Genomic DNA, 72,089 nt, shown 5'->3' with positions numbered 1-72,089 from the left:
ATGTGGCCTGTGAAAGAGCCCTGAGTTCTTGCAGAGATGATTGCCCCATCTAATCAACATGAAATAGAGTAGGAAGAAGGATCGTGACCCTTCCTGAGTCCAGAATCATTGCTCTTACTATTGGAAGGAGCTAGAACAGGTCATTCAGCCTGATTCTAATATTCTGTCTGCAGAAATCATCGTAATAGGGTGGAACTATGTGAACACCTGGCCCCAGAATTCTCTTTTGGAGGAGAACTATCTTGAGATCCTGAGGACAACGTTGGAAGGAGACAAAGTGATGAAGAGAGAACTGATTTTTTTTTTTTTTTGTAAAAATAAATAGGGAGTTTGCATGAGGGAATTTGAAAGAAGAGAGAAAATAGAAGGGAGAGGACCCAGCTGGGGAATATTGGAACTTGAAATTTGCATTAGTGGAAATTTTAAGAACAGGGATGTGTAATTTTTGACTGCACATTTTTTGTGTATGAGTGCTGTAAACCTTCTCTGTCTTCAACAAAGACACAGACACACACACACATACACACAACCTCTTGTATAAGTGGATCTTGGTTGGGGGGAGAAAAGAAAGAAATTGCAGAAAAAATGCTTTGAGTTTCTTGTTTGTATTGGCACAAAGAGCCCATACAGATAGTGAGATTATTCATAAATTAAAATAATTCAATGGAAGCAGATGATTAAGACGAGGTAATAGGATGTCCGCAGAAGGATGGGCAGGGATGAGGATCGCATATCACATGTAGGATGGGATCTCAAACTAATTTTTATTTGACCTTCAAAGAGCAAGGGCATTCACTAGTCTTCTTTGGTTTTAAGTAACAGAAATGGATTTTGGCTAAAAAGCAACTAAAGGACTTTAAGTGGATTCTGGATAGCTCACAGAACTGAAGAGAAAGTTGAACAGTCAGGTCACATCGAGTAGGAACTAGAGGGTACCTCTTCAGGGCATTCCTATAGGAGTGAATTAGCCCAACTTTTTGCCACGCTAGTGAGGTTCCCACCAAAATTAGACCTCAGAGAGAGGAAGTCCTATGGAGGAGTCTGGGTCACATGTGCCACCACCCATCCCCCTACTTGGCTGCAGTAACGTGGAGTCATTGACCATCATCATTGATCATCTTCTCAGGACCACAAGAGAATAAGAGGAGACTTTTCAAAGAAAGGAAAGGGGGTATTTTAACCAGAACTCAGAGGAAGGGACACTGGGCAAGCAGAAATAGAAAAAGTCCACACTCACAGGGACCTCAGCTAGGAGATGCTGCTGCTGTATGTTTTGTTTGTAAAAATACTTAACACAAGCACATGGTACAAAGTTCAACCATGTGAAAAGGTATAAAGATACAAGTTGGGCTTCCCTTTACCTCTGAGCTCAGTTTGTCCCCTAGAAACCACGATTCTTTCCTGTGTCTCTTTCTACAACACACACACACACACACACACACACACACACACACACACACACACTACTGCTGTCACCATGAGGGTCTGCCCCCCAGACCCTGAGCCCTCTGAGAGCAGAGCCTCCTTATTTGCCTCTGAAAACCAGAACAGTTTGGTTCCCTGCAGAAATTCAGCAGCCAACTGCTAAGAGCCAACTTCTTGCAGGAGGGAGAGGAAGGAGGGAATGAGGACAGATTCTGTCTGAGATCACTTGGTGCCTCGCACTGTGATCTACGAGTTGCTTTTAATTTCCTGTGCTCGGCCGCCTGGCAGCCTGATGAAATGAAGGAGATAGCAGGGCTTCAGATCTGGCCCTGCCTGGTCCAGGGCTTGTCTGCTGGCTGCAAGGCCGTGATCTCCAGACCTTGAAGAGAGCAGAGCTGAGTGTGCTCCCCTCCGCCCACCCCTCAGCCCCCTCTGTGTGAAGGGGCTGCAGAATGGGCTGCTGAAAACCAATACACTTCCCAGGGAGCAGTGCAGAGTTCACTACTTGGGCTTTGGGGGCAGACAGGGCTGGTTTGGCTGCTGGCTCTCTTGCTTCCTGGCTGGTTGCCTCCTTCTCTGAGCCTCAGTTTCCTCAACCACAGATGGAGAGTATTAGTAGAATCTACCTCACCGAGCTCTTATGAGGCTCCAAAGAGCACTAATTCAATGTGTGAAGCGAGGTGCCTGGCACCTGGCACATACCGAGTTGGTGGTTGGTATCATGGTCATTCTTTCTCTTTAGCATTTGGTCACCAGGATCAGCTGTCAGCAAAATGGCCCAGTTGGTGACTTTGTCTTCTACCTTTTTTTCTTTTTTAATTTTAAAAAAATTTATTTTATGTATATTTTAAATTTTATATATTCTTTATTTATTGGCTGCATTGGGTCTTCGTTGCGTCGTGAAGGCTTTCTCTAGTTACGGCGAGCAGGGGCTGCTCTTCGTTGCAGTGCATGGGCTCCTCATTGTGGTGGCTTCTCTTGTGGAGTAAAGGCTCTAGGTGCGCAGGCTTCAGTAGTTGTGGCACGTGGGCTCAATAGTTGTGGCTCGTGGGCTCAGTAGTTGTGGCGAAAGGGCTTAGTTGCTCTGCGGCATCTGGGATCTTTCTGGACCAGGGATTGAACCCACGTCCCCTGCATCGGCAGGTGGCTTCTCAACCACTGAGCCACCAGGGAAGTCCCTTTTACCTTTTCTTTGAACATACCTTTCCCTTCCAGGTACAGTGTGGTCTGATCTTTCCTTATCTCTTCATATAGACAATGCTAACTCCCTTTCCTGCTGCTGCTGCTGCTGCTGCTACTGGCATTCATACCACCATCACCACCTGCCACTGATTCAGTGTTTGACTTTGTACCAGGCATGGTGCTCTGAATGGGGGATGTGCCACCTAATCTTTACAACAATCGCTATTCCCACTCCCAGGCTGAGAAAATGGAGTCACAGAGAGTCAAGGTGTTTTCCTCCTGGCTGAGTGATTAAAACCAGCAGTCCGATGGTCATTCACAGTAGGATGTAGAGATTTATTGGATTATCTCCATCACTGGGTTTGCATTGTCAAAGTGGTTTCAAAAAGAAGTCACAGCTTACTCTAAAGGAATGAATTGATGATGGGAGCAAGTGAAACTTCTTTGATGGGCTTGGGGAAGGAAGGATTGTGTTGGGAAAGAAGGAATGCTTTCCTGCTACTCTTGAAATAAAACAGAAGCCATTGCCCGCTCCGTGTGATTAAGATCAATCCTAAATGTATTGCTGAAAGGACAGTACAAAATTCCTTGCTGTTTTTTTTTTTTTTGCAGAACAAGTAACATTCTACTCCCTGATGCATGAGATTGGTTAATAAACACAGACTCAAGATCTAAAGAAAACTAAAGACCTTGCTGCAACTTCAGTGAAGTTCCACTGTTGGGTGCTGAGCCTTCACCCTGAGCAGCCACAGGGCTTCCTGCTTGTAGATGTTGCTGCAGCGACCTGCTGACCTGATGCCTGGCAGGTGACAGGGACAGGACAAATATGGGGGAATCAGGAGAATAGGGGCTGGACACTGACCCCAAACACAACACATTCCCTAGCTCACATGGGCTCTTAAGGGATGACCAGTCTCATTCTTTTTACGAAGACTTCCAGGGGGTGGGCAGTGTTCAGGCTTAGGTTCCATACCCACAGGCAGTGACTGACTTGCCCAGAATTCACTTGAAGAAGTGTCTTCGGTGAAAATAATCAGCGTGTGAAATATTTACACAGCTCACCGTTAATCAAGGGCTTTCATCTTCTTTTTCCCCTCTTTGCTTTCCCTTTCATCTCTCCCACCTCCTCTCAACTGCGTGGGTTTCCAACCTTTTAAAGATGAGTAGAAAGGACATCTCATGCCTAAGTCACACTAATGTAAGTGGTGGAAGAGGGACTGAGAGTCTAAATGCCATCACTAGCCTTAGCAGTTGGGCAGTCCTGGCTCTGTTACTGGTAGTTATAAGTCCAAAAGCAAGTTTCTTCCTCTCTCTCATCCTCCGCTTCTTTGTCTGGAAACAGGACAATAACAGCAGTTACCTCACAGGGTGACTGTGAGGACTAGTTGAGGTATATAAAGTGTTTGTCAGAGTACCTGGTACTTAGCAAGTGCCCAGTGAGTGTCATTTTATCCCTACAATCCTAAAACATTGTCATCATGTGGACTGTGTGCAAATCAGCTGACTTTATATGTTGGACTTGAGTTTATACTGTGCTTTGCATTGTAAAAAATTTATTTTGCAATGCCATCAAAATGTAACTCATTTTTCACTTGGCAAAGATGTTAATACCCAGTGCTGGTGAGCTTGTGGTGAAATGGGAGATGGGCCCTCTCATCAGGGCTTGCTGCATTCACACAGAGGCGGGGGCACAACTGCACCTTATAGAGTCTTACAAGGAGGTGGGTCTGGTTCTCATGCACCAATGGTGGGGATGGAACGTGGTGTCAACTCTGGGAATTCCAACTTTGATGTTGTACATTAAATGCTGTAGAAAGTTCCACTGGAGGTAAAGTAAGATAAACTAATGTTTAAAGATGACAAGAAGTGACCTGTAGGGATTTGGACAAATCAGCAAGCATTCTTCAGGGAGTGGCATTAAAACAAGGGAAAGAAATTGAAAATGACTCATTCGTGTGTGTGGTCAAGTGGAGGACACATGTTTTGTTCATTGAAATGGAAGAGTGACCCTAAAAACTGGACACCTTAAAAAGATACCTGCAAGCCCATCTGGATGACTCACAGACCTCTTGACCTTACCTGTCCACACCTGCATTCTTGACTGCATCCCACCCATTGAACCCATTGCAGTTGGCTCCACATGTGCTTAGTTGAAAAACCCAGGAGACACCCTCAATTTCTTCATTTTTCTAACTCCCATCCAAGTGATCAGAAGTCCTGTGTTTTCTGCCTCCACCATGCATCTCTTATCAGTCCCCTTGTCATCTCCCTGCTACTCACCTCATCATCACCTGTACAATCACAAACTCTTAACTGCTTTCCTTGCTTGTACTTTTGCCTCCATGGATCCTTTATCCACACAGCAGGAAGTGACTTTAGGGATCTGGGCAAAGACCTGGAGAGCACCTTTGATAACATAAATCAGGTCATGTCACTTCCTTGTTTAAAATCCTCATCAGGAAGGTGAGGATGGTGAGCACACTTTCCTCCTAGGGTGATGTGAGGAGTAAAGGAGAGACCTCACCTTCAAGGGTCAGCATGTGTACTCAGGAATGGTAGGTCTTCTAATGGGGGACATGATGGTCCCTGCCTTCTTGTACCAGATTCCTTTAATACTGACTAGGAGACAAGGGACCTGTCGTTTGCTCACTAGCTACCTGACTCCATTAGCTGTGTAGTCTCAGATGAGCCACTTAACATCCTCTGAGCCTCAGTTTTGCCATCTGTGAAATGGGAGTAATAATAGTACCTGCCTTATTAGGTTCTGAGTATTCATTGAGATAGTGCGTAAAGTGCTTGGCATGATGCCTATCACATAGTAAGTGCTGAAATAATGGTAGCTGTGAGTTGCTGTTATAATTGTTACGTCTTGCATCTGTCTGGGAGGCTTTCACAAACCATCATCTACAGTGCCCCCCACTGGCATGACTGCTGCAGTTTGTCTACCTCTGGGGTAAGGACTAGATTCCAATACTTAGTATCTGGCAAATAAAATAAAGATGGACACACTTTCTTTTGTTGTTTTTTTGGCTGTGCTGCACAGCTTATGGGACCCCTGCCGTGGGAGTGTGGAGCCCTAACCACTGGACCACCAGCGAATTCCCAGCTCCTTGCTATTTTGGAACTGTGTGCTGTGCACCCTTTGCAGGTGAAGCTACTGCGATAGCAGGACTGGGATGCCATATGCAGGATGACTGGCTCTGGGTTCTCCACCCCATTGTTGACTTTGGCATTCAGGACTTTGGTGGAGGGCTGCCATGGTTGCATTCTTTAGAGCAGCAAAGAGAAAACAGCGCAACTCTTGCCAATTTCCTTGAGCTCCAAGGGAAAGAAACAAGTAACATGAGTAACAACATGAAAATGAGATTGGGGGTTGTTGGAATGAGCTGAAAGCCTTAGGGGCATGCTTCAGGAACATCGCTATTCCTATTTGGCTGCCCAGGGTTTTTTTATTCTGCTGGGTGTGATACACTAACAGAAGGGAGGCAGAATTTCAATGATGGGGGTGGGGGGTGGAGACCAGAGCCCTGGCGACATGGCACCTGGGGAGAGGGAATACATTGTGGGATGACTGGAGAGAGAAAATAGTGATGTCTGTGGTAGACTAACAGATTCCCTGTGCAGTGTGTGATATAAACCTCTGTCCATCCCCCAATTCAACCCACCTGCATTCACCTCCAGCGTATGGGGAATTGGGTTTGTTTGGGAAATGTGGCGGAGTACAAATGTAAACTCAAGGTTGGCATTAAGCAAGAGCAGAAGCAGTCAAGGGGAACCCTGAATTTGCTGATCACCATTGTATAAAGATGCAGTAACTTGCTTACTTGTATAGATCTCACTCTCCACATGAAATTTGAAAAGTGGTATACAGAGAGTACTCAGATTGCTGTATTAGTGTGAATTAATTAGAAAAGCTGGTTGGCATAAGCCTCTCCTCCTCCCACCCTTACTCCTTGGAAAGAGAAGCAACATTGTTTAGTTAAAGTCAAATTGAAGGAGATTATATGGGATATTTGGAAACAGGGAGGAGGAGACAGGAAGTATTCCTTCAGACTCCAGAGAGGCAGAAGCTCCTGATACCTCCAGACTCTTTTTGTTTTGTTTTGTTTTGTTTTTTAATCTATTGCTGCTTAAAGAAACATCCCCAAACTTGGTGACTTAGAACAACGACAACAACAACATTTATTTTGCTCATGAATTGGCAGTTTGGCCAGAGTTGGGTGGGAACAGTGTGTTTCTCTCTGCACTCCGTGCGGCTGGAATTCTCTCATGGTTTGTTCACTTGCATGCCTGGCGATTCATGCTGGTTGCCAGCTGGGGCCTTGGCTGGGGCTGCCAGCCAGCACACCTACACCTCTCCCTGTGGCCTGCGCTTCCTCTTCACCATGTGGTGGCTAGGTTCCAAGGGCGAGCATCGTGGGACTGAGAGCCAGGCAGAGCTGTGTCACCTTTTCTAACCTAGCCTGGGAAGTCCTGCAGCATCACTTTAACTGCATTCTCCTCATTAGAAGTGAGTTACCAAGTGTATTAATTTGCTAGGGCTGTCATAACAAAGTACCACAGGGTGGGAGTCTTAAGCGACAGATATTTATATTGCACAGTTCTGGAGGCTAGAAGTCCAAGATCAAGATGTCAGCAGGGTTGGTTTCTTCTGAGGACTCTCTGCTTGGCTTGTAGATGGCTGTCTGCTTCCTGTGTCTTCACGTGGTCTTCTCTCTGTGTGTCTCCTGATCTCTGCTTCTCATAAGGGCACCAGTCAGATTGGATAAGGTCTCAACCTAATGGCCTTATTTTATTTACCTCTTCAAAGGCACTGTCTCAGAATACAGTCACATTTTGAGGGACTGGGGGTGTACAGATTCAACATATGAATTTTGGGTAGCAGGGCTGAGGGGGAGATGCAGTTCATCCTACAACACCACGGCTAGCCTATACTCAAAGAGAAAGGAATTAGGCTCCACCTTTTGATGGGAGGATTGTTAAAGAATTTGCAGATGTGTTTTAAAACCACCACAACTGGGTAAGTGTTAGGGGTTTTGGCAAGTCCTATAGTTGACAAGGCCGAATGCCTCACCTCCACCCAGCACCCTGAAGAGGTTGTGGAATCTGAGAGCAGTTGGCTCATGGCTTTCAAAAGAAAGACCAGAGGTTTGAGCAGCATGGCAGTCCTGTTCATCCTCAAAAATCTGCATTTCAGCAGTGAGGTGACTCAGGTTTCTTCTTCTGTTACCCAACCTTCAAATAAAATCCTGCATTCTTGTATGAATTTAGGGAGTGGAAGGACTCTCAAAATCACAACTCATTGAATTTCTCATCAACCTGGTGACTGAGGGCTTAGGAGTTAGATTTAATTTGAGTTGAAGTAATGTGATGTTTCTTCTAATGGGGCTGTGAAACAAAATTCCTACCCATTCCTTGGGGTCAGGCACATGTAGGCCATAGTGGGACATACAGTATGCAAGCTGCTTACTTTAGGTGGTTCTGCGTTGCTCCCCCTCCATTCAACCAAAAGCAGTATAGTAGAGAGGGTACCCCACTCAACCATCCCTGTTCTGACATGTGATTCCAAACACCTGCTGTGGCAGCTGGTGCATCCCTCCTCCCCACCCCCAGCTACTGCCATGGACGTGGTTAAAAAAGTAAAAGTAAAATGTCATTTTTTCACCAATCGTCGAGTTGATCTCCCTGTGTTATGCAGCAGCTTCCCGCTAGCTATTTTACATTTGGTATGTATATATGTCAATGCTACCCTCTCACTTCGTCCCAGCTTTCCCTTCGCTCCCCCCACCCCCACCTCGTGTTCTCAAGTCCGTTCTCTACATCTGCATCTTTATTCTTGCCCTGCCACTGGGTTTATCAGTACCATTTTTTTAGATTCCACATATATGAGCTAGCACACGGTATTTGTTTTTCTTTCTGGCTTACTTCACTCTGTATGATGATTGGTGATGACTTAGAGGGGTGGGATAGGGAGGGTGGGAGGGAGGCTTGGGAGGGAGGGGACATGGGGATATATATAAATACAGCTGATTCACTTTCTTGTACAGCAGAAACTGGCACAACAGTGTAAAGCAATTATACTCCAATAAAGAGCCAAAAAAAAAAAAAAAGGCATTTTTTAGAGTCGGGATGGGTTCGGAAGTGGAGGATGGTTGGGGGAGCTGACTCTGGGGCAGACCCCCGTGTTATCGACCCTCCCCAGCGGGTCCCCAACAAGGGTTCGCCTGCCCCGTGTTGTGCTTGCACCGATAGAATGAGACCGAGATCAGTTTAGAAGTAAAGGAAGGCTTAATTCTTTGATTTAAAAATGGAAAAATGTGCGCTCGCACACTAGTGCGCATGCTGTGCAACAGGCTGTGGGCGGGGCTGCTTTATAGGGTTCTCGTCAGTGGGGCGGGGCGGGGCGGAGTTCTCGCGGGGCTGGCACAGCCTCGCAGCTCGTGCTGCAGTCTGTGGTGCCCGGTGCAGCGTCTCTGCGCACATCCCGTCACCGCCATCTTGGACTGAGGTGTCGGGTGCAGCAGTTTCTCACTCGGAACTCTGGTCTGAAGTGCCCGGTGCTGCCCCCATGAGCAGGTGAAACCAGACATCACAAAGGAAAAGAAAGAAAAAGGTTAGATTTTGTTTTATTACTAGATTCTGTTTTATTCCGCGGGAATTGTTAATGGGTTTTTGTGGTGACAAATTCCTCTTCTGGTCCTCATTCTTGAGGGGTGCTGAGGGGCGACGGTCCATCTCTGTAAATGCTTCCTGCTCTTTTCGGGCGCTGTCATAACCCCGGTTGGAGGAGCAGAGCTTCTCCCCAGCTGCCTCTAGATGTATTTGATTGTCACCAGGCCTCAGCCCTGACAGTTCACATCCCTGAGCGACCACCATTTGAAGTTTTATAGGTTCTAACTGTGGAGACAAAGGATACCAGATGGTTTAGGATGAATGGCCCAAGTATTAGCAAGAGAATAGCGGTCGTTACGGAAGGGACCCAGGAAAGGTAAAAATCAAGTGATGCTAGGGAGGGCCTGTGTGACACCACTCCTAATTTGTTTGGTCAAATTATGCTGAATAGTTTAAAGGTGAAGCCGGTTTTCATTTGCCATGGTCGCCATGATGGCTGTTACCTTTTTTGTGTGGTGACAGTGTTATATATGGTTCTCCCGGCCAAGGTAATTAACACCGCTATGAGTGCAGTGACTCCTGCAATGAATTTCAGGTTGGGTGTGACAGATCCAACCATCAGTGAAGTCCCATCCTTCTTGAATATCTCTAGTCACACTTTTGTTGTTGTTTGGAAGAGAAGCTTCAGGTCAGAGAGAGGTTCATACGAGTATTCAAGAGGGTCTGTTGCCCCAGTTTGTCTTTCTGGAGTTTGGGGCTTAGGGGCCTCTTCACTTGAGTATGATGTCCCCATAGCATCATCCCTTGCAACTTCAGGGCAGAATGAATGGTTAGAATCACCAAGTGAAGTCCGTTCCATTTAGGAGTCAGTTGGTCTTATGGGCTGCCGGTTTCCAAGTTTTTTAGGTTCACCTAGTTTCCTGGCCAGAAGGAATGGAGAGCCAGGGCCGTGGGTGCGGGCAGCACCTGGTTACCATATTCTGTGAGGGCTTTCATGGTTTCTCCTACCTAGAGGCATGCTTGAGTTGTTCCATTTCGGGGGGGTGGGGAGGGGGGCTAAGTTGTCCCTCCTCTCAGGCTTGGGGAATGCATCTACCATACGTGAGTTCAAACGCACTTACCTTTAACTTATCTCATAGAGCTAACCTCATGTGGAGTAGGGCATTTGGGAGTAACAGTCCAATTTTCTTGAGTCTCCTGGTATAGCTGGGATAAGGTTCATTTTAAGGTCTAATTGGATCTCTCTACTTTCCCTGATGATTGCGGTCTCCAGGCTGAGTGTAAGGTCCAGGGCATTTGTTATCCCTATTGTCACTTGATACCCGAGTGCTGGGCTATTAACTCTTTTAGTAATATTTCAGCCACTTTGGCTGCCATTTCAGTTCTAGCAAGGAAATGCTTCTACCCACCCTGAAAACATGTCCACTGGCACCAAGAGATACCTGAAGTTACCTGATGCTCTCAGCATGACAGTGAAATTGATCTGCCAGTCTTCCCCAGGATATGTCCTTCTGGTCTGAATGGACCTTATCTGGAGGCCTCTGGGGAGGGGGTCTGGTATTGGGGTTGTTCATTGTGCAGCTGGGGCATGTCTCAACCATCTAATTATATTTTTCATGCTGGAAGTTACCATGACCTCAACTAATCAATCATAGGCTTCCCACCTGCAATGAGTTCCTTGATGAGCCTCCCTGATGGCTTGATAAGCGGCAGTTTGGGGAAAGAAGTATTGCCCGTGTTCATTAACTAGCTGCACGTGGCCTCCGAGATCGCTATTGAAGCCCCATTTCTGGACTTGGTTTAATTATTTTTTTGTATAGACTGGGGAGTAATTGGATGGATCTGGCCTCTTAGGTGTGAGGGGTAATTGCCAAGTTACTGGTTCTACGGTTTCCCTTTTGGCAGTTTCATCTGCTTTGTTGTTTCCCTTTATTACCTCTGCTTTTGCTTTGCGATGACCCCTACAGTGAATCACTGTCACTTTTTTTCAGAAGCTGCTCAGCTTCTAGGAGTCTCAATATGTTTAAGGCATGTTTCACCTGATCATTCTCTACAGCAAGCATACCTCTTTCCTTCCAAATAGCCCTATATGCATGTAGGATGGCATAGGCACACCAGGAGTTTGTGTAAACATTTCTGATCTTCCCTGTCCCAAGCTCTAAGGCTTGGGTGAAGCCTATAAGATTGGCCTTTTGGGCTGAAGTCCCCGGGATTAGGCTTCCTGCCTCTATGACTTGGGTCTGGGAGGTCACTGCGTATCCCACCAGCCTTTTCCCCTCTCTCGTAAAACTGTTCCCATCTGTGAACCATTTCTCTTCAGCACTTGGGAGAGGTTCAATTCCTAGGTCAGGGAAACTGGAACAGATCGTGTCTATGATTTCTATACAATCATGCTCTAGGGGCCCTTTTTCAGTCAGTAGCAGGGTGGCAGGATTTAGTGTGTGACAGGTGTCAGTGGTAACCACTGGATTGTACTAAAAAGCCTGAACCTCTTGTGGAGTCCATATAGTGATTGACTGACCAAATGTTAATTTTTCAGCCTTGCTTAGCAGGGTTGTAGTACCTGCTACTGCCTGTAGGTAAGGTGGCCATCCCTTGGCAGTTTGATCTAGTTGTTTAGAGAAATAAGCAATGACCCAAGTAAGGGGTCTTAGTTTTTGAGCTAATACCCCTAAGGTGATTCCCCTTCTCTCCTAAGTGTAAAGGTCAAAGAGTTTAAATCTGGGAGGGCCAGGGCAGGGGCCTCCTTCTAAAAGTAATTGCTTTTTCAATTCTTGAGAGGCTCTGAATTCCATTCTAAAGGATCATCATCCTTTGTTTTCAACTTTTCATATAGAGGTGTAGCTATTAGACCATAGTTTGGGATCTAGATGTGGCAAAACCCAGCCATCCCCAGGAAACCCCTAAGCCATCTTCTAGTTTTGGAGGGGCTAGGCTGCAAATGGCCTCTTTCCTTTCCTGGAGTAGATTTCTCTGACCTTCTGTGAGAAGGAAGCCTAGATAGGTCCCCCTAGTTTGTGATATTTGAGCCTTTTTCTTATATCCTTTATCAGCTAGGTAGTTCAGGATGGTTACAGTATTTTTGTCAGAGGCCTCCTTAGTAGGACTGTTGATTGGAATGTCATCTACATACTGAAGGAGGATTCCCCCTTCCAGATGTAGATCTTGCAGGTCTTTAGCTAAAGTTTCCACAAAGGTGGTGAATCCTTGGGGCAGGGACTGTCCAGCAGAATTGTTTTTGTTGCATGTTTGTGTCCTGACACTCAAAAGCAAAAATTTCTTGTGTCTCTGAGCTAACGGAATACAGAAGAAGGCATCTTTTAAATCCAATTCAGAATTCCAGGTCCTGGTGGAGAGTAGAGTGGCCAGCAGGGTTTGGGGATTAGGGACTACTGAATGTATATTCTTGGTGGCTTCATTGATTGCCCTGAGGTCTTGTACCATCCAGTAATCCCCACTGTGTTTCTTTATGGGAGAATGGGGGTATTACAGGCTGATTGGCATGGTCCAATAAAGCCCTGATTGGTTAGGCCCTGTATGATGGGGGCAATGCCCAGCATGGCCTCCTGCTTCTTGTAGTTGCTGGACTGGGTTCTGGAGGAGCAGGCGGGTATGGAGGGAGCCCCTTGAGCCTGTGGCCCAAATTGGGACGTATGAAGGAAGTGGGGAGGGAGGGAGCAGTAGGAGAAGGGCTAGGGAGGAGATAAAGAAGGTTTTCAGGGGGAGGGTTAGGGTAGAAGGCTCAGTAGAGGAGAGTTCACTTCCCTTTTGAAGGCCTTTGTTCTGCTATAAGGCCATAAAAAACTGGACATAGGGAAATCCATCCCATTTCTTTTGTCTCTGGCATAGCAGGTCCAATTGTAAAATGGTGTTGTCATTTAGGGACCCATTGATGGGCCACTTTCCCCATCTCCCAATTGGTCTTGGATCCAGGCTGAATTACATAGGAAGATTAAATGTTTTGGGGTCAGGGAATGATACCTGAAAAACTTCCAGTTCTGCAGTATGCACCCTAATATGCTGTCTTTCAGAATGATAGATGTTTTTTTCCCTATACCTTAGATGTTCTGTTTTGGATTTGTTTCCAGCTACCAAGGGGGTGGTTGGCATGATTTATTGGCACAAAATGTCACAAGTTTTGACCCAAACAAGATTTCCAGTTTGGGAAATTTGGAACCAACACTAAACTGTTAATGGATTCCTCAAAAGACCCAAGTAGGAGGTGTCTAAGTGGCGTGGACTCTGATATAACTGGGGGTCCCCCTTGAATCTGTACAGCCCGTGATTGAGATAGACTCTCCTCAGTCAGAACGTCCCATAGGAGGTTAGGTGGGACAGCCTCAGGGCTAGAGCAGCTTAGCCACTCTAGTTCCTCACCCACATGGTCTGTTAGGAAGTGGCACAATTGTCTAAGGCGGGGGTCCTCTCTCTCTTCCTTTCGGTCAAAATGGAGGAATTTTTGGATCTCCCACTGGGTGAGGGCTAAGAATGTGAGAGATTCCCACGGGGTACTCACCAGATTCCTGGGACACTTGATGCTTTATGCTGAAACCGGGAGGAGAGTCCATGGGACCTCCGTCAATAAGGAATCACCCAAGGTTTGCTTCACAAGAAGAAGGGGTTAGGAGCTGGGAGGATTAGGAAGGCAGGAATCAGAAGAGATATCATAGGAGAGGTCGGGCAGTAGGGCATTTCTTGCTCGTGCCAGCAGCTCACAGGGCTTCCTCATAGCAGGGATTCCTGGTTTTGCAAGTGGCTTACAGGACTTCCCAGCTCACTTTAGAGAGAAGTGCTAACCAGAAGATAGATCATGTCACCAGTTGTGTACCTTGGGACATTTTCACACCTGGGTGTTCCCAGTGTTCTTTCCTAAACTCATTGAGCATCCTCATTCTATTTTGTCAGGCAGTTCTCATTACCTGGCCTTTTCCTGATCTTGCCCGTAGGCTCAAGGGGCTGGCCACGTTCCTTTTCTAAACCAAATATGACTACAGACAGTGCTACTCTTGACCCTAGGAGGTTGACAAGGAGGGCAAAAGCCCTGGTGTGGCCCTATTGCCTTATACAGGGGTTAAGAGGACAGAGCTGCCGGCAAGACAGTGGGCAAGACTGCTGTGGCTTCTTCCTGCCCCAAAGTCCTCACCATCCTGGGCTGCTCAGCACTGTGGTAAGGCCAGCCAGAGGCAACAGGCAGGCACATGTGTGTTTCATTCTCTGATCTCCAGTTATGCCAGAGTATGATCCCTTCAGGGAGGCACAGTCCAGGTTGCTCTGGGGGCTGTGGGCTGTGCTATGTGTACACCACACCTGGGTATCCAGTGGCTGGACAGAGTTTTTCTGAATTTGGCTGAAGGCTGCTGCCATTCTACCCTATGAGAGTGTCCTAAAAGACCAGAGGCAGTCATTCCCATGTGAACTTCCAAAACTTCTGCTGTCCTCCTCCTGGAGCCGGAGTGAGTCTGGAGCCTAGTGAGTGGGTATAGGCAGAAGGGCCATGGTCAGGCCCAATCTGTGTTGCCAGACATTTGTTACTGACCCTCCTGTGTCAGGCCACAACACGGGTTCTTTTGCCAGGTGTTGTTTGGGCTGATAGGATGAGGCTGAGTTTGGTTCAAAAGCAAAAGAAAGCTTTATTCTTTGATCAAAAAACGGAGAGGTACAAGCTGGCTCTCAGGAGTGCACACTCACCTGGAAAGGCCATTGGCAGGTTGGCTTTATAGGGTTCTTGTGAGGAGGCATAATTCTTGCAGGTCAGGCTCAGCTGTGTTGCTCATAGCACTGCAGATCAAAGTGGCAGAAGCAGCATTTATACACACAGTACACCATTGTCGTCTTGAGCTGAAGTGTCATGAGCAGTGCTTCTGCAAGTTTCAGGTGCAGCCATTTCACACTAGGAACTGTGGTCTGAAGTGCTGGGTGCAAGGCCTCTGCACGCAGTACCCTATGAGCAAGTGCACCGAGACTAAGTGCACACCCACCCCCACACACACACTGATTAGACTATTTTATTACATGGATTCTATTTTTATTCCCCGGGAATTGTTAATGGGCTTTGCTGGTGACGCCTGGACAGAGGTACCCATGCCTCCCTCTACCCTGCACACAAGCTTCCTTTCTCACAGAACTTGTGTGTTTTTCACCTCCCTTTTCATATTTTTTAAAATGCCACCAATGAAAGATTCAGTTATGTTGACATATTCTTCTGGAAGGCTTGAGGGGTGATCAGTTGGTTCACTGATTTTGTAACAACATTTTGGTTGAATCTGGGACTTATTACCTACTCCCCCACTAGTATGAAGAGGCCTTGACTTCTTCTGGGGTGAGATGGCTGAGCTATTTACCCTTATATAGTTAGGAGCACAGTGCCCTCCTTGGGAGGAAAGAGGTAGAAACTCCAGCTTAATCTCTTAGAGGCTCAGAGTTTGAAATTTGCCCAATAGCCTATAGTGACCTCACCATGGTCAGATTGCCAAGGGCGATGAGGCCCCAGAAAGAGAATGCTCTGTGAATGTAAAGGAGGATCGAACAGATGGGCTGTCTTTTGCACCAAGTGTGAGACACAAAAGGGGTGACGTTCTGGATCTATGGGAGAGGCTGACCCAGCATCCCTCCTGGCACTTAAAAGAGGTGGGGACACAACCCACAACCTTCCATCCACCCTTCTTTCAGCCTCAAATCAACTCCAAGACTCTGGCACCAAAAAGGACAAAATGGCCAAGCAAATGCCTATTCATTGCCTACTCTTCCCCCATCACACCAGTCTCCATAGAGCAAAAAATTAATAAATCCAACTATGTAAAAATTCAGATGTCTTTATGGAAGCAAATTCCACAAAGTCAAGAGACAACAATAAAATGGTACACAATATTTGCAACACATGCAATTGACTAAGAAGTAATTTCTTTATTTTACAAAAAGCTCATACAAATCAATAAGAATAAATATGAACAAACCAACCGAGAAATGGGCAAAGGATATGAAAGGCAGTTCACATAAAAACAAATGCAAATAGCCAATAAATGTAGAAAGAGATGTTCAACTTTATTCTAATTAAAGACATGCAGATCTAAACAACGAGATGCCAGTTTTCATGTATCAGATTGGCAAAAATCTAAAAAGTTTGGTAATACCCAATACTGTTGAGTGAATACAGAAACAGAGACTCATTGACAGTCAATGAGCATGTTACTGGATATAATATTTTAGTTGGGAATTTGGACAATGTCAATCCTAATTATAAATGCATATATCCTTTGATCCATGGGCAAGAGTTTAATCCACATATATATTCACAAAATTATACCAGATTGTAGCTACAAGAATATTCCTTGCAACATTGTTTGTAAAACGGAAAAATTGGAAAGGGTCGTAAATAGGGTGGGTTATTCCAGTTATGGCATAGTCATATGATGGAATATTATGCAGCCATTAAAAAGAATGTACTTAGACAAATCAACTGGTTTGCAAGGTGGAAATAGAGACACAGATGTAGAGAACAAACATATGGACAGCAAGTGGGGAAAGTGGGGAGGATTGGGGGGGAATGAATTGGGAGATTGGGATACCAAATTGTACACTCTAAATATATGCATTTATTGTATGTTAGCTGTATCTCAATAAAAATTCTTAAAAAAAAAAAAAAAGAATGTACTTAGACACTTCTCTGGTGGTCCAGTGGTTAAGACTCCATGCTTCCAATGCAAGGGGTGTGGGTTCAGTTCCTGGTCGGGGAGCTAGGATTCTGTATGCTGCATGGCGCAGCCAAGAAAATTAAAAAAAAAAGAAGAAAGAAATGCGCTAAACCATTTCCAAGCTATTGGAGAAAACCAAAGTATAGAACAGTATGCACAAAATGGTCCCCATTTGTGTAGATAAAAAAGAATATGTATGCTAATATATGCATAAAACATTTCTGGAAAGTTGCACACAAAAAATTTTGAGAATGGGGTAGGCAGGAGTGAGAGAAAGCAATTTTACTTCTTGTTTCATACACTTATGTTCATGTTTTTTTAAAAAACGATTTGCATGTCTTGGTTTTATTTTTTTGAAAAGGTTTACAGAAATCTCCCTGTAGTATAATAGCCTATTTACATGTCTGTGTCCATTTGAGTATGAACTTACTGGTTAGGGTGGGGCCCAGTAGAGGGCATCTCTGTGTCTGACAGATGACAACATGAGATACTGGTGGGAAGCTTGGGAAGCTCAGGTCTCTAGTGAACAAAGTGGAACAAAAACAGTGAGATGTCTGGGTTAGTGTTGAAATGCTTCAGTACTTACGTACTGGTGGGAGATAGGAAAACTTGGATCACAGGGATATATATGCTTTATCTCCAGCCCCCCAACTTCTGGCCAGTTATGGTTACAGTTTTAGGTACGATTGCAGTCTGGGGAAGAAGTTAAATGTGCCATCCATTATTGAATGAAAACAGGGTTTTGCAGATATCAGTTCTTGAGCACAGTACCCCAAGGATGAAAGAGCAGTCCTTTAACTATGGATACATCTTATGACTTATTTTCTGAGCAGAAGTGCTGGTGCATGCAGGGACAAGATAGAAGTCTGGTGATTGTAAGGTGATTCTGCATAAGAGCACAATGAAGATATATGACATCAGACCACTTTTCTATGCAATGAGTGTCAGGAAGAAAAGTGTAACCCGTCATGTCAGTGATCCACATCCTTCAGTCTTACAGCCAAAGTGTGTGGCCAAAGAAAAAATATAAAAATTTCAAATGAACGCAAGTTTTTTTACTTCCAGTTCTCATTCACTGTGCAGATACAACACAGTTTATGACAGTTCTTTTTTTTTAAATTTCTTTATTGGAATTTAATTGCTTTACACTATTGCGCCAGTTTTTGTTGTACAACAAAGTGAATCAGCTGTATTTATACATATATCCCCACATCCCCTCCCTCCCGTGAATCCTTCCCACCCTCCCTATCCGAATCCTTTGAGTCATCACCCATCATCGAGTTGATCTCCCTGTGTTATGCAGCAGCTTCCCACTAGCTATCTATCTTACATTTGATAGTGTATATATGTCAGTGTTACTCTCTCACTTCCTCCCAGCTTCCCCTTCGCCCTCTACCCCATGTCCTCAAATCCATTCTCTACATATACAACTTTATTCTTGCCCTGTCACTGGGTTCATCAGTACCATTTCTTTAGATTCCATATATATGAGTTAGCATACAATATTTGTTTTTCTCTTTCTGGCTTACTTTGCTCTGTATGACAGACTCTAGGTCCATCCACCTCACTACAAATAACTCAGTATCATTCCGTTTTATGCCTGAGTAATATTCCATTGTATATATGTGCCACATCTTCTTTATCCACTCATTTGTTGATGGGCATTTAGGTGCTTCCATGTCCTGGCTATTGTAAATAGTGCTGCAATGAACATTGTGGTACATATTTCTTTTTGGATTATGGTTTTCTCAGAGTATATGCCCAGTAGTGGGATTCCTGGGTCATATGGTAGTTCCATTTTTAGTTTTTTAAGGAACCTCCATACTGTTTTCCATAGTGGCTCTACCAATTTACATTCCCACCAACAGTACAGGAAGGTTCCCTTTTCTCCACATCCTCTCCAGCTTTTTTTTTTTTTTTTAGATTTTTTTTGATGATGGCCATTCTGACCAGTGTGAGGTGATACTTCATTGTGGTTTTGACTTACATTTCTCTAATGATTAGTGATGTTGAGCATCTTTTCATGTGTTTGTTAGCCATTTGCATGTCTTCTTTGGAGAAATGTCTGTTTAGGTCTTCTGCCCATTTTTGGATTGGGTTATTTGCTTTTTTGGTATTAAGCTGCATGAGCTGCTTGTATATTTTGGAGATTAATCCTTTGTCCATTACTTCGTTGGCAAGTATTTTCTCCCATTCTGAGGGCTGTCTTCTTGTCTTGTTTATGGTTTCTTTCACTGTGCAAAAGCTTTTAAGTTCATGAGGTCCCATTTTTTATTCTTGATTTTATTTCCATAATTCTAGGAGGTGGGTCAAAAAGGATCTTGCTTTGATGTATGTCATAGAGTGTTCTGCCTATGTTTTCCTCTAGGAGTTTTATAGTGTCTGGCCTTACATGTAGGTCTTTAATCCATTTGGAGTTTATTTTTGTGTATGGTGTTAGGAAGTGTTCTAATTTCACTCTTTTACATGTTGCTGTCCAATTTTCCCAGTTCCACTTACTGAAGAGGCTGTCTTTTTTCCATTGTATATTCTTGCCTCCTTTGTCAAAGATAAGGTGCCCATATGTGTTTGGGCTTACCTGTGAGTTCTCTATTCTATTCCATTGGTCTTCCTTTCTATTTTTGTGCCAGTACCATACTGTCTTGATCACTATGGCCTTGTAGTATAGTTTGAAGTCAGGAAGCCTGATTCCACCAACTCCGTTTTTCCTTCTCAAGATTGCTTTGGCTATTCGAGGTCTTTTGCATTTCCATACAAATCGTAAGAGTTCTTGCTCTAGTTCAGTGAAAAATGCCATTGGTAATTTGATCGGGATTGCATTGAATCTGTAAATTGCTTTGGGTAGTACAGTCATTTTCACTATGTTGATTCTTCCAATCCAAGAACATGGTATGTCCCTCCATCTGTTTGTGTTGTCTTTGATTTCTTTCATCAATGTCTTAAAGTTTTCTGCATACAGATCTTTTGCCTCCTTAGGCAGGTTTATTCCTAGGTATTTTATTCTTTTGGTTGCAATGGTGAATGGGAGAGTTTCCTTAATTTCTCTTTCTGCTCTTCCGTTGTTAGTGTATAGGAATGCAAGAGATTTCTGTGCATTCATTTTGTATCCTGCTACTTTACTAAACTCATCAATGAGTGCTAGCAGTTTTCTGGTAGAGTCTTTAGGGTTTTCTATATATAATATCATGTCATCTGCAAAGAGTGACAATTTTACTTCTTCTTTTCCAATTTGCATTCCTTTTATTTCTTTTTCTTCTCTGATTGCTGTGGCTAAGACTTCCAAAACTATGTTGAATAATAATGGTGCGAGTGGGCACCCCTGTCTTGTTCCTGTTCTTAGAGGGAATTCTTCCAGTTTTTCCCCATTGAGAACGATGTTGGCTTTTGGTTTGTCATATATGGCTTTTATTATGTTGAGGTAATTTCCTTCTATGCCCATTTTCTGGAGAGCTTTTATCATAAATCGATGTTGAACTTTGTCAAAAGCTTTTTCCACATCTATTGAGATGATCATATGGTTTTTACCCTTCAATTTGTTGATATGATGTATCACGTTGATTGATTTGCATATATTGAAGAATCCTTACATCCCAGGGATCAACCCCACTTGATCATGGTGTATGATTTTTTTAATGTGCTGTTGGATTCTGTTAGCTAGTATTTTGTTGAGGATTTTTGCATCTATATTCATCAGCGATATTGGTCTGTAATTTTTTTTGTGACATCTTTGCCTGCTTTTGGTATCAGGGTGATGGTGGCCTCATAGAATGAGTTTGGGAGTGTTCCGCCTTCTGCAATATTTTGGAAGAGTTTGAGAAAGATAGGTGTTAGCTCTTCTCTAAATGTTTGATAGAATTTGCCTGTGAATCCATCTGGTCCTGGGCTTTTGTGTGTTGGGAGGTTTTTAATCACTGCCTCAATTTCCGTACTTGTGATTGGTCTGTTCATGGTTTCTATTTCTTCCTGGTTCAGTCTTGGAAGATTGTATTTTTCTAAGAATGTATCCATTTCTTCCAGGTTATCCAATTTATTAGCATATAGTTGCTTGTAGTAGTCTCTCATGATCTTTTGTATTTTTGAGGTGTCCGTTGTTACTTCTCCTTTTTCATTTCTAATTCTGTTGATTTGCATCTTCTCCCTTTTTTTCTTGATGAGTCTGGCTAATGGTTTATCAATTTTGTTAATCTTCTCAAAGAACCAGCTTTTAGTTTTATTTATTTTTGCTATTGTTTCCTTGCTTTCTTTTTCATTTATTTCTGCTCTGATCTTTATGATTTCTTTCTTTCTGCTCACTTTGGGGTTTCTTCTTCTTTTTCTAATTGCTTTAGGTGTAAGGTTAGGTCATTTATTTGATAATTTTCTTGTTTCTTAAGGTAGGACTGTATTGCTATAAACTTCCCTCTTAGAACTGCTTTTGCTGCGTCCCATAGGTTTTGGGTTGTTGTGTTTTCATTGTCATTTGTTTCTAGATATTTTTTGATTTCCTCGTTGATTTCTGTAGTGATTCCTTGGTTGTTTAATAGTGAATTGTTTAGCCTCCATGTGTTTGTATTTTTTGCAGTTTTTTTCCTGTAATTGATATCTAGTCTCATGGCATTGTGGTCTGAGAAGATGTTGATACGATTTCAATTTTCTTGAATTTGCCGAGGTTTGATTTGTGACCCCAGATGTGATCTGTCCTGGAAAATGTTCCATGTGCACTTGAGAAGAAAGTGTATTCTGTTGTTTTTGGATGGAATGTCCTATAAATATCAATTAAGTCGAGTTGGTCTAATGTGTCTTTTAAAGCTTGTGTGTCTTTATTTATTTTCTGTTTGGACGATCTGTCCATTGATGTAAGTGGGGTGTTCAAGTCTCCCACTATTATTGTGTTACTGTTGATGTCCTCTTTTATAGCTGTTAGCATTTGCCTTGTGTATTGAGGTGCTCCTATGTTGGGGGCATAGATATTTACCATTGTGATATGTTCTTCTTGGATGGATCCCTTGATCATTATGTAGTGTCCTTCCTTGTCTCTTTTAATAGTCTTTACTTTCAAGTCTAATTTGTCTGATATGAGTATTGCTACTCCAGCTTTCTTTTGACTTCCATTTGCATGGAATATCTTTTTCCATCCCTTTCCTTTCAGTCTATGTGTATCCCTTGGTCTGAAGTGGGTTTCTTGTAGGCAGCATATAGAAGGGTCTTGTTTTTGTATCCATTCAGCCAGTCTGTGTCTTTTGGTTGGAGCATTTAATCCATTTCCATTTATGGTGATTATTAACATGTATGTTCCTGTTACCATTTTCTTAATTGTTTTGGGTTTGTATTTGTAGGTGTTTTCCTTTTCTTGTGTTTCCTACTTAGAGAAGTTCCTTTAGCACTTGTTGTAAGGCTGGTTTGGTGGTGCTGAATTCTCTTAACTTTTGCTTGTCTGGAAAGCTTTTGATTTCTCCCTCAAATCTGAATGAGATTCTTGCTGGGTAGAGTATTCTTGGCTGTAGGTTTCTCTCTTTCAGGACTTTAAGTATATCCTGCCATTCCCTTCTGGCCTGCTGCGTTTCTGCAGAAAGGTCAGCTGTTAGCCTTATGGGTTTTCCCTTATATGTTGTTTGTTGCTTTTCTCTTGCTGCTTTTAATATTTTTTCTTTGTGTTTAATTTTCATTAGTTTGATTAATATGTGCCTCAGTGTATTTCTCCTTAAGTTTATTCTGTATGGGACTCTCTGTGCTTCTTGGACTTGGTGAATTATTTCCTTTCCCATGTTGGGGAAGTTTTCCACTATAACCTCTTCAAATATTTTCTCAGAACCTTTCTTTTTTTCTTCTTCTTCTGGGATGGCTATAATTCGAATATTGGTACACTTAATGTTACCACTGAGGTCTTTGAGACTGTCTTCTATTTTTATTCTTTTTTCTTTTTCCTGCTCTGTGGCAGTTATTTCCCCCATTCTATCTTCCAACTCACTTATTCGTTCTTCTGCCTCAGTCATTCTGCTGGTTATAGCATCTAGAGTATTTTTAATTTCAGTTATTTTGTTATCCATTGCTGTTTGTTTTTCTGAGTTCTTCTGAACTGTTTCTTGTACTTCCTCTATTTTGTTATCAAGATTTTGTATCATTTTTACTATCATTACTCTGAATTCTTTTTCAGGCATTTTTCCTATTTCGTCCTCATTTATTTGGTCTTGTGGGTTTTTTTCCTGCTCCTTTGCCTGCATGGTGTTTCTTTGTTTCCTCATGGTTGTCCAAACTTTTGGGGTTGCTTGTCCTGGCGATAGAGATGTTTATAGAAGACTGTCCAAGCCTCAGATAATATTCCTGTTTCCTTAGAGTCTCAGCTGTAAGTGTCCTTCTACTCGCCTTGCGTGTTTTTGCATTATTCTGTGACCAGCAGAGCTTCCTTTATTGTTCGTGTGTAAGCGTCTGTGTGTGGGGAGGGAGAGGGTACAATAGTGGCTCCTTCCCCTGGGAGTGAGTGAGCAGTGGCGCACTGTTGTTTCAGTTGGGCTTGGAGGTGCCTGTTGCAGAGGGAAGCTGGTGGCTCAGGTGTAAACAGAAAGTCTCAGAGTTGGGCCTCTCTCGGGTTTTTTTTTTTTTTTTTTTTTTCTCGGCAGCCTCCCTGCTGCAGGCGTTGTTCCAAGGGGTTTTAATCTAGCTCCGCCCGAGTGCCTGAGGGTACTTGTTATCCCTGAGCACCTTAGGTGGCCCACAGGGCATCTCTCCACTGCCTGTTCCAGTGGCGCTGAAAGAGAAAGAGAGGCTATGCCCGCCGCTCCTCCCCCCGCCCGTGAGCCTGCAGCCTGCAGCCGCCATCATGGCTGGACAGCTCTCAGGGGCAGGCACTCCTCGCCGCGAACCTCTTCCCTCCTGTCCTCTTGGTCCGTCACCTTACTGGCAACAATTTTTCACACCCTGAACCAGCTGTCTGGTTCCCACACTCCCACTCCCAGACCCTCTGTTCAGCTGTGAATCCACATCTCAGTTCGGGAATGCTGAGCTGTTGTGCGGACCCTCCGTATGTTTCTCACTCCCTCCCGTCTGCCACAGCTCCACCACTTCACCCTCTTTGAGCTTTCGTAGATGCCTCCCTACCGGTTATGTCAGGCTCCTTGCGGTCCTTTCTGGTGTCTGAGGTCGTTTCCTGGTGTTCAGTTGGTTCTCTGTGGGAATTATTGTGTCCTTTGGTGCATTCCCAATGCATCTGTGGAGAGGGATGCATTCCACGTCCCTCTACTTCGCCGCCATCTTTTTCTCCTTCTACCATACTGTCTTGATCACTGTAGCCTTGTAGTATTGTTTGTGAAGTCAGGGAGCCTGATTCCTCTAGCTCCATCTTGCCTTCTTAAGATTGCTTTCGCTATTTGGGGTCTTTTGCATTTCCATACAAATCGTAAGATTTCTTGTTCAAGTTCTGTGAAAAATGCCATTGGTAATTTGATTGGGATTGCATTGAATCTGTAAATTGCTTTTGGTGGTATAGTCATTTTCACAATGTTGATTCTTCCAATCCAAGAACATGGTATGTATTGTCTTTGATTTCCTTCATCTGTGTCTTATAGTTTTCTGCATACAGGTCTGTTGCCTCTTTAGGCTGATTTATCCTAGGTATTTTATTCTTTTTATTGCAGTGGTAAATGGGAGAGTTTCCTTAATTTCTCTTTCTGCTCTTTCTTGTTAATGTATAGGAATGTAAGAGATTTCTGTGTATTAATTTTGTATCCTGCTGCTTTACTAAATCCATCCATTAGTGCTAGCAGTTTTCTGTAAGTTTCTTTAGGGTTTTCTATGTATGATACCATGCCATCTGCAAAGAGTGACAATTTTACTTCTTCTTTTCCAATTTGCATTCCTTTTATTTCTTTTTCTTCTCTGATTCCTGTGGCTAAAATTTCCAAAACTATGTTGAATAATAATGGTGAGAGTGGGCACCCTTGTCTTGTTCCTGTCCTTAGAGGGAATGCTTTCAGTTTTTCACCACGTAGAATGATGTTGGCTGTTGGTTTGTCATATATGCCTTTTATTATGTTGAGGAAATTTCCTTCTATGCCCATTTTCTGGAGAGTTCTTATAAATGAGTGTTGAATTTTGTCAAAAGTTTTTTCTGTATCTATTGAGATGATCATATGGTTTTTATCCTTCAGTTTGTTAATATGATGTATCACATTGATTGATTTGCATATATTGAAGAATCCTTGCATTCCAGGGATAAACCCCACTTGATCATGGTGTATGATCTTTTTAATGTGCTGTTGGATTCTGTTAGCTAGTATTTTGTTGAGGATTTTTGCATCTATATTCATCAGTGATATTGGCCTATAATTTTCTTTTTTTGTGACATCTTTGCCTGGTTTTGGTATCAGGGTGATGGTGGCCTCGTAGAGTGAGTGTGGGAGTGTTCCTCCTTCTGCTATATTTTGGAAGAGTTTGAGAAGGATAGGTGTTAGCTGTTCTCCAAATGTGTGATCGAATTTGCCTGTGAATCCATCTGGCCCTGGGCTTTTGTGTGCTGGGAGGTTTTTAATCACTGCCTCAATTTCATTACTTGTGATTGGTCTGTTCATATGTTCTATTTCTTCCTGGTTCAGTCTTGGAATATTGTACTTTTCTAAGCATGTATCCATTTCCTACAGGTTATCCAATTTATTGGCATATAGTTGCTTGTAGTAGTCTCTCATGATCTTCTGTATCTCTGCGGTGTCCGTTGTTACTTCCCTTTTTTCATTTCTAATTCTGTTGATTTGTGTCTCCTCTTTTTTTCCTAACCAGTCTGGCTAATGGTTTATCAGTTGTGTTTATCTTCTCAAAGAACCAGCTTTTAGTTTCATTGATCTTTGCTATTGTTTCCTTCCTTTCTTTTCCATTTATTTCTGATCTGATCTTTATGATTTCTTTACTTATGTTTGCTTTGGGGGTTTATTGTTCTTCTTTCTCTAATGGTTTTGGGTGTAAGGTTAGGTTGTTTATTTGAGATTTTTCTTATTTCTTGAGGTAGGATTGTATTGCTATAAACTTCCCTCTTAGGACTGCTTTTCCTGCATCCCATAGGTTTTGAATTGTTGTGTTTTCATTGTCATTTGTTTCTAGGTATTTTTTGATTTCTTGTTTGATTTCTTCAGTGACTTCTTGGTTTTTTAATAGTGTATTATTTATATGTGTTAGCATAGAGTATTTGTTTTTCTCTTTCTGGCTTATTTCACTCTGTATGATAGACTCTAGGTCTATCCACCTCATGACATATAGTTCAATTTCATTCCTTTTTATGGCTGAGTAATATTCCATTGTATATATGCACCACATCTTCTTTATCTGTTCATCTGTTGATGCGCATTTCATTTAGCCTCCATGTGTTTGCATTTTTTCAGTTTTTTTCCTGTAATTGATATCTAATTGCATGAGATTGTGGTCAGAGAAGATGCTTGATACTATTTCAATTTTCTTGAATTTACCGAGACTTGATTTGTGACCCAAGATGTGATCTATCCTGGAAAATGTTCCGTGTGCACTTGAGAAGAAAGTGTATTCTGTCATTTTTGGATAGAATGTCCTGTAAATATCAGTTAAGTCAAGATGGTCTAATGTCTCATTTAGAGCTTGTGTTTCTTTATTTTCTGTTTGGATGATCTGTCCATTGGTGTAAGTGGAGTGTTCAAGTCTCCTACTAGTATTGTGTTACTGTTTATTTCCCCTTTTATGGCTGTTAGCATTTGCCTTATGTATTGGGGTGCTGCTATGTGGGGTGCATAGATATTTACAATTGTTATATTTTCTTCTTGAATGGATCCCTTGATCATTATGTAGTGTCCTTCCTTGTCTGTTGTAATAGTCTTTACTTTAAGGTCTAATTTGTCTGAAATGAGTATTGCTACTCCAGCTTTCTTTTGACTTCCATTTGCATGGAATATCTTTTTCCACCCCCTTACTTTCAGTCTGTAGGTGTCCCTAGGTCTGAAGTGGGTTTCTTGTAGACAGCATAAAAGGGTCTTGTTTTTGTATTTATCCAGCCAGTCTGTGTCTTTTGGTTGGAGCATTTAATCCATTTACATTTTAGGTAATTGTTGACATGTATGTTCCTATTACCATTTTCTTAATTGTTTCAGCTGTGTTTTTGTGGGTCTTTTCCTTGTCTTGTGTTTACTGCCTAGAGGAGTTCCTTTAGCAGTTGTTGTAAGGCTGGTTTGGTGGTGCTGAATTCTCTTAACTTTTGCTTCTCTGTAAAGCTTTCGATTTCTGCATCAAATCTGAATGAGATTCTTGCTGGGTAGAGTATTCTTGGTTGTAGCTTTTTCTCCTTCAGGACTTTCAGTATATCCTGCTATTCCCTTCTGGCCTGCAGTGTTTCTGCAGAAAGATCAGCTGTTATCCTTATGGGTTTTCCCTTATATGTTATTTGTTGCTTTTCTCTTGCTGCTTTTAATATTTTTTCTTTGTGTTTAATTTTCATTAGTTTGATTAATATGTGCTTTGGTGTATTTCTCCTTGAGTTTATTCTGTATGGGACTGTCTGCACTTCTTGGACTTGATTTACTGTTTCCTTTCCCATGTTGGGGAAGTTTTCCAGTATAACCTCTTCAAATATTTTCTTAGACCCTTTCATTTTTTATTCTTCTTTGAGATGCCTATGATTCAAATGTTGGTACATTTAATGTTATCACTGAGGTTCTGAGACTATGTTCCATTCTTCTTATTCTTTTTTCTGCTCTGTGGCAGTTATTTCCCCCATTCTGTCTTCCAAGTCACTTACTTGTTCTTCTGCCTCCATTATTCTGCTGTTTGTACCATCTAGAGTATTTTTAATTTCAGTTATTGTGTTGTTCATTACTGTTTGCTCTTTAGTTCTTCTAGGTCCATATTAAATGTTTCTTGTATTTTCTCTGTTTTGTTTTTGAGATTTTGGGTAATCTTTACTATCATTACTCTGAATTCTTTTTCAGGCAGTTTGCCAATTTCTTCCTCATTTATTTGGTCTTGTGGGTTTTTTTCTTGGTCCTTTGTCTGCAAGGTGTTCTTTGTTTTCTCATTTTGTCTAATGTATAGTATTTGCTGTCTCCTTTCCCTATGCTGCCTAGTAGTAATTCCTTTTGTCTCCGTTCTGTTTGGCTCGAGGTATCAAGCTCTGGAGTTTGCTGGCCTTTGGTTGCTTTTGGAGCTTGGTGTTGAGAATATGAACTCTGGGGGAGCACTTACTGATTAACATTCCATGGGGTCACGAGTTCTCTGGTGGTCCAATGTCCTGGACTGTGCTCTGCTGTCTCAGGGGTCCAGGTTTGACCCCCAGCTGGGGCACCAAGACCCTGCAAGCTGCACAGTATGGAGAAAAAGGAGGTAGAAGGAAAGAAAAGAAAAAAAAGGGGAAAAAAAGGGATGAAAGGGAAAGGACAGACACATCCCCAAGACTGGTGATAAAAGCAACTCTAATCAGTCAAACTCACACAAGGAGATGTGCATACTTGCTCTTGTAAAAAGAGAAGAGGAAGAGAAACCGAAGAAAAGAGAAAGAGGGAGAACAAAGAAAAATAAGTAGAGAGTACTCATAGCAATTACAAGCAAATCCACATACAAATATATGCAGTAAAGATTAAACTAACAAATACATAAAACCAGAAACAAGTCAAACATACCAGGATGTCCTCCAATACTTCTAGGTAGGGCTCTACACATGTTATGAAGAGGACTGTGGAGAGCTCAAACTGTGATCTGGTATTAATTCTGTGTATATTTGTCCCCACAGTCCATAGTTGCCCCCTATGTCTACAGCCTGTAGTGTATTCAGGTGATCCACAGATGCAGGGTCTATCAAGCCTATTGTGGGTATTAAATCTGCTCCTCCTGCAGCTGTTTCCCTTTCTCTTCTTTGGTCCTGCAGTCCTCGGGGATCAATTTTGGTTTTGGTCCCTTCTTTGTGTGTGGGCTGCTCTCAGGAGTCGATTTCCTGCCCAGGCAAGAGGGGGCAAAAGAGGGTGATTGGGGCTCACTTGCAAATTCAGGTCAGGGGGACGAAGGGATATGGCAGTCTAATTGAAATTTGGGGGAGTAGTTATAGCAGCAGAGGTTGGTGTGAGCCTGAGGTGTGTGCCTGAGGTGTGCCGTGCATTCTCCCAGGGAAGTTGGTCCTGGGAGAACACGGGACCCTTGGTGTTGGTGGGCTTCACCTACTGCTGGGAGGGTGTGGCCAATGACCTTATACACAGGACACTGGCCGGCAGCAGTGGCAGCATGCAGCGGTCTATGACAGTTCTTGAACTTAAGCAGGCATCAGAATTACCTGGAAAGAATATTAAAGAGATTGCTGGGCCCTATCGCCAGTCTGTCTGATTCAATAGGTCTGAGATGGGACCTGAGAATTTTCATTTCTAGTAAGTTCCTAAATGATGCTGATGCTATTGGTCTTAGGACCACACTTTGAGAACCACTGGCTTAAAGGACAATTTATAATTTTTTTTTTTTGTCTCCCATCAATGACCCTTACATCCCTTAGCTGTTTTCAGGATGTCTCCTTAAAACTCACCTAAAAATCCATCTTCTCTTATAATCCCTAAACCTTGCGCCCCTTTTCCCCTTTCCCTTTTCCTGCCATGTACATGTGCCAAATAATGCATCTGGCCTCCTTGAAAGGGTGAGGAGAGGAACAAACTAAACAGGCAAAGCCAGTCTCCTCTTTCATAGATAGGGAGAGGACTGGAAACACTCATGTTCATTTTCAGCTTCTCCTCAGTCAAGTGGATATTCATCTTCTATCAGGGGCTGGACATACTCGTAGCACATAGCAGGGGGTAGCTTCTCTGAATCTGCCCTGAGGCTGCCTAAGGATTGGGGCCACAGAGGGTCCTCATGGCCTCATTCCCAGAAGGGACATTTTGGCAAGAGGAGAGAAAAACCATCCAGAATGTTTGTTTTTAGAAGCTCACTCAGTGGGGCCTGGCTCCCTGCAGAGCTCTCTCCTCTCCTCTTTCCTGCTTCTCATTTTCTCACTGCCAGGGCCTCTCTTCTACCTCCTCAGCTGGATACTCCAGGGGGCTGCCTTGTAAGGCAGGCGTCAGGCCACACTGGCAGGGATTATCCCAGAGGGGACTAGAGCTCCTGGGGAAATGGAAGTTGGATAATTATGTTGTTGGAAGATGATAGGAGCTTTCTTCTTCTCTCCATTTTCCTAATAGAAAAGAAAAGAAGGAAGGAAGGAGAGAAGTGAAGGAAGGAAGAAAAGAAGAAAGGAAGGAGGAAGAGAAAGAATCCGGTTTAGAGGTTACTTAGGCTGTATGGGCTGAACACACCCTGTTCAAAAAGCCATCCTTCCTCCTCCTCTGAGTGACATTAATCACCTATGTAGACATGGCTCTTGTCCAAATTCAAAAGTACTTTCCTGGAAAGAGGGGAGGCTCAGACCAGCTGTTAAATGTGTGGTCTCATAGAGCAGTACTTCCTAAACTTGGAGTGTATAGGAATCCCTCCCTGTGCCTTTAGCCTTGGTAAAATGCAGATGCTCATTCAGGAGGTCTGGGCGAGGCCTGAGACTGCATTTCTAACAAGCTCCCAGGTGATTCTGATGCTGCTGGTCTGTGGACAGCACAGTGTAGCAAGGTTGTAAAGTGCTTAATACTAGAAGCAACCTTAGAGATAAACTTGAATCCAATCTTTTTACAAATAAGACACCTGGAGCCCTGAGTGGTTGTGTGACTTCCCCAAGGCCACGCAGCTGGTTAGTGGCAGAACCACTATTCCCACTTCAGCACTCTTTCTACTTCCTCAGGAAGGAAGCAAAGCAGGAATATAAAACAGGTGCCAGACATACTAGAATATGAATGCTTAAAAGGAGTGTCTGGACCAGGGGAAGCCAATATCCAAGTCTACTCCGCCAGTGGTCCCCAAGTTGGGAGCCTGGACTGTGATCGTCTTCACTAAGGAGCTGGTTGCTCCTGACCAGTCAGCTAACAACCACAGATTGGAGAAAAGCAAAACTGCTGGTGTTTTCCCAAGCCTTGGTTGGGCCTGGTAATTTATGGTGGTTGTCAAGTTGGAATCTTAAGTTGTCAAGTTAGAATCTTAAGCCTTTATGGTCCATCATGTATCTCCTGGGGAGACAGAATTGTCTGGAATAATGGGGCTGTGTTGGGGAAGCTGGGATCCTCACCAGGGCAAACCCTCAGGAGATAATCTAAGAAGAACTGAATGGTGTACTAGAAACCCGATGGATGTTTGATTCCTGAGAGCACTTGTACCTCCCGGACCCTCTTGTTTTCATATCGCTCCTCTTCATTATTTTGAAAGCAGCACTTTGTCTAAGACAGCAAGGAATCCTGGAATTGGAAACAAAATTTCCCAGGAGGGAAAACATTTGTTCTGTAGTGTTGATCAGGCCAAACCATTGTGGTAAGCTGGGTTACTACAAGAAGGCACCCTAGATTGGATGTTTAAAGGCCTCCATTTCAGGCCTGATTCTGTTACTTATCAGCCTTTGAGAGGGTTTCTAGAGAAAATGGTACCATTCGTTCATTCACTCACTCACTCATTTATTCATTCAGTCAACCCACAAACAGTTTTTGAGCACCAACCCATGAATCAAAATTCAGAGACCCAAAAAATCCTCTATGCTCTCAAGGGATTCATGGTCTAATATGAAAGACGGGTAAACCAACTATTTATTATAATATAGCTATGAGAGGTGCAGGAAACATGGTGTTTGGAGCATAAAGAAGAACCAGTAAGATCAGATGGGTTGGTAGGAGAAGGCTTCCTGGAAGAGGTGATAGTTGAATCGAGTCTTGAGGGAAGAGTAGGAAGGATGGGGTCACAGAAAGAGCTTTCTAGGCAGAGAGATTGAAAGTTTTTAAGTGCAGTTGGATCACAGGGTTCATGGTGATGTGATGTGGGTGGGATCAGGTCACGAAGACCTTGTGTACTAAGCGAAGGCCCAGTTTCAATTAAATAAAGCTGTGAGGAGAAATTTTATGTAACCAGTTAATAATAATAACCATCATCACAATTACATTTATTAAGCCTATTACTATTATTTAATCCTCACAGTAAACCTATAAAGTAGGTACTGATATTGTACCTGTTGTATGGATATGAAACTTGAGGCCCAGGGAGGGTGAGAAACTCAAAGCCATGCGGCTGAAGTCCTGATACAGAGGGCTTGCTCTCAGCCCCATCAGATCCAAAGTACCCTTTTATAACAAATATTTTTAACCCTCCTTTTCTTAAAAAAAAAAAAATTATTTACTAGCTGTTTTTGGTCTTCATTGCTGCACATGGGCTTTCTCTAGTTGCAGTGAGTGAGAGCTACTCTTCATTGCGGTGCATGGGCTTCTCAGTGCAGTGGCTTCTCTTGCTGCGGAGCGTGGGCTCTAGGTGCCTGGGCTTCAGTAGTTGTGGCACACAGGCTCAGTAGTTGTGGCACACAGGCTTAGTTGCTCCGTGGTGTGTGGTATCTTCCCAGACCAGGGACTGAATCTTTGTCCCCTGCATTGGCAGGCAGATTCTTAACCACTGCACCACCAGGGAAGTCCCTAACCCTCTTTTATTATTGTGAAATGAAGTTCAAGCATAATATTCATTTAGATACATAATTTTAAGAAAACAATATAATGCTCACCTGTAATATAAATAAAAATAAAAGAAAAATAACTTAGAATAATACATATTTTAAAGTGGAAATGCTCAGACCTGACTATTCTAGAAGCATTATGAAGTAGTTGATGGTTGTACACATATGTAGAATCACCTTGAATGCAACAGCTATAGATGCAGACAGATATCTCTGTATTGAAGGGATGAAGTAAATACTGTGAGCAGTGATGCTGAGAGTGAACTGATTTTCTGAAATAGTTAGCCATCCTTGGTAAGGTTTGAATGACAAAGTGCAGTCTTCTCTCAAAGACTGGTGGCAGAACTGGAATATGAACCCTGATCAGCTAAATGCAGAGTTTGAGCAAATAACCCTTATGTGGGGATGATTGCTCCCTCATGGAGGTCATTTCATGTCTCTGGGGTGGCTGGGAGGGGCCTGAAGAGACCCCTGGGAGATGAGGGTATGGTGTTGCTGAGCCCAGGGATCCCTATAGAACTTTGGGATGACAGGTCAGGCTGCCTTGCCTCTTTGACCTTGTTTCCCTAGTGGTTGGGGTCTCTTCACTTCCTGGGCTCTTAACTGAGAAATTTTCCCAGTCCTTCAGTAGAGAGTTTCAAGTCTTTTGACTAAGCTATAGCAGGACTCTAACCTCATCTAGCAACAGATGGAAGGTGTAACACTTCCCATTGGACTTAAATAATAAGACTTGAGAACAAGAGGCTATTCATTAATTTTTACAAGTATTTGCTGAACCCCTGATTTTTGTTATTGTTGTTAACAAACCATGCCAAACCTCAGTGGCCTGAAATTGAGTATTTCTCAAGCTCTTATGGGTTGATGAGGAGATTCTTCTGCTTCACCTGTGTTGGCTAGGGCACTCAGATGCCTGTTGGTCTTGAGGGACTCTGGCCTTTTATGTGAGCCCTTCCACATGGCTTCTTGGACTTCTTCACAGCATGTCTGCTAGATTCTGAAAAGAAGGTTGCAAAGGGGCCAAGGCAGAAGCTGTAGGTCTTTTTTAAGGCACAGCTTCAGGAGTTAAACAGTCTCATTTCTGCAGTATTCTTGTGGTCAAAACAAGTTATGGGGCTAGTCCAGATTTGAGGGGAGTCCATTTTTTTGGTGATAAATTGCAGAGAATTTATGACTATCTTTATTCCACCAAAACCTGTTATGTTCAAGGCACGATGCTAGGTTCTTGGGGATATTAATGGTGAACAAAATCAGACTCTCGTGAGTTTATAGTCTACTATAGAGAGAAATCAATTAGCCACACAAGTACTTGCATAAATCAGAGGGCTATGTAGGGAGGTCTTTGATGCTGTAAGAACATAAAAACAGGGAACAAAGTCATAACAAGGAAAGTCAGAGGAGATTTACCTAATAAATTAATACTCAAACTGGTATCTGAAGAATCCGTGAAGGCATTTAAGTTGTGTATATGCCTAGCATATGGTAGCTCCTCAGCTAGTATTTGTCGAATGAATGAATGAAAGAAAGAGTGATGGGCATGTGCAAGATTTCTGTGGCAGGAAAACCAATATGGTAGAGAGTGGAGAAGATGGAGGGTGTGGTAAGAGAGGAGGCCACACGAGGACAGACCATTGTAGACCGTTGAAGCTGTGTTGAGGACTTGGGTCCTCAGCTTCAGAGTAATGGGTTTTAAGCCAGGACAAGTTGATCTAATAAGGTTTGGGCTTTGAGAAGGTCACTCTGACTGTAATATGGAGAATCAAATGATTTGGAGGGGTAGCTGGTAAGTGGGAAGAGCAGAGAAGAGGGATAGAGGGAGGATAGTTAGGTTGCTATACAGTGGTCCAGGGAACTGGTGGCAGTGTGGTGACCAAGTGATGGATGTAGAGTTAGAGAAAACTGAGGAGCTCTATCAAGACTCTGGGAATAAAATGGCTCTGAACTTGTAGCCAGTTCCTCTTCTGTCATCTTCTACTGCCCTGGGAGCCTGCGGAACATATAGGCAGTCTGGACCAACCAAAATGCTCTGAGCCCTGGAAGACAGCTTGTGGCAATCTCAGAGAAAGTCACAGGAGAGGCAAACATAACTTGTTTTCACCTCCAGAGCTGCAGTTCATGCTAGGACGCCTTCTCTAACCTCAAGCTCTGAAGAGGAATATTGATTTCTGCAGCTGAGACTATAACTCGGGCATTTGCTTTCACTTGCAAGTCTCTCCTCTTCTGCTCTTACCCTGGGGGCAGTGAGACCATGGCTCTGGAGATCGATAGCTGTGAACAGGATGAGGTTGAGGAGAGCAGGGTTCTTTTCTCAAGTGCATGCTGTTCCCAGGTGATGCATGGGTCACTGTCAACTCCCTGAGACACAGGAGCCACAGAAACAAGGGCCACACATCTAGGATTTTCCATCAGTGACATGGTGAGACTGTTGCTTTTAACTTTTTTATTGTGGAAAATTGCAGACTTACTCAAAAAAAGATTGGTATTGTGAAGCCCGTCATCAGCTCCAACAATGAGCAGCTCATGGCCTCTCTTCCCTGTATCATTTTGAAGCAAATCCTAGACAGCATTTAATTTCATCTGTATGTGTCTTAGTATGATTCTTTAAAGTATAGGGACTCAGAAAATAAGCTTAGAAATACTAGCTGTTGGAAATACCATATTTGTAATTATGATGTTATGATGCATTAAGATGATTGATATCATCAAATAATTAATAAACGTTTGTGCATCTTCCCCCATTCTATTTTAAAAGTTTCTGTTGTTTAATTTGTTCACTTGAATCAGAATCCAAATAAAGTCCATACATTGTGATTGATTATTATGCCTTTTAGGTCCCTTTTAATCTATAGATTTTCCCTCCATTGCTCTCTTTTAAAAATTTTTCCTTGCAAGCATTTTGTAGAAGAAACTGGGTGGTGTGTCCTGTAGCGTTTCTCCCACCTTGATCTTACTGGTGACATCTCTGTGGTGGCATTTAGCAGATTCTTTGTCCCTCGTACTTACTGTAAATTGGTAGTTGGATGTTGAATTTTGATTATATTCATAATCACTTTTTTGGGCAAGTCTGCTTCATTGGTGGTGCTGTGTTCTTTTGTCTGGAGGCACACAGAGTCTGATTGTCTCTGCAGTACGAGCAGTCACTGATCATTGCTTAGCTCCATTAATTCATACTGCAAAGTGGCATGGACTAATTCTATATCTCATCTTTTTTATTGTTAGCTAGAATACCTCTGTGCAGAGAAACTTTCCCTTGTCAACTATTTGGTTATGCTGAGGCATAGTTATTATAGGAAAACTATAATTAATGCTCAGTTCTTTATTTACCAGTTTTCTAAATAACATGTTGGTACCACAGCAGCCTCTACGGGTAATTAATGAATGTTTTTAAATATCATGAATTTAAATATATTAGATGTGATTTGTTGGTTAGAGGCTCAAATTATGCCATCTTTGGCTGATGGAAGTCTCTTCAAGTTAGCTCCTAAGTCCTTTTGATGGAATCGTCATCATCTTTGATAGCTTCTTTGTTTTCTGGTAGGACAAATTTTCCAGGCTCATTTTGTATATTTCCTGCCCAGGACATGAAATCAGTCATTTCTCCGAGGAGCCTTGGTTTCTTTTAGTGAGAAATGGTGTTTGGAGATAACAATCTAGGCACAAGAAGTGCTCAGTGCTTCTGGATTCTTGTTTTCAGGCTTTTTCTGTGGCCAGAACTAGGAAATATGTATCATCCTGATAGGTATCATACAGATAGTTTTTATTCAAATTCAGCATTACAGAGCTTTTACTCACTACCATCTATCTTACACCTGTCTTTCTTTTCTCTCATGTTGAAAATCTTGGTTTTCCATGACACAAAATTATTCGTTTGACTCATCCCACAACCATCTCAGAATAACAATACCAACACTACTGCCATCAGTACAATTACTAAAAGCAGCTTTTTTCCCCCCAGTTCTTTTGTCTTTTGAATGTGCCTTTGTGGGGGTGTACAGTCTATTGACTGTCACTTGGAATAGTTCCTCTCCCTGTGGTTATGCTGACAACTGGTTACACATTTAAGTTTCTTTGCTTCACTTTACCTTGAATTTTTTTTAACTTTTCTCCAGTTTTATTTTTTTATTTATTTATACCTTGAATTTTGTGCTTTGTACAAAATATGTATATATATAGATACATGTATGTATTTTTTTATTGGAGTATAATCGCTTTACAGTGTTGTGTTAGTCTCTGCTGTACAATGAAGTGAATCAGCTATATGTACACATATATCCCCTCCCTCTTGGACCTCCCTTCCCCTCCCCATCCTACCCATCTAGGTCATCACAGAGCACTGAGCTAACCTCCCTGTGCTATACTGCTTTTTAAAAAGTCACTGTCACTTCATAGTAGATGCTCAGTGTAGTAGCTCTAGTAGTTTTAGAGATGTTGAATTTAACAATTCTTACGTACCTCCCATTTCATGAGACCCTGTCATTCCCCATCACTATCCCACAGTGAAGCTTAAGAGGGGTGGATGGGCAACTTGAGAGTCATTGAATAAAGATTCAAAGAATTAGAATGTTAATATTGGCAAGAGCCCTGAGACAGCTAAGCAACTATCCTGATTATTTTGCGGGGAGAGAACTAGAGACCTAGAGAGACCAAGTGATTTGCCTAAGTCTACGAACCAGGATGGGAAAAGTCTTCTGGTGATGCCCAGCATGACTGTTTTTCAAGGTAACTTTTCTCTAAAGCAAATTTCATCTTCTGTATTTAGTAGAAGTTTCTCTGTACATTCCTGTGTTCTCTCTGTACAAGAAGAAACCGGGTAAGGGATGGGTCAGGGAAACTATGCCTTGAGGAGCATTTCTTCCCTCCCTTGGTATGTAAACATAGTAACAGGTTTGGGGCTGATCCCTATCACCGAGCAAGAGCTTATGAATACATCCAGTTGGGGATTGTGGTGATGATAAGGAAGTTCAAGGAACAGTCCTTTACCCTCAGAGGGCTTTAAAACAATTAAAACAACTTCAAGTTCATTTAAAAACCAAACATGGGCTGTAAAAATATGTGTCAGTGCCTAAAATAATAATGCATTTTAATAGCATTGTCTTGTTTTCATTACCTCAAAGTTTGGCGGTTGTAACTGTTATTAATTCTGTTTTGTATACATGGAAACTAAGATTTAGGTAGGTTTTTTTGACTCCCAAACTTACACAGCTGATGAGCAGAGAAGCTGGGTTTGAATTCAGGTCTGTAGTTCTCATTCCCATGCTCTTCATCAGATACTCACAAGGTGTTGATGCATTTCCATCCTAACCTGTTTGTGGGCTCATTTCTTTGGGGACAAAGAGAAGGATAAAACAGAAAGGGTGTATTTTGGAACAATTTGAAGGCACTTGATATTTAATTAATTAGCTCAGCCATTCTTTCATTCATTCTCTGCTTCTTCAGTGCCTTAAGTGTGTGGACTCTAAAGCCAAACAGCATGGGTTTGAACCCTGGTTCTAACACTTACTAGCTGAGCAGGTGACTTCCCTTCTCTCTGCCTCAGTTTCATCATCAGTGTACTGAAGATAACAGTTCCTACCTCATGGGTTGTTGAGTTCATTTGTAAAAACACTTAGAACTATGCCTGCTCCATGCCAGGAGTCTTGTAGTTGTCCTCATGTTGTTTCTGCTGCTGAGTGATGTGTTTGGTGATCTGTGTTTCAGTGAAAAGAATCAGGAGTTTTGGGCTCTGGTTTAGCTGTGCCCCCAAGAGCCAGATGACTGTGGGCATGGTATCCGTCACCCTTGAACCTCAGTTTTCTCACCTGCCAAAGGAAGGGCTTTGACTCCATGATCTCTAATGTCCTTTTACCTTCAAGTTTCAATGTTTTGAGGAGTCTGTCCTCTCTCCTCATCACAAATATGGGAACCCATCTTAAAAGCATAGTCTTATAGATGGAAGCTCATTTCAAAATGATCCTATTTCACTCTAAACAGATAAGGAAATGGAGGCTAATGTATTTACTTTTTTCCCCCCAGTCTTTTTTCTTTTCTTTTTTTAAAATTGAAGTATAGTTGCTGTACAATATTATATGTTACAGCTATGCAATAGTGATTCACAATTTTTAAAGGTTATATTATACTCCATTTGTAGTTATTATAAAATAGTGGCTGTATTCACTGTGTTGTACAATATAGTCTTGCAGCTTATTTTGTACCTAATAGTTTGTACCTCTTACTCCCTGACCTGTATGCTGCCCCTCCCCTGCCTCCTTCTCCCTACTGGTAACTACTGATTTGTTCTCTATATCTGTGTCTATTCCTTTCTTGTTATATTCACTAGTTTGTATTTTTTAGATTCCATATTTATTTGTCTTTCTGTGGCTTATTTCACTTAGCATAATGCCCTCCAAATCAATCCATGTTGCTGCAAATGGCAAAACTTCATTCTTTTTTTTTATGGCTGAACAGAAGGAAAGGGAGGATTGTGCTTTTTCTATATATGTTTTTCTAAGTGTGATCCTCAGACAACCCACGTGGACTGCTGTTAGAAATACAGGTGCCTGGGCTTCACCCCACCCACTGAGTTGCAACTTCTGGAGGTGGAGCCTGGGTAATTATCTGCTTAATAAGATTTCCAGGTGATTACTATGGCAACTCATGTTTGGGAACTACTGGAGAAGGGAAGAGATGAAAAAGAATGCCAGCGTTCGGGGCAGAGTCAAGATGGTGGTGTGGGAAGACACGGAGATCACATCTCCCCACAAATATATCAGTTGCCGGAGGCTGGTGGGGGACCTGAGGCCCAAGGAGACCAGAGGAACCCCGGAGCAACCGGCTTACAAACTCCAGTGCTTGAAACCTCAGACCAAACACTCAGTGGGACAGGAACACAATCCTGCCCATCCAAAGCAGGGGGGGAATGAGATGACAAAAAAATATGTCACAGATGAAGGAACAAGGTAAAAATACACAAGACCAAATAAATGAAGAGGAAATAGGAAAATTGCCTGAAAAAGAATTCAAAGTAATGATAGTAAAGATGATCCAAAATCTTGATAACAAAATAGAGAAAATACAAGAAACAGTTAATAAGGACTCAGAAGAACTAAAGAGCAAACAGTAATGAACAACAAAATAACCAAAATTAAAAATACTCTAGATGGTATAAACAGCAGAATAACTGAGGCAGAAGAAAGAATAAGTGAGTTAGAAGATAGAATGGGGAAAATAACAGCCACAGAGCAGGAAAAAGAGAAAAGAATGAAAAGAATGGAAGACAGTCTCAGAGACCTGGGTGACAACATTAAGCACACCAACGTTCGAATCATAGGCATGCCAGAAGAAGAAGAAAAAAAGAAAGGGTCTGAGAAAATATTTGAAGAGGTTATACTGGAAAACTTCCCCAACATGGGAAAGGAAATAATTCACCAAGTCCAAGAAACACAGAGAGTCCCATACAGAATAAACTTAAGGAGAAATACTCCAAGGCACATATTAATCAAACCAATGAAAATTAAACACAAAGAAAAAATATTAAAAGCAGCAAGAGAAAAGCAACAAATAACATATAAGGGAAAACCCATAAGGATAACAGCTGATCTTTCTGCAGAAACGCTGCAGGCCAGAAGGGAATGGCAGGATATACTGAAAGTCCTGAAAGAGAAAAAGCTACAGCCAAGAATACTCTACCCAGCAAGAATCTCATTCAGATTTGACGGAGAAATCAAAAGCTTTCCAGACAAGCAAAAGTTAAGAGAATTCAGCACCACCAAACCAGCCTTACAACAACTGCTAAAGGAACTCCTCTAGGCAGTAAACACAAGACAAGGAAAAGACCCACAAAAACACAGCTGAAACAATTAAGAAAATGGTAATAGGAACATACATATTGATAATTACCTTGAATGTAAATGGACTAAATGTCCCAACCAAAAGACACAGACTGGCTGAATGGATACAAAAACAAGACCCTTCTGTATGCTGTCTACTAGAAACCCACTTCAGACCTAGGGACACCTACAGACTGAAAGTAAGGGGGTGGAAAAAGATATTCCATGCAAATGGAAGTCAAAAGAAAGCTGGACTAGCAATACTCATTTCAGACAAATTAGACCTTAAAGTAAAGACTATTACAACAGACAAGGAAGGACACTACATAATGATCAAGGGGTCAATCCAAGAAGAAGATACAACAATTGTAAATATCTATGCCCCCAACATAGGAGCACCCCAATACATAAGGCAAATGCTAACAGCCATGAAAGGGGAAATTGACAGTAACACAATACTAGTAGGAAACTTGAACACCCCAGTTACACCAATGGACAGATCATCCAAACAGAAAATAAATAAGGACATACAAGCTTTAAATGACACATTAGACCATCTCAACTTCATTGATATTTATAGGACATTCCATCCCAAAACTACAGAATGCACTTTCTTCTCAAGTGCACATGGAACATTTTCCAGGATAGATCACATATTGGGTCACAAATCAAGTCTCGGTAAATTCAAGAAAATTTAAATCATATCAGGCATTTTCTCCAACCACAATGCCATGAGATTAGATATCAATTACAGGAAAAAACTGTAAAAAAAACAAACACATGGAGACTAAACAATATGCTATCAAACAACCAAGACATCACTGAAGAAGTCAAAGAGAAAATCAAAAAATACCTAGAAACAAATGACAATGCAAACAGAACAACCCAAGACCTATGGGATGCAGCAAAGGCAGTTTTAAGTGGGAAGTTTGTAGCAATACAATCCTAACTCAAGAAACAAGAAAAATTTTGAATAAACAACCTAACCTTACACCTAAAACCATTAGAGAAAGAAGAACAAAAAAACCCCAAAGTGAGCAGAAGTAAAGAAATCATAAAGATCAGAGCAGAAATAAATGAAAAAGAAAGCAAGGAAACAATAGCAAAGATCAATGAAACTAAAAGCTGGTTCTTTGAGAAGATAAACACAATTGATAAACCGTTAGCCAAATTTATCAGGAAAAAAAGGGAGAAGATGCAAATCAACAGAATTAGAAATGAAAAAGAAGTAACAATGGACACCGCAGAAATACGAAAGATCTTGAGAGACTACTACAAGCAACTATATGCCAATAAATTGGATAACCTGGGAGAAATGGATAAATTCTTAGAAAAATACAATGTTCCAAGACTGAACCAGGAAGAAAGAGAAACTATGAACAGACCAATCACAAGTACGGAAATTGAGGCAGTGATTAAAAACCTCCCAACACACAAAAGCCCAGGGCCAAATGGATTCACAGGCGACTTCTATCAAACATTTAGAGAAGAGCTAACACCTATCTTTCTCAAACTCTTCCAAACTATAGCAGAAGGCAGAACACTCCCAAACTCATTCTATGAGGCCACCATCATCCTGATACCAAAAGCAGGCAAAGATGTCACAAAAAAAGAAAATTACAGACCAATATCAGTGATTAATATAGATGCAAAAATCCTCAACAAAATACTAGCTAACAGAATCCAACAGCACATTAAAAAGTTCATATACCATGATCAAGTGGGGTTTATCCCTGGAATGCAAGGATTCTTCAATATATGCAAATCAATCAGTGTGATACATCATATTAACAAACTGAAGGATAAAAACCATATGATCATCTCAATAGATGCAGAACAAGCTTTTGACAAAATTCAACATCTATTTATGATAAAAGCTTTCCAGAAAATGGGCATAGAAGGAAATTTCCTCAACATAATAAAAGGCATATGTGACACACCAACAGCTAACATTGTTCTAAATGGTGAAAAACTGAAAGCATTCCCTCTAAGGACAAGAAAAAGACAAGGGTGCCCACTCTCACCATTATTGTTCAGCATAGTTTTGGAAGTTTTAGCCACAGGAATCAGAGAAGAAAAAGAAATAAAAGGAATGCAAATTGGAAAAGAAGAAGTAAAATTGTCACTCTTTGCAGATGGCATGATATCATACATAGAAAACCCTAAAGAAACTTACAGAAAACTGCTAGCACTAATGGATGGATTTAGTAAAGCAGCAGGATACAAAATTAATGCACAGAAATCTCTTGCATTCCTATACACAAACAAGAGCAGAAAGAGAAATTAAGGAAACAGTCCCACTTACCATTGCAACCAAAAGAATAAAATACCTAGGAATAAACCTGCCTAAGGAGGCAAAAGACCTGTATGCAGAAAAGTATAAGACACTGATGAAAGAAATCAAAGACTATACAAACAGATGGAGGAACATACCATGTTCTCGGATTGGAAGAATCAACACTGTGAAAATATTTGTACTACCCAAAGCAATTTACAGATTCAACGCCATCCCTATCAAATGACCAATGGAATTTTTCACAGAATTAGAACAAGAAATCTTACGATTTGTATGGAAACGCAAAAGACCTCGAATAGCCAAAGCAATCTTGAGAAGGAAAGACGGAATTGGTGGGATTAGGCTTCCTGACTTCAGACTATACTACAAGGCCACTGATCAATACAGTATGGTACTGGCACAAAAATAGGTAGATCAGTGGAATAGAACAGAGAACCCAGAGGTAAACCTAAGCACATATGGGCACCTTATCTTTGACACAGGAGGCAAGAATATACAATGGAAAAAAGACAACTTCTTCAATAAGTGGAGCTGGGAAAATTGGACAGCTACATGTCAAAGAATGAAATTAGAACACTTCCTAACACCATACACAAAAATAAACTCCAAATGGATTAAAGACCTAAATGTAAGGCCAGACACTATAAAACTTCTAGAGGAAAACATAGGCAGAACACTCTATGACATCCATCAAAGCAAGATCCTTTTTGACCCACCTCCTAGAATTATGGAAATAAAATCAAGAATAAACAAATGAGACCTCATGAAACTTAAAAGCTTTGCACAGCGAAAGAAACCATAAACAAGACAAGAAGACAACCCTCAGAATGGGAGAAAATACTTGCCAACGAAGTAATGGACAAAGGATTAATCTCCAAAATATACAAGCAGCTCATGCAGCTTAATACCAAAAAAGCAAATAACCCAATCCACAAATGGGAGAAGACCTAAATAGACATTTCTCCAAAGAAAACATACAGATGGCCAACAAACACATGAAAAGATGCTCAACATCACTTATCATTAGAGAAATGCAAGTCAAAGCCACAGTGAGGTATCACCTCACACCAGTCAGAATGGCCATCATCAAAAAATCTAAAAGAAAAAGAATGCTGGAGAGGATGTGGAGAAAAGGGAACTCTCCTGCACTGTTGGTGGGAACATAAGCTGGTATAGCCACCATGGAAAAAAGTTTGGAGGTTCCTTAAAAAACTAAAAATAGAACTACCATATGACCAGGAATCCCACTCCTGGGCATATACCCAGAGAAAACCATAATCCAAAAAGAAACATGTACCATAATGTTCATTGCAACACTATTTACAATAGCCAGGACATGGAAGCAATCTAAATGCCCATCAACAGATGAATGGATAAAGAAGATGTGGCACATATATACAGTGGAATATTACTCAGCCATAAAAAGGAATGAAATGGAGTTATTTGTAGTGAGGTGGATACACTTAGAGTCTGTCATACAGAGCGAAGTAAGCCAGAAAAAGAAAAACAAATGTCATATGCTAACTCATATATATGGAATCTAAAGAAATGGTACTGATGAACCCAGTGAAAGGGCAAGAATAAAGATGCAGATATAGAGAATGGACTTGAGGACATGGGGTTGGTGGGGGGTGAGCGAAAAGGAAGCTGGGACGAAGTTAGAGAGTAGCATAGACATATATGCACTACCAACTGTCAAATAGATAGCTAGTGGGAAGTTGCTGTAATAACAAAGGGAGATCAACTTGAGGATGGGTGATGCTTTAGAGGGCCAGGACAGGGAGGGTGGGAGGGAGTTGCAGGAGGGAGGGGATATGGGGATATGTGTATAAATACAGCTGATTGACTTTGGTGTACCTCGAAAGCTGGTACAAGAGTGTAAAGCAATTATATTCCAATAAAGAGCTTAAAAAAAAAAAAAGAATGCCAGCTTGGAGTCAGATAAACCAGGGCAGTGTTCTGAATCTTTCAGGTGCACTTTAGTTACTTAAGGTGCTTGTTAAAAATGCAGATTCAGATTCAGGAGGTCTGCGCTGGGGCCCGAGAATGTGCATTTCTTACAAAATTCCAGGTGAGGCTGAAGCTGCTTGTCCACAGGCTATACTTTGTGTAGCTAGGCTTTCTAGCTCCACTCATGCGCAGCGTGACTTTGGCAGAAGTGCTTAGTTATTCTCAGCCCCAGATTCTTTATAAAGAGGGAGAAAGAAGTGCCTATATTGTAGGGTTATTAGCTGGATTAAACCAAATAATGTATATAAAGCTGCTTGCCACAGCACCTAGCATGTTAGCAGTTATAAATGGTGTAGCCCTATATGTATATCTATATGTCTGAATACTACAATAACAAAAGATCCATTGATTCAGACTCTCAGGGAGTGGGATGCTGGGGTTCTGCATTTTTAACTGAGAAAAACTGATAACCATGCACTCTGTCTCTGTTAAGGACAGAAAAAATCCCCAGCCTAATTCTGAGTCCTCCAAATCCCACAGGCATCGGTTTGAAAATGTTTTATTTAGGAAGCCATGTGGTGAGGCCTTCAATAAAACTGTTGCTCCCCAAACAGCGCAAGTAATGAGAGTTTTTTGAGTCAGCTTTCATTGCTTTCTGAGCAAATGTTCATTGGAAAACTTCTGCTTCCCCTCAGGATGTCAGAAATGGACCCAAATCATCAAATGCATGAACATGGCAATCTAATTCTACTCTCTGGGCATGCATGCCAGGAGACAAATGGCAAGGGGTGCCTGGGACAGAATGCTGACTCAGGCTCAGAGCTCTTGATGGTGACCGAGGTTCCTGTGGGAGAGAAATCCATTAGCGCAGCAAACCAGTTCCCTTTCCATATGGGGCCTCTGGCTGTAACTTGGCCTGGATTTAGAATCTGAAGTTTTCATTTATTGAGTTTAGGAAATGCAATTCAACAAAACTTTATGCAGCATCCATCATGCCAGGCACTGTGCTAGGTGCAGGGACACAAGAATAGCAAGGCAGTTAACATCCCTGGGAGGGGAGGTGGCAGGACATAAGTACATAAACTAACAAATGGATAAATAAGACCATTTTACGAGGGTGAGTCAAAAATCATCCACACTCCGGATGTAGAATTTATTTTAATTAACTTTTAGAAAAGACAAATACATCATTCTTTGACATAATCTCCTTGCTTTTCAATACACTTTGTCCATCTGTCAACAAGCTTTCATATTCCCTCATTAAAAAATGTCTTAGGCTGAGCTGCAAGCCACGAGTGCACTGCTGTCTTCACTTCTTCATCAGAAGTAAATCTTCATCCTCGTAGGGCTGCTTTCAGAGGACAAAAAGGTGAAAGTCCGAGGGAGCAAGATCAGGACTATAGGGAGGATGCTTTAACACCTCAAAATGAAGTTTTCACAGAGTGTTGACAGTGTGGGTAGAAGTATGAGGACATGCATTGTCACACAAGATCACAACGCCCTCAGATAGCAGTCATCTGCCTTTAATCTGAAGTTTAGGCTGCAGCTCTTCAATAAGCATCTCACTGTAATGAGCGCTATTGATTGTTGAACCTTTTTCCTGATAATTTTTCAATACTGGCCCTTGAGAATCTCAGAAAACTTGTAAGCATTATTTTCCAGCTGATGGTTGACTTTTAAACTTTTTCTTGGTCAGCGATTGAGGATGTTTCCATTCCATACTCTGCCATTTACTCTCAGGCTCGTAGTGATGAATCCATGTCTCGTCACCAGTAATGATTCTCTTTAAGAAACTTTCACCTTCCTTAGAATATCGGTCCAAATTTTATTTGCGGTTATCCAAATGCTTCTGTTTATGCTCTTCCGTGAATTGTTTCGGTACCCATCTTGCACAAACTTTTCGAAACCTAAGTCTGTCGTGGATTACTTTGTTTTGAGGTGTTAAAGCATCCCCCTTATAGTCGTGATCTTTCTTCGTTGGACTTTCACCTGTTTGGTCCCCTGAAAGCATCTTATACGAGGATGAAGATTCACTTCTGATAAAGAGGTGAAAACAGCAGTGTATTTGTGGCTCGCAGCTCAGCCTAAGACATTTTTTAATGAGGGAATACAAAAGGTTGTTGACAGATGGACAAAGTGTATTGAAAAACAAGGATATTATGTTGAAAATGATGTATTTGTCTTTTCTAAAAGTTAAAATAAATTCTACATCCAGAGTGTGGATAATTTTTGACTCACCCTAGTAGATTCCGATGAGGGCTAGGAAGGAAATAAGCATAGAAATATAATAGAAAGAGACAGAGACTGTTGCTTGAGGATATCAGGGAAGGCCTATTTGAGGAGGTGATAATATAGGTAAGGCTTATAGCATGAGCATGAATTGGCTCTTCAAAGAGGAGAGGAAGAACATTCCAGGAAGAAGGAACACTGTGTGAAGGCTCTGAAGAGGTCCAAGAATTTGACTTGTTGAAAGAAATGGCTGGGGAGAGTGAGTGAGTGAGTGAGAGAGAGAGAGAGAGAGAGAGAGAGAGAGAGTGTGTGTGTGTGTGTGTGTGTGTGTGTGTGTGAGAGAGAGAGAGAAAAGTGGCCCCAAATGAAGTTGAGAAGATAACTAATAACAGTACATAATGCTTTTTGAGGACTTATACTGTGCTAGGCCCTGTGCTAAGCTCTTTGCCTGTAATAATTCCTTAATGCTCACAACAGTAACACTTATCATATCCATTTCACAGATGATGAAACTGAGGCACAGAATGATTAACCAGGGTCAATGTCAGGTAGGACCTTTATATACATATATTATATATAAAAAATATTTTATGTATATTTTTATATATATTTTATGTATATATTACATATATATTTTATATATATACTACCATGCATAGCCAGCTAAGTGTTATTAATAATTTTTCTCTTCACTTATAGTGACATTAAATAAATATTCATTAAGTGCAATGTTCACAGTGGTTAGGGTAAGGAGTCAGATGGAACAGATTTGAATGTCAGCTCCCCCGTTCATTATATATCCTGGAGCCTAAGAACCTATCAATTATAGGAAACATCATTAAGGCAATAAAATGGGTCAGGGGAAACACACTACATGAAAAACGTACATCAGTTATGAGATTATCTTTATTCCAGAGATGTTAAAATGTGAGGGGGAATAAACATGGTGTTTTGGAATCAAGGAAATAGGGTGTGAGAGTGGGGCGATTTCTCCACACTTCAGGTATCTACAAAACGTGTGCAAGCATCCCTACCTTGCTGGGTTATTGTGAGCAGGTCTAGATTTGCGAGCACAGGCAGACTGAGTATGTTCTCAAGGTACCAGAGAAGAAGGATAAGAAATGTGAAAAGTTCAGCTTTGATGAATTTTGTGATTACACATCGAGAAAGAAGCTGTTTTAATTTCAAAATGCATGCAGACTTTTAAAATTTGTTTTGCCACGTGTAGTTATCTTTATGTGGAATATAGTTGAGAGGGTGCACTGTCATCCTTCCTGAATGCTGGAAGTCTTAACCTGACCGCTGCTGGGAGGAGTGAATGAAGTGGTGTGTGGTGAGCAACCAGCACGGTGCCCCGCACAGAGCCAGGGCTTCACACACGCGGTTTTCTCATCATATTCTTCCACATCGGACCTTGGGTTCTCCACTTGGGAGATGTGAAGAACCACGACTGGGGTGGCCATATAATTGTCACCCAAACTGAGATAATTTTGAGAGTGCAAAAAAGTACTATTATTAAATAGTAATGATGGGTATAAACTGAAACTATCCTTGGTGTAGGCCAGGACGTGTGGTTTGTGTAACCACAAAGCCCAGATCCTATTGTCCAGAAATTTACTGGCTACTGGAGAGATGTTAACAAATCCATTGCCCCCACTTTCATGGGGTTCAAAGCCTCTCCAAGCCATGGATGATAACCTACCTTTGTAAGAGTTCTTTCCTGCTGACGTCAGAATTTCACATAAAAAAAGATTTTGGTTTGTACATATGATTTTATTACAATAGAATTTTTCTTTGTAAAAGCTTCAGCAAGCCACGGGGATACCCTTCTTTGTTATGTAAGAGAAATTCCTCTCCCATCTAGGGAGAAAAGACTTTCATTCTAAATGATGATGTCACAAGAAGAAAGCTGATTAATTTCAGACTCTCCTAACCTGGGATTTGTATTAACTTCTACAGAGGCTGGGACTGGTCTTCCCTTTTGCATTAGCTATTGGTAAATGAATTTGTAAAAATGGATTTTTCTTCCATTTGCCTGAAGTGCAAGCCTGGGCATGGGGTTTAGAGGGAGTTAAAACTATATGATAATAATAGCTGATGTATTTTGAGTGCCTGCCATGTCTCAGGTACTGGGACCAGGCTAAGCTTTTCATGTGTATTAATTTGTCTAATTCTCACCTCAGTCCTATGAAGTTGGTACATAAGGAAATTGAGGCCTAAAGAGGTTTGCTTAATTTTGCACATAGTAGGAAAATGATGGAGCCATGAAACAAATAGCTATTCTCTACTATATCTCAAGAAAACTAAGATATTTTACTTATATTGAATTGATATGAGAGGTTATCTAAGGGATGTGGAAGAAATAAAACATCAGGTAGCTCAAAATTTACCTTCACTGTGAAGCCCATAGCATCTTGTATGTATAGCTTATATTCTTTTTTTTTAATTTTTATTTATTTTTATTATTTATTTATTTATTTATTTATTGGCTGTATTGGGTCTTTGTTGCTGCACACAGGCTTTCTCTAGTTGTGGTGAGTGCGGGCTATTCTTCATTGTGGTGAGTGAGCTCCTCGTTGCCGTGGCTTCTCTTGTTGAGGAGCACAGGCTCTAGGCATGCAGCCTTCAATAGCTGTGGCACAGGGCTCAGTAGTTGTGGCTCACAGGCTCTAGAGCACAGGCTCAATAGTTGTGGCACACGAGCTTAGTTGCTCGTGGGATCTTCCTGGAGCAGGGATTGAACCTGTGTCCCCTGCATTGGCAGGTGGATTCTTAACCACTGAGCCACCTAGGAAGTCCTATAGTTTATATTCTAATCATAAATTTTCATTGTTTTCTTCCCTTTAGACTTTGAGCAACTTGTGGTTATATGCAGATCTGTTATATTTGGCATTCAGCACATTGCTTTGAACTCATGTTAGTGCTTGTTACTTTGTTTACTGGTTGATATTTATTGTTTACTATTTACTGTAGGCCCTCTGTATGTCAGACACTCTGCCAGTGTGGGGATAAGCAATGAAGAAGACCCGCCTGGCTCTTGAGTCAAGCTCAATGGATAGTCTCAGAAAGGACAAATTGAGCCACAAAGCTGGAGGAGCCTTAAATTCTAACATGCCTCAGAGCCTCAGGCAAGACAGAGCCTTCAGGTTGAAAATAAGGGAGAAAAGTGAGCTAGCTGTTGACTAGGCAGGAAAAAATAATGCAGTTTTTCTCAAACCATCTTACATACTTGTGAGAAATGCTGATTCCAGGGCACTGCTCCCAGAGGATTTGATTTAGTAGGTCTGGGGCACTCAAGATCATTGATTCATTTCTCAACAAATATTTCTTGAAATCCTACTGTGTGCCAGTCACAGAAACTGGGGTTCAGCAGTTAATAAGCTAGACATGTCCTTACTTGTAAGGTGCTTACATCCCAGTGTAATCTTTATCAGAGAGGATAGAGATGAGTAAGATCATTCCAAATTGGGAAGAATGTTATGAAGGTAGGTGATGGGTTGAAGAATGGCCTGCAGGGAGGGGAGAGGGATTACTTTATGCTTGGGGGTCAGAGGAGGCCTCTGTGAAGAACTGACATTTGAGTTGATTCTTGAAGCGTGAGAATGAACCAGCCATGCACAGAGCTGGAGAAGAAGGTTCTAGGTTAAGGTTCTGTGGGATTGCTGTCCATGTTCAAGGAACAAAAAGGAGACCAATACTGGACTAAAATGAGCTATAAGAAGCAGGCAGAGAGATAGGCAGGTGCCAGAGCATATAACACTTTGTAGGCCATGATAGTGAGTTTGGATTTTATCCTAAGAGCAGTGTGAAGCTTTAGAAAGTATTGAAGCAGCAGAAAGCCATAATCCTTAGACTACACTTTGAGAAACACTGATAGTGTGGCTTGGCCCTGGCCAAAGAAACAGGCTTCCGGGAAACTCACCTTATCACCTTTCTACCCTGTCCCCATCATTTGCTCTTCTCAGCATAGCTACCATGTGCAGTAGTGGTCATCTTTCTGTCACTGTTATTACCTGAGGGCTAAGTGGGCACATTTGGCGGAGGAGCCATGACAAACAGTTGACCCAGTCACCTCATAAAATGGTTGTAGCTGATTAAATAAGGGGCATACGTGCCTTCAGAGGCCCTGGTGTCCTGAAGAGAGAAAGAACAGCTGTTTCCTCTGCTCTCATTAAGGACTTAAGCCTTCTTCATATTAAAGAGCTTTCATAAACAAAACCAGAGATTACTGGATTTTCCCACAAACATTGTTTGTGTAACTGAAAGGCGTCTGTGTAAAGGGGGGCTCTTGGTATTGGCGAATGGCATGATCCAGAGGCCTGGGGGGCCAGCGGGCCAGGGCAGATTCCCAAGCTGCATGGGATTTTCCTTCCTGGATTAATTTTGTTCTTGAAGATGAATCCTGAACCTGAGGAATTGATCATAAGAGTGCCTGTTTCCCATCCTCTGCCTCAGAGTTCTGATCCAGCACTGAGTTTATCCTGCATGGCAGTGTCTTCTCTCTGGGCAGCTCTGGGTCACTCTTGAACTAGGGACGCACCCTCGGTTCATCTCCCCCAGGAGGCAGCACGCTTTTCTTCTTGGATTGTTCTTGCCTTGGGTAACATCTCTGTCTTATAAATGCAAGATTCCTGAGAACTTCTGGAATCTTCCAGAGAATTCAGGTGACATTAGATATTACTTCCTAACAAGTCCTCTGTAAATGTTGTGGTGTATATCCTTGAGGCCCAGGTCAGCCCTCCATCCTCTTCTCTGAGAAGTGCCTTCTCCTTTGGCCGCCATGTTTATAGGACGTGATCCTTGCCTTCCTGTCCAAGGCTCATAGGATGAGGCATGGACACCTGAGTCAATGTGGGCCAGACTGGTTCTCTGTCCTGAAAGATTGAAATGAAGATCCAGAGACGCCATCCATTCCCAGCTGGTTGCTAGAATCAAAGACATGGAACTCTAGATCTGTGCTGTCTAGTTTCTGCCACCAAACATTGGTCATTTGAAATGTGCCCAGTCCAAATTGAAATATTCTGTAAGTGTAAACTACACATTAGATTTCAAAGACTTGATATGAAGAAAAAATTTAGACTATCTCATAAACATTTTTTATGTTGATCACATGTTGAATTGTATTTTGAATGTATTGATGAAAGGCATATTTAAAAAATAATTTTTCCTTTTAAACTTATTTTTTAATGTGTCTACTAAAATTTTTTAAATTACATTTATGACTCACATTGTATTTCTGTTGGAAAGTGCTACTCTTGATCTTGTCACATGTGCCTGGAGAAAGAGGGAACACTGATCCACAGGGAAAGAAGGATGAAGGAAATGCTCAGAGAGATGCAGATGCAAATGAACATGTGGTTCCAGAAGGAGAGAAAGAGATTGAGGGAGAGAGAAAGAGAAGGAGAGAGGGGGAGGAGAGGGAGAAGAAGAAGGGGTGGGGCTGGGGTGGGCTAGAAAGAGTCAGAGACAGAGAGTCAGAGACAAAGAAAGTAACGGGGAAAGTCTGCCTGGGTTCCTCATGACAGTTCAGTTCTTGGTTTCAGCCCATGGAGAGTCCTGTCAGCATTTCCAATCATTTGGTTCTAAGATATAGCTCCATGTTCTTTTAATAAAATATGCTTTTGGGCTTAAGTCTGTTTGAGCCTACTTGCAATGAAAAGAGATGCTTCTGAGATACAATGATCTGTCTATCAATTGCTGAAATACAGGGATAAGGTGAGAGGATAGATACCATGATGTAGCATAAGATGGCAAATAGCTGGCACATGTGCTACCAGTTTCTTATCCATGCCATGCTAGATATTGCTAATCAGTCACAATTGCCATACCTTCAGGCATGACTTTAGAATCCTGTTCAGTGATAGATATCTGGTCAGCTTCCCTCAATAGAGTAGAAATGGCACATGAAAAAAATCCTATTTGTTATTCTTGAGAAAAGTCATTGAAGTAAAAGCCTGAGGAGACACAGATTTTTGGTCCGGTTGAAACATGAAATTTACTTTTTAAAGTCATTTCCCTTTTCTAAGCCTCAGTTGCCATGTCTGTAAAATGACAGTAATGATAGTACCTACCCACAGGGTTGTTGTGAGAAATGGGTATAACGATAGACACTATAGCCCTTAGAAGTAAAAACACAGATGTGAATTGCTGTTCTGACCAAGGCCCTCAACATTCAGGGCCAATTAGGGTCTCCCCTGCCCTCAGCCTCAAGACATCTTTGTAACAGAAGGGTACTGGATTTTGGAAAGGATTCCTAGTAACCGTTGTAAATGAAATGGAGTTGTTTTCAGAAGCCAGCCAAAGCCCATCAATTTCAGGTCTTCTTATTTTATTGTATTTTATTTTTATTTTCTGCACATAAGGAAGTTGGCACTAAGAGGCAGTACTGACGAGTCATTTTGGAAAATGACTCATCTGGAAATTGCTGGAGGTACCTAAATTGGTAGAACTTCAGCCTTTGGATGAAAAAAAGGAGGGGTGTGTGTGTGTGAGTGGAGGGGGTGGTGAGGAGGGAGAAAGAAATTGATTTATGTTCCTGAGTACTGTTCTGTCCCTGAAGCATCTAGAAAGCAGTTCCCAGGGAGCAAGAGCACAGTATGACTGGGTCTGTGTCTAACGCAAGTGGTATTTTTCTTGGGCTGTTAAAGTGTTTGTTGAAGAGACAGGGTTGTGGATTCATACTAATGAAATCTGCTCATAATTATGGCAGTAATGCAGGACAGTTTTTGTTTCAGATGAGCTTTCTCACTTGCCCAAGAAGCGAAATCAGAATTGTGAATACATATGATCTAATTTGGGGTCCAAAACTATGGCCACCATACCCATAATGCACTGCTTTCCTTCTTCAAGCCCAAAGGAGACTGTCATTGTGGCCACTTCTGAGTTATAAGTATGACCAAGGGGGTGTATCTGTCATACACTGTCCATCTTCCTATGTCCTGGCTTCAAGAGCCTTCATCCTAAGAGAAGTCAGGAAACAACATAGTGAGTCATTTCAATAATAGCCAACGGCACTTTGAATATGTCTTACTCTACCTAAGCACTTTACACATATTCACATAGTTTAATCCTCACAACAACACAAAGAGATAGGGGTTGTTATTATCCCTGTTTCGTAGATAAGGAAACTGAGGCAAAGAGATGAGGTGATTCACCCACGATCCTTCAGCTGGTGAGTGGAAGAAGTCACACTCTCAATGACTCTGTGATGACCTGGGCCACTAGGCAGGGAGAAGTGAATTCCAGAGCTATTATGAGGAAGGATCAGCTCTACTCATCTCCAGAAAAAACAGTGCAGAAGGTCAGAGAGGAAAAGGATGTCAGTGATCACGCAATCCTCCTGGCTTATTTTAGAAATGAGGAAACTGAGGTCCAGAAAGGTTAAGTGATTTGCCTAAGATCATGTAGAGTCAGTGGCAGAGGCAGGGAGACCACTCAAGTGTCCTGACTCCTGTTCTGTTGTCAGTCCATGTTCCCTCACTGCTGTGTGGTCCTGATGGTAAGTCCTGTCCAACTGCTGCCCATGGCCTTTCAGCTTAAGTCTTCTAGGATGCTTCCTGCTCCTCTGCTTTGGTCGATCTTTCCTGAAAAGGAGTAATTGAGGTTCCATTCTTGGAGTTCACATATCATTTCTGACTCCTCTCTTTCATCTGTCATTGTCATCAGTCCATCCTTCACATTCCCATCAGACTGTTTTTTATCACAACTCTACTTGACAATTCATCCCATCTTCTACAGAGCCTTGACAGTCCTCCGTCTCCCTAGGAAGTGGTGGTGTAGAGGACCACATCCTGGGTCACGGTAATGGGTCCAGAGTTGTGCATTTAACCTCGACTGAGTCAATGACACTCACTCCTGGAACTTAGCAGAGGTTTATTCTCTTTCCTAAGGAGTTGCTGAGCTCATAGGATATAAGCCTGGTGGGCAACCTGAGATCCTGACAGAGAACAAAGCAACACAGTGACAATCCATGGACTTAATTACATCAGCCAATGCTGTCACTTTTCACTGAAGCCAGTTTGAGTTGGATTTCTGAGAATTTATAACCAAACAATTCTGCAATACTCCTGATATACCAATAGATTGGTATTTTCTCAAGTTTGTTCCTAGACTACCTATTACTTAGATAAATATTGAGTATCTACCATAAGTATAGGGAACAGAGACTGATTAAGATGAGCAGGACATAGTCCTTGCCTTCAACTGCCTACTAGTCTAGCAGGGGAGCGAAGACTCATACTTAAGTGTCTTACATACAAAGTGGAAGGTAAAAGTGGCCTAGGGGAGATGCAAATGGTATGCTGTGGAGCTGTAAAGGAGGAAGAGTCCACACTCAGTTGGAGAGCAAAGTAAGACATTTCTTACAGTATTGGGTTGGTCAAAAGTTTTGTTCAGTTTTTTCTGTACGATGGCTCTAGTAGCACTTAGTTGTCTTTAACTTCATTCAAGACAATTTTGTTAGATTGTATGTGACAGCTGTCATGTCAGTGTGGATTTAAAAAAAAGTCTTAATCAAAATTGGTAAATTTTTGTGTAGCCATTTTAATATTGAAGATGGAAGAAAAAAGCAACATTTTCAGCATATTATGCTTTATTATTTCAAGAAAGGTAAAAACGCAACCGAAATGCAAAAAAAAAAAAAAGATTTGTGCAGTGTATGGAGAAGGTGCTCTGACTGATGGAATGTGTCAAAAGTGGTTTGCAAAGTTTCGTGCTGCAGATTTCTCACTGGACAATGCTTCACAGTAGGGTAGACCAATTGAAGTTGATAGCAATCAAACTGAGACATTAATTGAGAACAATCAACACTATACCACACCGGACATAGCCAGCATACTCAAAATATCCACATCAAGTGTTGAAAATAATTTGCACCAGTTATGTTAATCACTTTGATGTTTGGGTTCTACATAGTTAAGTGGAAAAAAACCTTCTTGACCGTATTTCTGCATTTTACTTAAACGTAACAAAAACACTCCTTTTTTAAAACAAATTGTGACAGGCGATGACAAGTGGATACTGTACAATAATGTGGAATGGAAGAGATCATGGGGCAAGTGAAATGAACCACCGCTAACCACAGCAAAGGCTGGTCTTCACCCAAAGAAGGTGATGTTGTGTATGTGGTGGGATTGGAAGGGAGTCCTCTATTATGAGCTCCTTCCAGAAAACCAAATGATTAATTCCAACAAGTACTGCTCCCAGTTAGACCAACTGAAAGCCGCACTTGATGAAAAGCATCCAGAATGAGTCAACAGAAAACACATAATCATCTTCCATCAGGATAACGCAAGACCACATGTTTCTTTGATGACCAGGGCAAAACTGTTACAGCTTGGCTGGAAAGTTCTGATTCATCTGCTGTATTCACCAGACATTGCACTTTTGGATTTCCATTTATTTTGTTCTTTACAAAATTCTCTTAATGGAAAAAATTTCAATTCCCTGAGACTGTAAAAGGCACCTAGAACAGTTCTTTGATCAAAAAGATAAAAAGTTTTGGGAAGATGGAACTATGAAGTTGCCTGAAAAATGGCAGAAGTTAGTGGAACAAAAGGTTGAATACTTTGTTTAATAAAATTCTTGGTGGAAAATGAAAAATGTGTCCTTTGTTTTTACTTAAAACTGAAGGCACTTTTTGCCCAACCCAATATATCGGATTTGAGATAGAATTTGAAGACTGGGGAAGAACAAGAAGATTTCCAAAGAGACGAACATAAACTAAAATGTAGAAATGGAAAATTTCTGGACACAAAAGGGGAGTAAATGGAAAATCCAGATTATTCAGAGCAGGTATTTCAAAAGGACAGGTATTAGAAAATTTAGTTCATTGTGTCAAATATGACAAAATGTGGCCACATTAATGTCATTCCACCTAGGACAATGTTTGTCTGGTAGATAGCTGTATCTTCAAATCATTAAATTTTTACCGCTTTCCCCCACTACACAGAAATCCCGTGAAGTCAGGGAACATGTTCTTGGTCTCCATTTTATCTCCAACTCATAGAACAGTGTCTGGCAGAGTGAATGCTCAGTAAGTATTATTGAATAAATTAATGAATATTATGGAAGACTTTCAATGTCAGACCAAGGGCTTTGGACCTAACTCAACAGTTAATGGAGGTTCCTCAAAAAATTTAAGGAAAACTCAATATTTAATGAGCACCAACAAGGTGCCATCCACTCTACAGATGTGTGACATGATCAGGGCTGTGCTTTACAAAAAGAGACAGGGTAGTAGTGGAGAGAAAGAAGAGATATTGTGGTAGAGTCAGCTAACATCACTATTAACTCATATTGAAAGTTATTGGAGCCTGATCGTGAAGACAGTGTTAATAGAATCGAAAGTGGAGGACAGCCATGGAAGTAAAATGGCAGATTTGGTACCAGTCTCAGAAAAGAAGTCAGGAAGAGGATCTGAGGGATGGTGGGGAAAATTTTATTTTCCAGAGGTGGCCACAACAGTATCTCCTTACCAATCACATCAAAAGTAAAGTCTAATTTCCCTACTCTCGAATCTGAGTGGGCTTATTATTCAGTTGCAATCAAAAGAATATGGTAGAAGTGACATATGTGACTTCTGATGGGAAGTCATAAAAAGTAACCCAACTTCTGCCATGCTGTCTGGAATAATTTCAACCTTAATATCTTTAGTCATCATGTAAACAGCCTGACTACTCACAGGTTGCCTTGCTCTAAGAAAGCCGAAACTTGTCCCCATGGAAAGACCACAAAGATACCCCAAGACCACACTCAGAGAGAAAGAGGGAGATCCTTGAATGGACCCAGCAGGTGCAGCCCTTCACTGTTCTAGCACTATAAGAAGACACCAGGGAAGAATCACCCAGCTAAGCCCTTTCTAAATTCCTGACCCACAGAAACTACGAAAAATAATAGATATATTTGAATCCAGTCATATTGAGTATACAGAAAGATCCTGCTGAAGTGATATCCAGCTGTCTGCTAGGCATATGGCATTTTTAAGTGAAGGCCAGACTAGGTAAATAGATTGAAGTGTCATTTGAAGAGGCGTGAAGCTATGAAGTTGTGGAAATAGTTAAGTTGTCAAGGGAGATAATGTGGCCAGAATAGAGGAAGGCTCAGGGCCACATTTGGTTGGGTGAGGAAGAGGAGTTGGTGTAGAATGAAGAGATGTTATTAGATAGTTGCATACTTATTCATCAGTTCATATGCTTATTGTCTGGCTTCCCTGACTAGACTACTAGATCCATAAAAGCAGTGATCAAATCTGGCTTTGTTGCATTAGTAAGTACATTAATCAGGTTTGCTGCAGTAATGAAATACCCCATAATCTCAGTGACTTTCAGTAACAAACACTTCTTTTTCACTCTTGTAATACTCGTGTTCTACTGTAGGTCAGCACTGGCTCTGCTCCAGGCAGCCATCTGCTCCATGTACTTGCTCATTCCAGCAGTCAGTGGAGAGGACAGTCTTTATCTGGGACATACTGTTATTAGGAAAGAGAGGAGGAGCAAGAGGTCTGCAGAAATTGGTTATACCTCTGAAAGCTTCTGCCTGGATGTGGTGTATGTCACGCCTGCTCCCATTCCTTTGGCTAGGGCTTGACACATGGCCAAGTCACAAGCAACCTCCAGGGAGCACAGCAAATTACATGATGCTGAGTGAATGTGTAACCCTCTTACAGAGATGTGGGTGGGGGTGAAAAATTGCAAACCATAAACTTACCCATCCTGCCAAAGTAACCCTCATGCCTAGCACAATCCCTGGCCCCTAGCAGGTGCTCAAAAACATTTGTTGAATGAATGAATGCTTGCGCATGATCAGGGAGGTAGGAGAAGATCAAAAGATAGTGTTCAGAAACTCAAGGAACATTTGGCCTCACAGTTTGAAGAAGAATCTGAGAGCAGAAAACAATAGACTTTATGAATCCAAGGAGCTCATTTAAGTGGACTACACATATAAGTGGATTATTTTTTTTCATGGAAAATTTCACAGACACTGACTTAGGTGTGGATCCTGCAAGACAATTCATTTACCGAAATTTCCAGGACACTTCTACTCCACATCCTCCCTGAACCCCACCCTTCCTTGATTGCTAGTTCCATTCAGATCTCTTAGAAGCAGGAGGTGTTCAGTGTGAGCTTAGGATGCAGATGCTCAATGCACCTAGAATTATGGGAACTCTCAAAGAATTATGTGAAAGGAAAGAAGTCTTTCTCCATATCTTTTGCTTGGAATAAGATTGGGCCATGCTCTTTGAGAGCACAGAGAGGTCATTGCAAAACTAGCTGTGGATATGGAGGGGTTTCAGACTGGGGGAGAAAAGGGAATGGAAGTTGGCCCTGTAAACGACAAAATGAATGAGAATGCTATGTTTTATTTTTCTAATTTTTAATTTTTTAATTTTTTACAATAAATTGCATATATTTGAGTGTACAATTTGGTATCCAAGTCTCCCAATTCATTCCGTCTCCCCAGCCCTCCCCGCTTTCCCCACTTGGTGTCCATATGTTTGTTCTCTACATCTGTGTCTCTATTTCTGCCTTGCAAACTGGTTGATTTGTACCATTTTTCTATAGTCCACATATATGTGTTAATATACAATATTTGTTTTTCTCTTTCTGACTCACTTCACTCTGTATAACAGTCTCTAGGTCTATCCATGCCTCTAAAAATGTCCCAGTTTCATTGCTTTTTACAGCTGAGTAATATTCCATTGTATGTATGTACCACATCTTCTTTATCCATTCATCTGTTGATGGACATTTAGGTTGCTTCCATGTCCTGGCCATTGTAAATAGTGCTGCAATGAACATTGGAGTGCATGTGCCTTTTTGAATGACGGTGTTCTCTGGGTATATGCCCAGTAGTGGGATTGCTGGGTCATATGGTAGTTCTATTTTAAGTTTTGTAAGAAACCTCCATACTGTTCTCCATAGTGGCTGTATCAATTTACATTCCCCCCAACAGTGCCAGAGCGTTCCCTTTTCTCCACACCCTCTCCAGCATTTACTGTTTGTAGATTTTCTGATGATGCCCATTCTCACTGATGTGAGGTGTTACCTCATTGTAGTTTTGATTTGCATTTCTCTAATAATTAGTGATGTTGAGCAGCTTTTCATGTGCCTCTTGGCCATCCGTATGTTTTCTTTGGAGAAATGCCTATTTAGGTCTTCTGCCCATTTTTTGATTGGGTTGTTTGTTTTTTTGATATTGAGGTGGATAAACTGTTTATATATTTTGGAGATTAATCCTTTGTTTGTTGATTCGTTTGCAAATATTTTCTCCCATTCTGAGGGTTTTTTCATCTTGCTTATAGTTTCCTTTGCTGTGCAAAAGCTTTGAAGTTTCATTAGGTCCCACTTATTTATTTTTGTTTTTATTTCTATTATTCTAGGGGGTCTGTCAAAAAAGATCTTGCTGTGATTTACGTTGAAGAGTGTTGTTCCTATGATTTCCTCTAGGAGTTTTATAGTGTCTGGGCTTACATTTAGGTCTTTTATCCATTTTGAGTTTATTTTTGTGTATGGTGTTAGGAAGTGTTCTATTTCTTTCTTTTATATGTAGCTGTCCAGTTTTCCCAGCACCACCTATTGCAGAGGCTGCCTTTTCTCCATTGTATATCCTTGGCTCCTTTGTCATAGATTAGTTGACCATAGTTTATCTCTGGGCTTTCTGTCCTGGTCCACTGATCTATATTTCTGTTTTTGTGTCAGTACCATACTATCTTGATCACTGTAGCCTTGTAATGTAGCCTGAAGTCAGGAAGCCTGATTCTACCAACTCTGTCTTTCCTTCTCAAGATTGCTTTGGCTATTCGGGGCCTTTTGCATTTCCATACAAATCGTAAAATTTCTTTTTCTAATTCTGTGAGAAATGCCATTGGTAATTTGATATGGATTGCACTGAATCTGTAAATTGCTTTTGGTAATATAGTCATTTTCACAATGTTGATTCTTCCAATCCAAGAACATGGTATGTCCCTGCATCTGTTTGTGTTGTCTTTGATTTCTTTCATTAGTGTCTTATAGTTTTCTGAGTGCAGGTCTTTTACCTCCTTGGTTAGGTTTATTCCTAGGTATTTTATTCTTTTGGTTGCAATGGTGAATGGGACAACGGACAAAGGATTAACCTCCAAAATATACAAGCAGCTCATGCAGCTTCATACCAAAAAAGCAAATAACCCAATCCACAAATGGGCAGAAGACCTAAATAGACATTTCTCCAAAGAAGACATACAGATGGCCAACAAACACATGAAAAGATGCTCAACATCACTCATCATCAGAGAAATGCAAGTCAAAGCCACAATGAGGTATCACCTCACACCAATCAGAATGGCCATCATCACAAAGTCTGGAAACCACAAATGTTGGAGAGGGTGTGGAGAAAAGGGAACTCTCCTGCACTGTTGGTGGGACTGTAAGTTGGTACAGCCACTATGGAAAACAATTTGGAGGTTCCTTAAAAAACTACAAATAGAACTACCATATGATCCAGTAATCCCACTCCTGGGCATATACCCAAAGAAAACCATAATCCCAAAAGAAACTTGTACCATAATGTTTATTGCAGCACTATTTACAATAGCCAGGACATGGAAGCAACCTAAATGCCCATCAACAAATGAATGGATACAGAAGATGTGGCATATATATACAATGGAATATTACTCAGCTATAAAAAGGGATGAGATGGAGCTATATGTAATGAAGTGGATAGAACTACAATCTGTCATACAGAGTGAAGTAAGTCAGAAAGAGAAGGACAAATATTGTATGCTAACTCACATATACGGAATCTAAAAATGGTACTGATGAACTCAGTGACAAGAACAAGGAAGCAGATACAGAGAATGGACTGGAGAACTCGAGGTATGGGAGGGGGCGGGGGGTGAAGGGGAAACTGAGAAGAAGCGAGAGAGTAGCACAGACATATATATACTACCAACTGTAAAATAGTCAGTGGGAAGTTGTTGTATAACAAAGGGAGTCCAACTCGAGGATGGAAGATGCCTTAGAGGACTGGGGCAGGGAGGGTGGGGGGGACTCGAGGGGGGGGCGTCAAGGAAGGGAGGGAATATGGGGATATGTGTATAAAAACAGTTGATTGAACCTGGTGTACCCCCAAAAAAATAAAATAATAAAAAAAAAAGAAAAAAAAAAGTAATTACATTCAATTCTTAAATAGTTACTTAGAAGAGAATACCAACACTTCCTTTGTGAAAAGAATCTGAATTAAATTTAAAGTTTCTGCCACACAGATTCAAGTAGAAAAAAAAAAAAATTCACCTGTGAAGCCATCTGTTCCTGGACTTTTGTTTGTTGGGAGATTTTTAATCACAGTTTCAATTTCATTCCTTGTGATTGTTTTGTTCATATTTTCTATGTCTTCCTGATTCAGTCTTGGAAGGTTATACCTTTCTAAGAATCTGTTCATTTCATCCAGGTTGTCCATTTTATTGGCATATAGTTGCTTGTAGTAATCTCTTATGGTGCTTTTTATTTCTGTGGTGTCCGTTGTAACTTCTGTTTCATTTCTAATTTTCTTGATTTGAGTCCTCTTCCTCTTTTTCTTGATGAGTCTTGCTAGAGGTTTATCAATGTTATTTATCTTCTCAAAGAACCAGCTTTTAGTTTTACTGATTTTTGCTACTGTTTTGTTTCTATTTCATTTATTTCTGCTCAGCTCTTTATGATTTCTCTCCATCTACTAACTTTGTGTTTTGTTTGCTCTTCTTTCTCTAGTTTCTTTAGGTGTAAGGTTAGATTGTTTATGTGGGATTTTTCTTGTTTCTTAAAGTAGTATTGTATCACTATAAACTTCCCTCTTAGAACTGCCTTTGCTACATCCCATAGGTTTTGGATCGTTGTGTTTTCATTGTCATTTGTCTCTAGGTATTTTTTGATTTCCTCTTTGATTTCTTCAGTGATCTGTTGGTTATTTAGTAGCGTATTGTTTAGCCTCCATGTGTTTGTGTTTTTTACAGTATTTTTCTTGTAATTGATTTCTAATCTCATAGCGTTGTGGTCAGAAAAGATGCTTGATATGATTTCAATTTTCTTGAATTTACCACGGCTTGATGTATGACCCAAAATGTGATCTCTCCTGGAGAATGTTCCATGTGCACTTGAGAAGAATGTGTAATCTGTTGTTTTGGGATGTAATGTCCTGTAGATATCTATTAAATCAAGCTGATTTATTGTGTCCTTTAAAGCTTGTGTTTCCTTATTAATTTTCTGTGTGGATGATCTGTCCATTGGTGTAAGTGGGGTGTTAAAGTCCCCCACTATGATTGTGTTACTGTCAATCCTCTTTCATAGTTGTTAGCATTTGCCTTATGTATTGAGGTGCTCCTCTATCGGGTGCATATATATTTATAATTGTTATCTCTTCTTCTTGGATTGATCCCTCAATCTTTATGTAGTGTCCTTTCCTGTCTCTTTAACATTTTTTATTTTAAAGTCTATTTTATCTGATATGAGTATTGCTACTCCAGCTTTCTTTTGATTTCCATTTGCATGGAATATCTTTTTCCATCCCCTCACTGTCAGTCTGTATGTGTCCCTAGGTCTGAAGTGGGTCTCTAGTAGACAGCATATACAAGGGCCTTGTTTTTGTATCCATTCTGCCAGTCTGTGTCTTTTGGTTGGTGCATTTAGTCCATTTACTTTCAAAGTGATTATCGATATGTATGTTCCTATTACCATTTTCTTAATTGTTTTGTTTTTGTTTCTGTAGCTGCTTTTCTTCTCTTATGTTTCCCCCTTAGAGAAGTTCCTTTAGCATTTGTTGTAGGGCTGGTTTGGTGGTGCTGAATTCTCTTAACTGTTGCTTGTCTGTAAAGCTTTTGATTTCTCTATCGAATCTGAATGAGATCCTTGCTGGGTAGAGTATTCTTGGTTGTAGGTTCTTCCCTGTCATCACTTTAAATATATCATGCCACTCCCTTCTGGCTTGCAGAGTTTCTGCTGAGAAATCAGCTGTTAACCTTATGGGAGTTCCGTTGTATGTTATTTGTCATTTTTCCCTTGTTGCTTTTAATAACTGTTCTCTGTCTTTAATTTTTGTCAATTTGACTAGTATATGTCTTGGCGTGTTTCTCCTTGGGTTTATCCTGCCTGGGACTCTCTGCACCTCCTGGACTTGGGTAGCTATTTCCTTTCCCATGTTAGGGAAGTTTTCAGCTATAATCTCTTCCAGTATTTTCTCAGGTCCTTTCTCTCTCTCTTCTCCTTCTGGGACCCCTATAATGTGAATGTTGGTGGTTTAACGTTGTCCCAGAGGTCTCTTAGGCTGTCTTCAGTTCTTTTCATTCTTTTTTCTTTATTCTTTTCTGCATCAGTGATTATCACCATTCTTTCTTCCAGGTCACTTATTCGCCCTTCTGCCTCAGTTAATCTGCTGTTGGTTCCTTCTAGTGTATTTTTCATTTCAGTTATTGTGTTGCATATCTATGTTTGTTTGTTCTTTAATTCTTCTAGGTCTTTGGTAAACTTTTCTTGCAACTTTTTGATCTTTGCATCCAATCTTTTTTCAGAGTCCTGGATCATCTTCACCATCATTATTCTGAATTCCTTATCTGGATGAGTGCCTACCTCCTCTTCATGTAGTTGTTTTTCTGGTGTTTTATCTTGTCCCTTCATCTGGTACAAAGTCTTTTGCCTTTTCATTTTCTCTGTGTTTCTGTGGCTGTGGTTTTCAGTTCCACAAGATGAAATAGTGCTGATACTGCTTGATTCTGCTGTCTGCCCTCTTGTGGAGGAAGCTGTCTAGGAGGCTGGTGGGTGCTTCCTGATGGGAGGGACTGATGGTGGGTTGGACTGGGTGGGCAGAGCTCAGTAAAACTTTAATCTGATTTGGGGGTGGAGCTCAGTGACACTTTAATCTGCTTGTCTGCCAGTGGGTGGGGCTGTGTTCCTACCCTGGTGGTCGTTTGTCCTGAGGTGACCCAGCACTGGAGCTTACAGGCTCTTTGGTGGGGCTAATGGTGGATTCTGGAAGGGCTCATGCCAATGAGCACTTCTCAGATCCCCTGCTGCCAGTGCCCCTGTCTCCTCGGTGAGCGACAGCTGCCCCCCACCTCTGCAGGCAACCCTCCAACACCAGCAGGTAGGTCTGGTTCAGTTTCCTCTGGGGTCACTGCTCCTTCCCCCTGGGTCCTGGTGAGCACACATTTTTTGTGTGCCTTCCAAGAGTGGAGTCTCTGTTTCCCCCAGTCCTGTGGAGGTCCTGCAGTCCAATCCCACTGGCTTTCAAAGTCTGATTCTCTGGGGATTTCTCCTCCTGTTGCTGGAACCCCAGGTTAGGAAGTCTGACGTGGGGCTCAGAACCCTCAGGACTTCTGCGGTATAACTGTTCTCCAGCTTGTGTGTCACCCACGCAGCATTTATGGGATTTGATTTTAACGTCATTGCACCCCTCCTACCATCTTATTGTGGCTTCTCCTTTGTCTCTGGGTGTGGGGTGGTTTATTTTGGTGAGTTCCAGTGTCTTTCTGTTGATGGTTGTTCAGCAGTTAGTTGTAATTCCGGTGCTCTTGTAAGAGGGAGTGAGTCCACATCCTCCTACTCCACCATCTTGATTCTTCTGCCTGCTATGTTTTAATTTAGAAATATCCATGCAAGCCCTGCTTGTTAGCTTTTTTTTTTTAATTCAAACTAATGAAAAATTGAAAGGAAATGAGATGTTCCATGAGATTTAGCCAAACTGAATAGGTCTTGTGGAATCTGACTGCAAACTTAGTTATGGCTGGCTTTTGGCAAAAGCCACTACTGAGATTAAAACACTGCCTGCCTCTTCCTAAAAGGTGGTGGTGTGCACTGTGAGGCCCCTGGTGGGCTGTTGCAAGGGTCCCTGTTGTTGTCTGGTTTATAATTAACCTAGAAGTTAAACATTTTTAAAAAATTAAAAACATATATGGAAATAGCATAGAGAGGCAACAATCTCTGAATCAGAAACCATGAGAAAAGCAACCACTGAATGATTGTAATACCTTTCTTGCGTCGAGCTGAGTGTCTCATGTGAATCTGTCTATCTTCAATATCTGAAAATATTTTGGGTAATGAATTATGATCTCCTGAGTGTCTGGGCTTAACCTTATCTTGCACCCTTGGTGTGAACAGAAGGGAGAAATTGGAGCTTACTCTTTTACCCTTCTAGCCAATGGGTAGTTTAGTAGAATTTCATGTTAATATAGCAAGAGCCTGTGGATTAAATCTGTCATTTAGATATCATACATCATTCTGGTTTGCCAAGCATCTTGAAAATTGGGTAGAAGAATAAACACAAATTATTCCTTGTTCCTAGCAAGACTTCAAGTGTTGCTACTCCATGTTCCTGCCACACTGAGCTTCTTGGTTCCTCTGAGCATCTAAGATCTTTCCAGGCTCAGGGCCTTTGCAGGGCTGTTCCTTCTGTCTGGTACCTTTTACTCTGCTCTGTTGTCCTGGCTGACCTCTCAGGTCTCAGTTTTAGTATCCCTCCACAGAGAAGATGTGCTTAACTCTCTGTTCTCCTCCCCACTCCATCTGTACTGTTACTCCTCCACTGAGCTTCCTTATGACACCCTGCTCTTTCACCACTTGTGATTCTTTGTTTACCTGTTTGGTTGTTTACTGTTGTCTCCGAACACACTGTGAAGGCAGCGACAGTATCTGTTTGGTTCACCACTGCTTCCCCAGCACCCAGCAGACTGCCAGGCATGTGGATGCTTATAGTTGCTGGATGAATAAAAGTTCCACTAACTGTAAGTTAGTAATATCCACGAATGTCTCACTTTAGACATGGAAAGACTTTGGAGGTCATGTGGACCTAATACCAGATCCATGTTAATTGATAGCACCTTTGTTATTTTCAGTCTATTCTATGAGCATGCCACAGCTTATTTATTCTTGCAGCAATTGGCATATGGTTTGTTTCCTGTTTCTTGTTATGGTAAACAATGCAGCTATCAACATTCTTAGGTATGTTTCTTTGTGCGTATTTGCAACCATTTCCCTAGAGCATATGCCTCGTAGTGGAACTGCTAAGTAATAGGATATGCATAGACTTATCTTTACAAGATTATACCATTTATTTTCCAGAGTGGCTGTTGCAGTCATCACTGCCAATAGCTGTGTCTGAGCCTTCCTGTTGCTCCACTTCCTTGGCAACATTTGATTTGAACAGATTTCTTAACATTTACTAATCTTGTGGGTGCAAAATGATGGTTTCAATTTTCATGAGTCCCATCTGTTTAGGCCAGAGGTTGCAAACCAGCTGTGCATGGCTGAATGAGGCCTGCAGTCTGGATGCCATCCATGGATGTGTTGTGTTTGACCAAAGGGTGTTTTTGAATAAAAAATATTGAATTAGTTACCAACATTTGAAAATTGGAAGATTTCACTTAAGAATTTGGATTTCTGGTTTTTTTCTTCGGGGAAAAAATGGGATGACATCACTACACAGAGCCCTTATTCACACCTGACAACAACTGGCAGTAGTTGAGAAGCAGCTGCCTCTGCTTGTCAGGTAGGGAATGTGCTTTGAAAATTGGCCAGCGATTTACAGCCAACCTCTACTTTTTGGTTATCTTAGCTTGCTGGCCCCTGTAGGTTCTTAAATTGTCTGCCCTGTTTCGAGTTCTCATAAATTGGGAAAGCCCTCAGAAGTGGGGTGGTGGTAGAGGGTACCCCTCCACCCAAGTTAGACCAGGAACAGCCCTGCACAACAGAGCGCTGGACACGTAGTTCCAGATGAAGGCTAGAACAGTCACTAAGCTCAGGGCCAATTCTTCCCAAAAACCTCTCCATTCATTTTCCTGTGCTGTGGGCTCCCCCTTCTCCCACTCCTTCCTCAGATGTTATCTTCCCTGACTCTGAACTTCCTGAACTTCGTGCTCTGCACTCCTTTTGAGCCACCTATTTCTTTTCACCCTGTATTATGGTTGTTTGTGTACTTGCCCTCTTCCTCTCTTTTGCTGAAATCTCCTGAAGGTTTGGGACCATGTATTTATATGTCTGTCATTTTAATGTGTATTTGTTTGTTTGTTGTTCTTCATGGTACTTTCAAGTGGTGACTTGCACATGGAAGTTTCATTCATTCATTTCAGCACACATTTACTAAGTGCTCATATGCCAGGCTTTGTGCCAGGCACTAGGAGATGCCATCATTGTCTTCAAGGGTGTGACAGCACCCTGGGAGAAAGGACCTCATTTGTTGACACATTCATTCTCTTAAACAACAGACTTCTGTTGAATGCTTACAATGAGCCAGGTGCTGTGCTAGGTGCTGGGGAGCAAAAAACAGACAAGATCCTTGCATCATGGAGCTTACAGACTAGTGAGGGAACAGATATTCAGCTGCCTGTAACTCAAGAAGCTGACCCAGTCTGAGAGTTGGAGCAGGGAAGGCAGAGTGAGACTTGAGCTAAGATTGGCAGGATAAGCATTTGTGAAAACTTTATGGTGGGAAGGAGGAGTCCCAGCTCACAGACCAGGAAGCAGAGTCACTGTAGAGCCTGGAGTTTTAGGCACAGGGTAGTGGGAGATGAAGCTGGAGATGGAGAAAAGGGCTAGACCCCAAGAGGAAATGAGTGCAGTCTAGTGTTTAGATGTTAAAACGGAGTTGCAAAGAATGGAGACGTTCAGTTTTTGATTGAATTAATGCACAGGTGAGTATATGGATGACTATTCTAGAAGCTTACCTGATAGGATGTCTAATAAACAGGTTATTGCTATTCTTTAAATAGGAAGGGGCAGAATGGATGTTGAACATTTGCATCTACAATAAGAAGAATGCTGTGAGCCTGGAGATTTTTTAAAGATGGATGGCTCTTTGCCCTCGCACCTGACTGAAAAAGGAATAGCCTTTTCAGTCCCTAGGCTTCTATAGTCCCTGAAAAGAGGAGGATTGTTGCCTGTAGAAGATTAGCTGAAATAGGTCCATAATGAGCCAGCCCTGAGTTATTGACAGCACTTGGCACTTAACTGTAAGGAGCAAGTCTTACTTCTTAAGCTCTTGCCTTGCCAGCGTACCTCAAGGCTTCTGAGGTGAACAATCCTAATAAGTAGGTTTTCTTTCTCCCTCTGCAGCATTCAGGCTGACTGAAAGCTTCCTGCCCCTGAGTTGATATTCTAGGCCATGCCCGTAGCAGACCTTTGCCGGGAACACAATTGAAGTCTAAAGCATCCTTGGAGAAACCTCCCCGGGATCCAGTACCACTCTTAACAGTGGAGGAACTTTTTCCTCATAGAATTTATTAAAGTTGATCCCTGAAAATTATAGCTAAGAAGTAAAAGCTTCTGCTGCCCTGTGGCTGGGTTGTTTGTTTCTTCTGTTGTTGTTAGTTTATCAGATATTAACAAAAGGAGCCTCCTGTTGCCCTGATGCTTGGTGCCACATCTGTCCCTTTGCTCACCCCATCCTTTTGCCTGGAATGCCCTCCCTCCTTTCAACAGTTCTGTCTTCCAAGAAGCCTTCTCCAATAATGCCAGACCACAATGCTGCATCTCCGTCCTGGCCTGCCTATAACTCTTACCAATTACTCTGTATATTTTGGTGTTTTATAAGATTATTTATTCATTCACTTTTTAATATGTGTATGTCTTGGTTCTTCAATAAGATTACAAATTGAAAATAGGCCAACAAGTACTTGCTGAATATATTGAATGACATGTAAAACTTAAGGACAAGGACTGAAATATATCTGTCTTTGCTAGCCCATACTATATTGAATCCATTGATGGGATCATATGAAATATTCAGGAAAATATTTTTGAAGCAAATTAAGTGAACAGAAGTTAGACCAAAAAGCACTATAGTACAGTCTTTAAGAGTAGCTCTAAGTTACCAGCTAAGGACTTGGACAAGTTCAGTAATTTCTCTGTGCCTAAATTTTCCCATTTGTGAAATGGGAATTTTAATAGAGCCCACTTAAAAAGGTATTGATGAAGATTGAATGAGATAATGCATACACACAAGGCTAACCCACAGCCAAGAGTAGCTGCAAATGAGAACATGAACAATCTAACCGTGCAGGAATGTTGAGGGTTTGACTAGGGCTTCCCATTGTAAAAGGAAGCAAAGAAGTTGATGACTTTATTGGAGCTTAGAATCAACCTCAAAATATAAAAGGCCTCCAGGGACCATTCCAAAGTGAGAGATAGGTGAAAGATAGTGTATGGGGACACCAGAAAGTAAAACAAGATAGGATGGAGCAGGCCAGTGTTTCCTAAATTCACAGCCCTCATACCAAGTCAGTGTAGTTACTCCCCTTTCACTCTTTTTCCATTCTCAAAGAGAAAAGTTTGATGGAGTTTTCATTTGATAGAATCATTTTGGTGGTCTTTGTTGAGCTCCACTTGAACCCTTGCTAATCTTTTTTTGTAAAGAAGAGCCTTCACCTCAGGCTGTAATCCTTTGATAGAATATTGTGTATTTTTAGCTGGAATTCAATATCATTGTTCCATTAAGTTTTATGACTATCTTTTATTTAAGTAATACTGTCTTTACCATTAATAGTACACATAATATAAAGTTTCCTTTTACATTTATTTTTAGCAGAAAAGAAGAGATAATTAAAAATTAAGTATTAGTATAAGAGGTCCACAGTAAAATATCACGAAGGTGGAATACAAATGACTGACTAGAAAATCCCTGGGCTGAAGGTTTGGGACTGGGTTCTATACCAGTTCTGCCCTTCTGCAACCTTGGAAAGTTATTTCCTCTGCCTGAGCCTCCCATTTTTTGATCTGTAAAGTGAGTGAGCTGGAGAAGAGAGAATCACCATGGTTCTGTCTAGCTTGCATATTCTAGCATTTGGTCAGGGGAGGTGTCAGAAAACCCTCCTTGATGGTGGAGGGCTGACTTGGCTTGGAAGGATGTGCTTTGCAGGGAGGTGGGGAACAGTGAGGCTGAACAGATGTACCGTGCCAGGGACATGCAGGGTATATTTATTCTCTAGCTATATTTATTCTTGCTCACCAGCCCCAAGTTGCCATCCTTATTTTAGGACTGAAAATGTTCGTTTCAGACACCCAAACTTGGAATTGGCCAGTAAATCTATACCAACACGTGGCCAATTCATCTCTTCCTTATTTTACCAGATTTCCTTTCTTTATGACCTTGGAAAAATATGTTTTCACCTCTCCTAAAGAAAATGCTCTGGGTGGGTCCTGTTCTCTATTTTCTGTCTATTATGCCCATAGCTATCACTTACCAAGCTTTTAGCATGTACCAGGCACTCTGCAAAGCACTTTAAGCATATATATAGCTTAATCTTGCAACAGTTTTGAAGAGGGAGATATGCTATTATACCCATCTTACAATGAGGAAACTGGGGCTCAGAGAGCTTAAATGACTTGCTCAAGGTCACATAGCTTGTAAGAGGCAGAAATGGGATTCAAATATAGCTCTTTTGGATTCCAAAGCCCATGCTCTGAAATCATTACATGTTATTAACATTTTCTATATCAGTTTTTTTTTTAATCTTAAAGTGAAAATCAAGGAGTTGCGAATCTAAAATTGAGGGTTTCTTTCTTTTCTTTTTTAGAATTTAAATGCTTTCAAGATATGTTAATAGAATGGGATTCTGTCAGGTTATTAAAATCACAAGTGTGTGGGCTGTGCCAATACAGGAAAATGTTTATGTGAAATAGCACTTGTGAAAACCCAGTGCAAAGGGCAGTGTGTGATTGCAACTCTGCTAAAGCAATCTTAATATACAGTGGCACAGACTGTGCAGAATTTTGAAGGATTTAGATAGTTCAGGGTTTAATGTGTTTTAGACTTTTCCTGCAAGGTTATTACTTAATGCCTAAATATGCAAATTTATATAGAGAAGTAAGGACTTTTTTTTTTGGAATTAACTCTGATTTAACAGGAGTAATTTTTAAAGGAGTTCTACTGTGGCTACACCTCTGGATTCACACATTATAGGCCCACCTGAAGTATTTAGTGAGAAGGTGATTCCAGGAGAGAATTAAAAATCCCTCCCGAACTCCCAGCCCTTTATTGTCATGAATCAACTTCATTGAATCAGAATTTAGTGAGAATGTTCCTTTTCCCAGAAGTTCGTAAACATTTTGGGTAACCAGCCATACAAAAAATACACACGTGAACGTGCATGTAATAATTTGCAAACAGTTTCAGTGGACCCATGGGCCCCTGGGCTCAGGTGAAGTACCCTGCTAAGAAAAAGTCTTCTGAAGTCCCAGCCTGGACAGTTGGAATAAAGTTGGAGTGAACCTGAAAGGGTCTGGGTTTCATGGAAGGAGAGCAGAGATGTTCATCCCAGCAGTCTCTCACCTTGGTGTGAGGGGTCTTATGGGTGTTTTTGTTTTTACAAAGAACGTTTATGACTATTTCATCTTCACAACCACCTTCCAGGCTAGACAGAGCAAATGCTTTGTGCTGTG

The sequence above is a fragment of the Hippopotamus amphibius genome, chromosome 1, assembly GCF_030028045.1.
Source record: "Hippopotamus amphibius kiboko isolate mHipAmp2 chromosome 1, mHipAmp2.hap2, whole genome shotgun sequence".
NCBI classification, from domain to species: domain Eukaryota; kingdom Metazoa; phylum Chordata; class Mammalia; order Artiodactyla; family Hippopotamidae; genus Hippopotamus; species Hippopotamus amphibius.
Note: the sequence above shows the minus strand (reverse complement) of the source record.